The sequence below is a fragment of the Mus caroli genome, chromosome 3 (assembly GCF_900094665.2).
Source record: "Mus caroli chromosome 3, CAROLI_EIJ_v1.1, whole genome shotgun sequence".
NCBI lineage: Eukaryota > Metazoa > Chordata > Mammalia > Rodentia > Muridae > Mus > Mus caroli.
Genome location: NC_034572.1, coordinates 5,308,109 through 5,372,658, shown reverse-complemented (window position 1 = coordinate 5,372,658; position 64,550 = coordinate 5,308,109). Strand labels below are relative to the sequence as shown.

General features: G+C 42.3%; 1 protein-coding gene across 1 annotated transcript; it reads right to left on the bottom strand.

Annotated features, from left to right (window-relative positions):
* Positions 1–15,065: 15,065 nt before the first annotated feature.
* Zbtb10 (zinc finger and BTB domain containing 10) lies at positions 15,066–52,171 on the bottom strand. The gene is made up of 6 exons (XM_021159033.2): positions 50,626–52,171; positions 36,690–37,575; positions 23,420–23,518; positions 20,275–20,451; positions 19,946–20,118; positions 15,066–19,677 (listed from the first exon to the last, which is right to left on the bottom strand). Exons 1-6 carry the CDS (start codon positions 51,574–51,576, stop codon positions 19,378–19,380), a joined length of 2,586 nt encoding a protein of 861 aa, XP_021014692.1. The 5' UTR covers positions 51,577–52,171; the 3' UTR covers positions 15,066–19,377.
* Between the last annotated feature and the right edge of the window lie 12,379 nt (positions 52,172–64,550).

Genomic DNA, 64,550 nt, shown 5'->3' with positions numbered 1-64,550 from the left:
TTCAAGACAGGGTTTCTCTGTGTAGCCCTGGCTGTCCTGGAACTCACTCTGTAGACCAGGCTGGCCTCGAACTCAGAAATCCGCCTGCCTCTGCCTGTCCAGTGCTGGGATTAAAGGCATGGGCCACCACGCCCGGCTACTATGAAGTTTTAACAGCGAACATACAGCTGTAAAGAAACAGGGCTCATTTGGAGAGTGCACACACTATAATCTCAGTCACGTGAACAGATAACCAACTTAGTGGGTCTTCTGAGACTGAAAGCTCAGCCTGTGGGCCATCCATTATTGGGTCATGGCATACAGAAAAGCTATGCAACAGGCCGTTTCTGTAGTACATCTTATCTCTCGTGGCGTGTTCATCGTCTGTAGGATTTGCTCGTTGTTTGGATAGTGATTTGCGATTAATGTCCTGCAGTGTGATCTCACTTCCCTGTCCAAGGCTTCTCTTCAGTTATAAATGGGAAACAGCTTCCTAGATAAATGAATTGTTGGAAATCAGAATCCAAGTTGAACATGATCAATTCAGATGTGAAGATTAGTAATGGAAAAGAGGAAGTCAGGACAAACTTGTCATCTAACTTCTTGTACGCTCATGAAGGCAGAAACATCGAGCCTGGACCCTCTAACCTAGCTTGCCCTCCTATAAACTGCCGAAACATCCCACAAACGGCTTTCAGGGTCACCTAAGGGGAAATACTGAAAAGAAAATGGATGGCTATTCCCAACCATTTTGGATTGGAGACTACACTTTCTGTGAGACATCAGGAATGTAAATCATAAAGAAAACAAAATGACTTGATTATGTAAAAATATCTGTACCTCAAGAGGCCGCAAAACAACACTAAATGGTTTGTGTATGTTTTATACCACAGGGAACGGAACCTTATCACCTGGAGGCTTCTTCACTATAATTGGTTGGCTCAGCTTTAGTCATCCTGAGCCTTCGTCTGGTTTGGGATGGGGGTCTAAAGACAACCTTGAAGGAGTTTGCTCTGAGTACCAGAAATTGCTTCCTTCAGAAGGGAGTCCTCAGGGAGTGCCCGCCCGGGAGGACTTCAGCCTCCCCCCCTCCCCCAGCCCCCGCCACACTTAGTGTGGCTTTTATCAGTTTGTAAGATGGGAATATTCTGACCATGCAGCATTTTTTTTTCCAGATGGCTATTTATTTCTCTGTAACAGGGACGCAATCTGCTACCTAGGCAGGCCTTGAACGCTCAGTCCCGCTGAGGCTCGGATGACATTTTGTGTCACCAAACCCACCCCACCACCCATCCCCATACCCCCCAAGCCTTTTTTCTTCTTCTTTTCCTTTTTTGTGGTTTCTTTTAAAGTTGTTTGTTTGTTTGTTTTTGAGACAGGGTTTCTCTGTGTAGGCCTGGCTGTCCTGGAACTAGCTCTGTAGACCAGGCTGGTCTTGAACTCACAGAATCCGCCTGTCTGCCTCCAGAGTGCTGGGTGGTGTGGGTCAGTCAGGGCTGCCCAGCTCAAGTTAAGTTGCTGTGGCCTGTAATCATCTGGCCCCATCATTTTTGCACACATGCCTACTTCCCTTCGCTCTAACACACCCATCTGTCACCACGGAGGTTGGCTGGTTCCCTTCTTTTCTAAGACAGTCAGTCTCCAATTCTGCTTTCCTGCCCTTTGTGCCTTGTTACCCAGCTTTAATGGTGGTGTTTCAATTGCAGTTCCAAAGGTGGCAAGTTCACTGTTCATCCATCTAGATTATGATACTTGCCACACAGTTATAAATTTGTTTCAGAAGGATAGTTTTGTTTCTATGATGTATCTTTTCACACTCTATGGTATACTTTTTGTTTTTAAAAGAATCAGGACTTTTTGTGTAAGTGTGCCAGTACATTTAACCCCAGCACTAGGGGGGCTGAGCAGGTGGGTCCTCTGTGAGCTTGAGGGTAGCCTAGTCTATAGAGTTAGTTCCACAACAACTAGGGCTAACCAATGAGAACTTGTCTCAAATCAATACCACTAGCAGAGCATTGAATATTTAGGCTTAAAAGATTCAAGGAACAGTGACTTAGCAATATCAAGAGTAAAGCCAAGTCTAGCGGTCCAGACCCATCTATATTCCTGATTCAGGAAGACCCAAGTTGTAGAAGACAGAGTTTAAAGCCAGGTAATTTAGCAAGACAAAACAAACAGCTGGGTGCAGCTCAGTGAGAGAGCATTTGCCTCGCATTCAGAGGCCATGGGGCCAATCCCCACCCAGTCCCTCGGCCAAGAAAATAAATAAAGACAGGGGCACTGGTGCACGTCCTTTCTTTCTTTCTTTCTTTCTTTCTTTCTTTCTTTCTTTCTTTCTTTCTTTCTTTCTTTCTTTCTTTCTCTCTCTCTCTCTCTCTTTCTTTCTTTCTCTCTCTCTCTTTCTCTCTTTCTTTCTTTTTAAAAAAAGAGGTTTATTTTATGTGCATAAGTGTTTTGTATACATACACACACAGAGAGGGGGAGAGAGAGAGAGAGAGAGAGAGAGAGAATCATAGAGATATATCTATATATGCATCTATTGATCCCAGGCCCTCTGTAAGATCACGTGCTCCTAAGCACTAAGTCACTCTCCAGTGCCAGAGCCTGCTTTAATCTGAGGATCTGAGAGGCTGAGAAAAGCCTGGTAAGGTAGATATCGAGTAAGTCTGAGGCAGGCTTGGTAACGTAGTGAGTACTAGGCTAACTGGACCTTCATAATAAGACCTCGTCTCAAAAGAAAAAAAAATGAAGTAAAAGTTTAGGATTATGTTTATAATTAATCATAATTAAATAATTATGTTTCTTAATTAAAATTAACTCATTTTAAATTATTTTAATATTTTAATTATTATAATTAAAAAAGCAGATGTGATCATGTTTTCTCACCAACCCTTAACTGCTCCTCATCGGCACTTACTGTAAGCCTGGCCTCATCTTTCCTGTGTGTGTTACACTCATGGAAGTCTCTCCATTGGCCTTTTTAGCTTGACTTGGTGTGGGCTTCTAGCCCCTATGAAAACTCTGTGTAATTGAAAGAAGGCATCTGGTTGTCTTCCACAGTGAGCCAAGAGCAAGACAGCCCTGTTTTCTCTTCGTTCCAGGTGCTTAGCTTACCAGCAGGCACTGAACTTCCCATGCACTGCTCAGCGGGTGGTGATTCTCTGAGCTGTCTTGAAGCACAGCACAGCTTGGAGCGTTGTCCCGGGGTGGCTGCGTCCACCACTATGACTTTTCCACTAGCACTGCCAGCCATTTCTAATTTGCAAAAAAAGTGGACTGAGACCGCATCAGAAATAGCTTCTAGGAAGAAGCTGTTTTGTTTGTTTCTTTGGTTGGTTGGTTTTTCGAGACAGGGTTTCTCTGTGTAGCCCTGGCTGTCCTGGAACTCACTCTGTAGACCAGGCTGGGCTCGAACTCAGAAATCCGCCTGCCTCTGCCTCCCAAGTGCTGGGATTAAAGGCTAGGAAGAAGCTTTGTATTCACATAGAGAGCATTTTAAGACACATTCTAACATTTTTATGAACAAGGATTTAAAGGGTTCCATGGCAAGGCTCACATGAGGTACTATGGTTAAGGAAACCGAAACTTGAAGGCCAGTTTTCAACAATGACAACATTGGCATGAATCTGTACTGTATTTAAAATGGTAAATTACTTGCTAGCACTCCATATATATTAGACTGGAGATATTGGGTAGAACTGACAGGCAATTTCACAGCAAGTTCCTAAATACGGCCTTAGGCCTCTCTGAGTCTCTGGGGCAGTGACTGCCATGAGTCATGTAGTCTTGCACCTAACAGGAAAACCTTTAATTGGACCCAGCTTTCCCTGAAAGACAGGCACAGCCCAGGAACTGCTGGCAAAGAGCAGCTGGAAACCAGCTGGGGGTTGGGTGTGTTCCTTTCCGAAAAACTCGGGCATTTACCCCACCCCACAGCTCTGCCATTCCTGAACACAGAATCCTGGTACTGGAAATTATGAAGGCCAGTCCAATTGAAGTCTGGATGATGGAACCTGGCTGGCTTATGGAAACAGAAGTTCTCTGCCATTTCCTGCCCAGCCCTCACACCACAAAAAGTGAATTATTAGGTCTCGGCATATATATTACATATTATGTATATTACATATCAGCTGATATATTACATATCAGTATACATATATGCCCCCATACACACACACACACACACACACACACACACACACACACATATATATATATATGAATATATATGCCTTTATTACACCAGAAACAAAGCTTGCAAAACAGCTATTCTCTGAATACAGTAAGGTATTTTCAGCAGCCAGCATAAAAATGTATATGTTACAAGTATAGAGATATAAAAATAAAACTCTTGGATTTAAGGGTTGTCAGAATGATGATACAGTTAGGGAGTTTTATTCTATGCACAACAAATAACATGTAGGAAAAACTACATGTAAGATTCAGGTGTGGGGTTGGTGACTTTCTATCATCAACACTAATGTTTGGAATAGGTGATACTTCCTAACGAGATGAACAGGACCACAGGCGTGTTACCTTGGAGTCTGAGATACACAGACTTCATCTTCAGGCCAATACCAGCAGAATGCGCATGCGCTGCACAGCACCCTGTTCCAGTCCTTATGTTGTGTCGTGCTGTGCTATTTCTGTTTATTAGCCTGGCCTGCCTCAGGTGAGGGGTGCACCTGATGTTGATTGACACAGACTCAAATCCTAAACTTGTGCAAGTTATTGAATTGATTTTAAGTCTAAATTTGGTGATCATTTGTAAAACGGGAATAGAAGAAATACTTCTTTTTTTTTTTTTTCCAAGACTGGGTTTCTCTGTGTAGCCCTGGCTGTCCTGGAACTCACTCTGTAGACCAGGCTGGCCTTGAACTCAGAAATCCGCCTGCCTCTGCCTCCCGAGTGCTGGGATTAAAGGCATGTGCCACCACTGAGTCTTTTAAGAATTAAAGTTCATCCAGGTGGAGGTGGTGCACACCTTTAATTCCAGCACTGGGGAGGTAGAGGCGGGGGATTTCTGAGTTCCAGGACAGCCAGGGCTACACAGAGAAACTGTCTTGAAAAACTAAACAAAATAAACATCTCAAAAATATGGAAAATAGAAGCTGGAACATGACCACAAGGCCACTGTAATATTACTCCTGCTAATATTACATACCAGTGCTCTTAAATTAGTGACTGGTCTTTAGAACTACGGAGCTTAGCATGGCCTTGACTCACAGCAACCTTCCAGACAGGATTACACGTCACCATACTGAGCTCACGAAAGAAAGAAAGAAAGAAAGAAAGAAAGAAAGAAAGAAAGAAAGAAAGAAAGAAAGAAAGAAAGGAAGGAAGGAAGGAAGGAAGGAAGGAAGGAAGGAAGGAAGAGGGAGAGAAAAAAGACAGAAAAGGAAAAGAAAAAAGAAAAGGAAAGGAAAAGAGGAAGCACCAATGTCAGGCGCAAGGAGATGAAAGCAAGGCGGTGGTAACTGAGGCTTGGCGGGGGCCCAGGCCCCACCTGCTTGGCTCCAGCCCCACAGCCAGCAACGCCACAGGCATCTTCAAAGAAGCACTTGGACTCCAGAGCAGCTTGAAAATCCCAGTGGAAGGCTTTTTAGAGTAGAAACAACGCTCTTCCTTTTACATTTGTTTGCCAGTTTTGCTTAAATGAGAAGGTCAGGGTCAGGGCAAGCCAGCCAAGGCTAAGGCTGAGAAAATGTGCCACAAAGAGGTTGTTCCTGGAAGATCAGGCAAACACTAGAATAAAATGTAAACACCGAGGTAACTTTGAACCAGTTAAGTTTGAATTAAAGGTCACTTTAGGTTCACTTGAGAATCTAGGAGATCCTTAGCTATGCCTTTATATCCAAGTCAGGCTAGATGTACTAAAAAAGGGGAGTGAGGGTGGGATGCAGAGGCAGGTGAGTCTCTGAGGATTCCAGGCCAGCCTGGTTTACAAAGTGGATATAAACCAGGGCTACACAGAGAGACCCTGTCTCTCTCACATAATCAATAAACAAACAAATAACACTAATGACCAGTTCTAAGAGATTGCTAGATAAGTAGGAGTCTAGAGGGAGAACAGACCATGTTTGGACTATATGCTGTGATTGAATACAAAGAGGGAAGAGATGATGAAACAATGTATAAACTTTAAAACTTCAGGTGTGGTGGCACAGGCCTGTAGTTCCCGGGGCTTACAGGTGGTAAACAGGGCTGCAGAGATCAAGGTCGTCTTCAGCAAGTCTGAGGCCTATCTGAGATATATAAGATGCTGTCTTAAAAACAAAAACATGACCAAAGAAAACACTCCCTCCCAAAACTAAGACCCCCGGAGCACCAGGGTGGCCATCTCTTGTTGGAAATGCCTGATCTAGAGAGACAAGAGGCCACAGCTCCAGGCCAGCCATGGTTAGGAATGAGGTCCCGCTCAAACAAAAGTCACGTTATAAATACCTTATGTAGATTACTTACAAAATTTATTTGTATAGACACTGTAAAAGACAATGTACATACATATAAATTTAGATCAATATTTACTGATGGAAAATAAAATGTTTCTATTAGGGCTAAAGAAATACAATTGTCAGCAACAGTATTCTCATAATCCTGACAATGAAAGAAAACATTCTTCAATTAGCCACCAAATAGACCTGCTCAGCACAAGTAAAGCCGGCTCCTATCTAACTGTGGCTTATTTAGAAACCTCCCAGATAACATTTACAAGTCAGAAACTCTGTGCTCCAATCTTCTTTTCAGGGTTTCCAGTGAGGAGAGACAGCCAGGAAACGATGACTTTCTTAGAAATCTTTGGGTAGCCTTCATCCCTGAATTACAAAGGCCTTAAACATATGCTACATATTAATCCCTGGGAGAAATGCCTTAAAATTACTAATGATAAGCCTCAGTAGGTTAGTTTTTAGTTTCAATTGCTTTAGTTTTTTCTTTAATATAAAGTTAAGCTTTGCTCCTTGTGCTTGTGGTTAAAAAATAAACCTGGTGATCTTGTTCGGGTCTAAAATGCCAATGCCAGAGCTATAGAAGGCTCAGCAGGGAAGAGCATGAGCAGCCGAGAGACAGCTTGCTGCTCTTCTAAAGGACTTAGATTTGGTTGTCAGCACCCACATGGCAGCTCACAACTAGTTGTAACTCCTGTTCCAGGGCATCTGACCCCCTCTGCTGGTCTCTGTGAGCACTGAAGGATACATACAGTCAGACATACATATTATAAGCAAACCCCCATAAAATAAAAATAAAATCTCAAAAGAGGTTTTTGAATGCTAGATACTGACACCATGATGTCCCTTAATTAATCATCTCCCAAAAGGAATTTTGCCAATAAAGACAGTAAGATATATATAGGGAGGCAGAGGCAGACAGATCTCTGAGTTCAAGGCCAGCCTAGTCAGAAGAGCCAGGACTAAAGAGAAAGCCTGTCTCAAAAAAAAAAAACCAATACCAAACCTAACTCTCCCTCCCACCCCAATAATAATAAAGATGAATCAGGCGTTGGAAGTGTAGCTCAGACCCAAAGTATCCAGTGTAAGTAAGGCTCTACGTTTGATTCTCAGCATGGAGAGAGCCATGGGCTCTCATGAATGATTTCAGAAAACAGGGTGACAAACAGGGTGACCCAAGAAAGTTCCCCAACCAAAGCCTTTTATCAATGTATGCAATTCCAACATGAAGCATGAAATGCAGGATCCAGCTCATCTCAAAGCCCTGAGAAAGGAAAATGCCCCGTGACTGCTTGACCACACACTGTAACCCAGCTTGGTGACATCAGAGTCACTGCATGTCTCATTCACCTTGCCCTCCCGTGGGGCCCTCTTCTGCAAGTGCCTGGATCTTCCCCTCAAGAGTTGGTTGGACAGTGAGATGCCTCAGCAGGAGAAGCGCCCGCTCCACACGCCTGTCAACCTGAGCTTTGGTCCCCGAAACACACATGAAGGTGGACGGAGAGAGCTGACCTCCACACATACACCTGGCCCGTGCAAATGCAACCACGCCTAGTAGTGAATGAGTAAAATCTCAGGGAGGGACGGCTACAAGGCTAACAGAAGTCCAGTGGCCATTATTAATAGTGAATAGCAGTAGTCGTGGTAGGTAAAGAAATCGGGGCATCGAGAACTCTCCTTGCCTGCATAAGGCTCTGTGTTTGATCCCCAGCACCCCCCCCACACACACACACAAAATCAGGACAGCAACTGGGTACTGTGACCCAACCCTGTTAATCACATACTCATGAGATTAAGACAAGACTTCTGTGAGTATGAGTACATCCTGAGCTAGTACTCAGTTCTAGAGTACTAGTTCCAGCTAGTACTCAGTCCTAGTTTAAATAGGATTTCTTAAAAGGCAGGATATTACTAAATGGTTATATATATTACTACATCATATACTTGGAACATCAAACCTGAATTTCTTCAAGTTACTTTCAGTATATACGCAGGGAGCAGACTTTTTCAGTGGTAAGTCAGCTTTATGCATATTTATTTATTTTCTGCTTGCCTACATTATTTGTGCTCATTTCCACCAGTAGCCATTTGGAGGTGTACAGTCATGATACTAATACAAAACTCTGATGTGTGCCTGGCATGCTGAGGCGTAGGCTGAATGCATCTCACAGCCATAAAAGAAAGCAAACAAAAGCAGCCATATTCTGAAGAAATGGCGGCTTACACAGAACTTGAAACAGGGAGTGGCAGGGCCAGGAGAAAACCACACAGGACCTTCAACTCCACTGCTGTCTCAGAGAGGGAGAGGCTGGAGTCCAACCCTGCTCCTGTCAGAGCCACTGCAAATGGCGTGGTGGCCTCAGCGCTCTGGCACACGGCCCCGCAGCTGCTTTGCATTGCCCTGGACTCTTTCCTAGTCTTGGATTCTTCAACAAGAGAAAGATGAAGTCTGTGGTAGTCTCTTTCAAATGGTGTGCAATAAACCTTGGGAAGTACATTTGAGGAAACTATTGCCATGGGGTCTATCTATCTATCTATCTATCCATTGATCTATCTATCTATCTATCTACCTACCTATCTAACCATCCATCCATCCATCCATTCATCCATCCATTCATCCATCGATCTATCTATCTATCTAGGTTCTTCCCATGTAGCCCAAGGCTGGCCTCAGACTTAAGGTTCTCTTGCCTCAGGATTCCTGAATGCTGGGGTTTCAGATATGTGCCACCAAGCTCAACTTGACTCATATATTTGAAGGTTGAAATTCAGAAATATGCTATTGAGCAATAAATGTCAGAACTGGCTATAAAAACAGGCCTGCTGCCATTCTCCCACCAGACAGCTTAAAAAAAAAAAAGTATAAAATTAACAGTTCTTCAGCAACAGCAAGTTCAAGGCAAACCTTAGCTCTGTGAGACCTCAAAAAGCAAAACAAGGCTGGGGACATGCCAACTGGATGAATTCTTGCTGTGCAAACAAAAGGTCCTATGTTTGAAACCCCAACACCCACATAAAAGGTCAGGCATGAATCTTTGTATTTGTAATCCCAGCAGCGCTGGGTGTGGGGACATCATTGCTGCCTGGCAGCCTTGGTCTAGATTTGGGGAGAGACCTGTCTCAAGAGAATAGGGTGGAAAGTGACAGAGTAGGACACTGATGCAACAGGTGTTTACAGGCATTCTGTCATGCATATGTGTGCATCTTGCAAGTCTCATGCGTGCACACGCACACACACACATGCATATACTGTATAAAAAGAACAAAAGAAGCCCAGGAAGAAACAGCTTGAGACTCAGGCATGGTGGCCTTCACACCAGTACTTGGAAGGCAGAGGCAGGCAGATCTCTGAGTTTGAGGTCAGCTTGGTCTACATAGTGAGTTCAGGACAGTCAGGAATAGCAACATAGGACAACCTGTCTCAAAAAGGAAAACAACAACAACAAAAAACAAAAACAAACAAAAAAATAGAAAGAAAAGGGAAAAAGAATGAAAGAAAAAGGCTTGAGACTTTGAGATTTGGTTTCATAAGAATTTAATAAGAAAAATAAAAGTATTTCTCATTTCCTTTAGATACGGATCTGAAATGCAATTAAAGAAGAAAGCCTCTCATCTTCTGCAATATATCTTCTGGAAGGAATTTAGTAATTAAATATGTATTAAAATATGCTGCATTAAACCAAATTATGAAATTCTTAAAGCACATATACATTGATTCCACGTTGCAAGTTTAACATAAGGTTAAGATGGCTTCTCCAAGCGCCAACCAAGTACAGCCAAGTCACACGCTGCTTTGCAGAGCTCTCTCTAGTTGCTCTGTCCCCTCTCGTTTGCAATAGTCTTTCACATTAACTGTTCAATTCTTAGGCTCAAAGTGAAGCCTAAATCTTTCCAAGAACAGGCAACATGGGGTTCTCACACAGAAAGAGGACTCTTTCCTAGGTACGATGAACTGCTAAGGCACTAAGCATGCTTCAGATCCATTATACCTCCCTCCCGATTCCACCACTGAACACGTGAGAGCGCATCCCTTCCAATAGCGACTTCTGGAGATGGGAGGAAGGGTTACTGAGTGGGAGTTCCAAGAAAGTAGATTTCTACTTCACTTAGTTCAAGGAAGAATTACTGAAGGTTTCAACTAAAATAACATGGTGTGGGGCACTCATGAAACGTTCTTCCCATTGTAGTTGCGAGAGACACACACGTGCTGATTCAGCTGGGCACAGGGTGGCTTCCACCTTGCTACACAGCCCTCCTGCCTCCAGTTCAATGCTGGGATTACAGCTGTGCACAATTGTGCTTGGGTTTACCTGGCGTAGGAAATCAAACCCAGGGCTCTGCATGTGCTAGGCCAACATTCCAGCAACTGAGCCACATTCCCCAGCCCAAAGTAGTTCATCTTTCTAAGTGGCCTTGCCGTGTAACTATCAGTTCACTGTAATGGAGTCAAACAAAGCTCAAGATCTTTGAGAATGTCCAGTAGCAACTAAGGAGGGAGTTACCATTACCTAAGTAGGGAGTGTGCCAGGGGATCCTGTGTGCACCAAATGCCATTTAGATGTGGTGCCATCTAAATACTCAGGAGCTCTGACGACAGGTCAGGGAGAAGTCAAAGATTAACCACTGTGGTCACTATAACTGAAAGGAATACTACAGGAAAGACTGCTAGGGATCGCCATCTTTTGTTCCACTTTGTATTGGGTCTATGTAGCCCAGGCTGGCTTCAAATTCCTCACACGAGGTCCTTCTGCCTCAGCCTTGGAAAGAGCTGGGATTACAGGTATGCACCATTTGAACCAAGCTGGGCGGCCAATTCTATGGGGTCAAATAAAGGAGTGTCAATGGATGCAGCCACTAGTAATGCTCAATAATGGTGACTGGGTGGACTTAGCAATTAGCTTCTAGAAGCTTTTTCAATTTCATTTACTAATTTCATTTACCTGCTGACACCAGCATTGAAGCTGTGATGCGCTGAGCAGGATGTGACCCCATAGCAACCTCAGTCATTATCCAGTGACTATGTCCCTAGCAGTATTCTGCCCCGCCTTTTCTGATTATAGACACTCCTGCTAGAAGTCTCATTAGATGGAAGAGCACCAGGACTTTTCTGTTTTTAATGTACTTTAAGTGTTTTGCTTGCATGTATGGGACAGGAGTTACAGTTGTGAACTGCCCCGTGGGTGCTGGGGATTGAACCAGGCTCCTATGCAGGAACAGCCAGGGCTAAGCCATCTCCGTAGCCCCAGCAACAGAACTTTAGATCCTTTAGAACCAAACTCATGGACATTTAGGGGTTGAACCCAGGGCCTGCACACGCTAGGCAAGTAATCCTTACTGAGCTACATCCATATCCCCTAAAGTCCATGGAGTAAAAGACTACAACCTGAAAAGAAACCAGAGTGTAGCTCTTAAGTTTAATCTTAATATGAAGAGAAATGTGTTAGTGTTTTCCAAACAAGGTCTTGTATAACCCAGGCTGGTCCTGAACTCATTACACAGTCAATCACTAGAACTCCTGATCATTCTGCCTCTACCCACTTGTGCTGGTTTGTTAGCATGCACCATCACAGTTTTAAAGTGTATTTTAAATGGAAAATATGTAGTAAGATCTTCAGTCTTAAAAAATTAGCATGTATTTATTGACACCTCCACAGAATGAGAGTCCTTGTGTGGTCTTATGTCTGATAACAGATTTCTGATTCAATTTGATAGTACTCGGTGTTAGGAATTCATTCATTCAGCAACTCTACCCAGAGTTTTCAGGTTACAAACTTTAGAAGTAATGACATCAAATAGATATTAATGTATGGACGTGAGCCAGCAGTACAGCACTCAATCACAGCTGGGCCTACAGGGGAAAAGGCAGTTGGTAGAGTGTTTGCAAGTCCAGAGCCCTTGCATGGAGGGTGTGAAGACAGATTTCTGGAGCTTTTGCTGGCCAACAGAGTAACCACATTTAGTAAGAGACCATGTCCCAAAAAGGAAAGGTCAAGTGGAGGGAGGTACTTCCAGGTTCCACATTCCCCCCACCCCACCCCAATTGAGCTTCTAGACAGGTGCATAGGTTCACATTTGTAATTCGAGCATTCAGGAGCTGAGCCAGGATTGTATTCAGTTCTGAGAGTCTCAACTACATAGGGAGTTCCAGGCCAGCCTATACCAAGATTCTGTGCTTTAGGACCCTGTCCTAAAGAGCTACTGGACAGACTGATGACAAAGCCAACTGTATTATGAAGGTCCCTGGTTTTAATCAGCAAGTAAAAGTCTGAACTGGATGGATTTGTGATTTCCCTCTTGGGAACCAGGGAAACACATTGGACAGCAGGGCAGGGAACCATTGGCCGCCAATTAAGGTCTCCCTACTTAATACTGTGATAGAAAGGGTCCTATGCTGGTTAGTTGATGGTGCTAGCCTTTCCTACTGTACACCTCCAGCCCTAGAAAGGAAAGACGTCATCAGGGTTATGAGGAGATGGCATTTCTCAATATCCAAATGTGGCCCACTTATTGTTTAAGGCTGGGCTAGCTGCAGGTGCAGCTAAGGACCCTGTCTCAAAACAATGGTGGGAGTTGACCCAGTGAATAAAGTTTTTTTTTTAACCCCCCCCAGAACCTACATAAAAGCAGAAAGAAATGACCCTACTAAGTTAGTCTGTCATGGGCTAACTTTTATATGGACCATGGCATCCAAGCCTGCACACACAATTTTAAAAACACGGGGACAACCCGACAGCCTATACCTTTTGTCATATGACAAAATCCAATATGCCTCTTAACAAGTACAAAATGTGCCAACTAAAATGCCTGGTCCAATGGTTTTGTAGCAAATGGTTAATCCTTTGAAGCATTCTAAACGTTGAAGATAGTGTAAATATAAATCTCAAATGCTGTTTGCTGCACATTGTTTGGTCATTTCATCTTGAAATATGGCCTGTCAGCCATGTTCTATACTTGATAGAAAAGGGAGCCCCTAAGGCTCAAGTGATCACTGTTATTTCACAGCAGGCAACACTTCCAAATGGAACAAGTTGGAGGCATTACTGAAGGAGTCCTGGGCCCTGGAACTGTCCATGATATCATTGCAATGAACTCTCTGGTTCTGTTTGACTCAGTTTTCCACTTGTCTTGAAACTTGTAACTGCTGTGATGTGTACCAAGAAATCAGTCTTCTGTCCCTAAGACCTGAAAATTCGTACCTTTTCTTATTGTCAAATTTTAAGACTGAACCGTATTTTGAAGACACTGAACTATGACCCTGTGGAAAGAAAGATGGAGGGCACAGTAAGGAAGAACTTGCTGTTAGGCGTGTCTCTACCTCGTGTACTAGGGTCAGAGGCAGGCTCCTCGTAGCCAGCTTGGGGCCACCTTGTTTGTTTTAGATTTCTTCCAGTTCATTTTAATTCTTTTGTTTTTTTTTTCTTTGTTTGAGACACGTGCCCTCTGTAGTTCTGGCTGCCCTAGAAGCTAGTATTTAGACCAGGCGAGCCTCAACTTTACAGAAGTCTTGTGGTTTCTGCCTCTAAGGAGGCTGGGAATAAAGTGAGCCACCATGCCACGCTTAGTTCTAAAACCACTTTGTGATAAATCCAATATTTTTTATTTTTTGCCAGCTCCCACTATGACAGTGATTTGTAGAGAAAAGCTTACATAGCATTTTACTTAAGGCTAAACTTGACTTCTAAATTGCTGTAATCAGCATTGAAACAAGTCTTAAGCTACCTGCACACACATAGTACACAGTTTATCAATCTTACTTCCTGTACTGAGCAAGGAGATAAAGTTGGCAACTATCATGGTTCTAACTCTCTAGAAGTATAAGACTCACTGTGAAACAAACCTATTTGGCTAATACTGCTTTAGCCAGGGTGGCTGTCAATCTTTTTCACATCTAGAGCCCTCAGTGGTGGAACTGCTCTGCCCCCTATCTCATCTTTGAAAACTTCAAAACTGCTTTTTAATCTTAAGTGTTCCTAATCATTCCCTCTTTAAACCACACCGAACACATCTTAATTCCATACCCAACATATGCACCATGCCACCTTCCTTTGCCCATCACCAACCTCTGTTTTATTAGTAACTCAAAAAGCTGGTCGCAGTAGAGGACATTAGTAGTCCTGGAGTTCAGAGGCTGGGACACATGACCTTGAGTTTGAGGTTAGCCTGTGTACACAGCAAGTGAGGTCTACCCAGCAAAGAGATAAGTAGGCAACTCTCTCTAAGTAAATTTTCTCAGGCTTGAAATGTGTTTACAAGTTGTTTTGTCTAATAAACAGTATACATGAGGTAGTGCTTCACCTTTCAGTCTCAGTCCCAGTTCCAAGAGAGATGATTAGAAGTGACCAGAGGGTACTTCCCAGTGTTTCTTAAATCCTGTAAAAATTCTAAAAGTATAATGAATACAAGCCACTGCCATCTATTAGTGAAAGAATTCTTGCAAAGAGGTAGCTTTATTTCTTACTTCCATACCAAGAAACCATTAGCAACCCTCCTCAGACTCTGTAATCCAAACTGCAAGTACAAAGGCATCTATCTCGGTGTCTAATCTTATAACGGTGTTTCCCTCACCCAGTGAGTCTAAACTAGCACCCCTGCAAATAAATCACAATTAAGGATCAATAAAATTCACAAAGCCAGAAGCAGTTTAGTGCTCACAAGTTTATATTTTATGTTTGATAAAGATTCTTGTGTATTTTCTAAATACACAGACAAACAGGTTTTGGAAGTTTACATACATGTCTCAGGACATTTAAATATTAGGTAGGTAAATTACATTTAAAAAAGAAAATTGGTCTTTGTAAAAGCTCTTGCCAGAGAGCTTTTACAAACAGCAGGCAGAAGAGTTGTTGACAGTGTTTAGGATGCTGTTTCTCCCATATCAGAGTGGCCTCAATCATCCTTCCTTAAACCCCGAATTCTGTTCTCAATAGCTAGAGTATTCCAAACTTACTGCCCAGTGCCCTAAAATTCAGGGCAAGAACACATCTTTCAAAGTGTGCTTATCCCTAACGTGTTTTAAACTACCTAGTTCAACTTCACTTGAAAACTGGGATACAGCAGATAGGGAAGAAACAAAATAAATAATCCTACTTTAAATCCTAAACTAAGAAAACACCTGTTAGTTCTAACTGTGTAGATTAGGTACCATAGTTAAGCTTAAGGATCTGGGTGTGAACGGCACACAAGCTGGGGCTTCTATCTAGTTCTTCATATTGTAAAACCATCCTTTTAAAATTAAGTGAAACTCTCCCAGCCACTTACAGAGGATGGCAGTGAGGTGTGCTTGAGTCAAAAGTGACAAAAGCGACTTCCAAAGAGAACAGGACTCCTAACAGACTATCTCACAGGGAGGAAGTCAGGGCTTCAGAACCAGACCTGACTAATGCCCTGCTCTACAAAGCTGCGGTCATTTAGGCAAATGTCTGAATTTCTCTGAGCCTTTCCTTATTTGTAAAATAGAATAGCACCTACCTTATAGGTTAGATAAAATAAGGCAGACAACACAAAAGTGTGGGCATACCAGAAAGTGAGTCCTAAACCAAAGAACTTCATCTCTTACCCCATGTTTCCTAGAGCTTCCTTCCTGTCAGGCCTCCCACACCGACTCCTCATCCTCCGGCCCTTTGCATGCCCGGGCCCTCACTTCCCTGATTTATCCCTTCCTACCAGCTTTTACTTCTTCTCTTAGTTCACATTTCTTTTTAAACAACTAATATGCACTGTGTACTTACTGTGCTTGAGTTTTTCTGCAATGAATTAACTCACTCTTTATTAGGATGGCTCTACTTAAGCCAAATAGTATTTGCCCCCAAACTCAGCTATTTGTTATTGTCCAGTTTCCTCTTCCAGCACTACACACACACACACACACACACACACACATACACACACACACACACACACACATACACACACAAAGCTCTTGTAGGGTGCTAAAATTTAGCAACTTGTCTAGTAAAAAAATTGAGTCAAGAACTTTGACAAATGAGAGACCATATGGAAGAAACTGTCTGGGAGAATAACACATGATCTGAATCTATGACATAGTATTACCACTGTGGAATATGAAAGTGTATGTTCTTCCCCTTCATTAAAATTAAAAACTCTAAAAATATTTTATTTAAAATATAAATTACATGAAAAACTTCACCAAATGTACAACATAACTCTGCCAGACTTTCAGACAAAATTCTGAGTATTCAATCCATTACCTTTCTGAGACCAATCAAAACTTCTTAGAGATTTAGCAACTTCCTGAAGTTGTACTGTCAGAAAAGGAATATACTTAAAAAAATAGGAGTGTCCAGTAGTATACCTTAGTACTAAAACTACTTTTAAAAAAAGGTCTAGAGAAAAGTCAGCCCTCAAGACCATGAAACAAAATAACTTAGGCAGTCAGTCAGCAAGTAGAAACATCTGTCAATTCTGTTTCTGGTAAAGTGTTTCCTTCAAAGAAACTTTAATATAGGCTGAGGCAAATATATATTCAAGAGTATAAACATTTTTCCTTTGGATTACCTAAAAACAAACTTTTTAAAGTATATTTCAGATGACTAAAAATATAGCCAAATCTGTCACGACACGACATAAAAGGCAACAGACAATTATAGACTATTTTAAATTAACAGCAATAAGTCGTCTCCATCCAACCTGTTTCCAACTAAAACCAAACAAAAGCACAACAATCCCGTAGTGTACCAAATGTCTATTTCAATTTACTGTGTGCAATCTAACAAAAATTTGGTCATAATTTACCAGATATACATAAATGATTTAAGTAATAAAGGAAATTCTGTTTCAAGATAAGGTCATATCTCGAGTAAAATAAAGTACATTAAGAATGTAAAGCCACGTCCAGTTTCTATGCAATAAGTGAACTACTGTCTAATAAAGCAGATTTAGGTGATCTTTTTTTAAATATATATATTTGCTCTTTAATATATATTTATATATAGACAGATCTACCAATTGTAAACTATGGTTTATTTTAAAGGAAGGGGATAGGTGGGATGGAAGAAATCTTTATGCTATACTTACATATTCACAAAGCACAACATTTTACGTTTAAAATACTTTTTCATCATAATATCTCTGCCCAACTTAAGTCTACTTTGGACTTTTCTAGAATTACACTTCACTCATTTGTTTCAAACACAGAGAATAAGGTGTTCTCTTCATTTCAAACAAAACTCAGAAGAAACTCTTTTCTGCCATCCCCACGGGATGCAGAGACCGCCATACAGGTCAGAGGGCAATAGGTGGGTCTCACCATGTATGTAACATGACTACTTCATCTCTGATGTATCCATGCAGGAAGTCACTGTCCAATATCAAACCATTATTCTACTGAAATCAGAGGCAATGATGAAGTTTGTCTCTTTCAAAAAGAAAATCAACTTTTCAACTTTGAACAGATGGAGCACCAAAAAGATTGTATCTGTCAAAGCAGCTCTGTGGTTTCTCCACACAACTGTCATAATTTAGCTACTTGATATAAAATAGGAAAATATACTCAATTTGTATTTAAAAGAAAGTTGAAAATATGGTGTCTCTGTTTTTTATATATATGCTCTGCTCCTGACACATGTCACGTTAGCCTGTCACAAGCTGCTGAGCGTGCTGCTGTCACCTGGCTACATAAACTAAGTCTCAACTGTGTGAAGAACTCTGACTCCTGAGGAATTTAGATAATGCAACAATAAAGGCTCAACATTTTACTTGTAGTATTTTTGTAGATTGCTGAATCATGGAGATTATAAAGATTTCATCAAGGTGTGGTGACTTAAGGAATGGAAAAATATATTATCAGCTATAATTTAAAAACACTCAACATCCCGGTAAGTATGAAACAAAAGAGAATGCACATTTTGTGTTCATTTTAATGATAAAAAAGGGCACAGGAGAAAAAAACCTGATATTTCACTTATATTGCATAACAAGCTAACCAAACTGGACATGGGGGATGAATTATAAAACAAATCATTTTATGTATCTTCCTAGGACTATTCTTCAATTAGACTTCTGTATTTCAAATAAGGCTGAGGTATAGTACACTAAGAGGCAAACAAGAATAGTGCCAAAGTAACAGATCCCCAAAACCAGACCCCATGTCAGAACACATCATAGAGCAACCATTTATCAGATCAGAGCAGCAGGAGAAAGTTACTTCTAAGTCATAATCAGTTTAGTGGTATTTGTCAGCTTCACCATGGTAACTTTGTAACATCATTCTTCATCTGTGAAGTAGTAAAATTCATGTCAAAAAAGGGAGGGAGGGCGGGGAGCCAGTTAGTTCATTCCAATAAATTACCTCTCCAGTTCTTATAAGCATGCCTATCAGCACAAAATTAAGAAATAATATCTAAGACTAGAAGAGACTTGGTTTAAGTTATGAAGCAAATAAAATGAAAAAAAAAAATACAAGAAAATAGAACCAATGGGGTTGAAAAAGCCCCTCACTGAAAATCTGTATTAAAAAAAATAAAATTAATAAAATAAAAATAGAAACAGAACTCTACTAGTACAAACTAGCCTGAGTGGTTTGATTGGCAGAGCAATTGGGTCACTGTCATTGTACTTCCATAAATGGATTTCCGCATTCATGTTAAATGGCACATGAATGTAAGCAAGCTCTGTAAGGGACAAGGACTATATTTTCATACAACCCAAATAGTTAACTGTATATCCTATAAATAAAAAATAGTTTACTTTGACAACTAACTGAAATATGTGAGGACTCCATGTATCCAACCACATGGTTGTTTGCTGTATAGTCCTGTGCAAATATAAAAAAATTCTTTTTTGCTATAAGGCTTTAACCCTACAGTTTTTCACAGCAACAAAACTACCATCCAGCATGTACCATATTTTGCAAGCCTTCAAGTTCAACAATCTGAATTGTCGATTCATAGTATGTCCAATGCAGCATTCTTGAGGAATATAGTGGGTCAGCTAATCATCCAGAGACATAAACGCCTCCTGACTCATCCCATCGAGGTGCATCGTTCTCATCTTGTCCGTCTTCAGGCAGCTCTTCATCGGGCTCCCCGCCTTCGTTTTCCTCGTACTCTTCATCCCGAGGGAACTCTGGATCTTGTCCCTGATTTACAACTTCTTGTCCTCCTGGCTGTGACTTATCTACACAGTCCATGCATACTCCATAGCGTCGAGAACCATGTTTTATTCCAACACTGGCTGCTAACATGAAGATCTTCTTACACACCATGCATTTGTATTTTTTATCCTTTTTATGCACCTAATTGAAAGAGGAAAAACTTAATATAACAATAGTACAGATAAAGAAAACATTTGAGCCATTCAAATTAAGCCATACAATTAGTAATGAAAGGACAGTTACTATTTCTAAATGAAGTACAATATCACCTCAAAAATAATTGTTTAAAGCAGCTTAGCATACTTCCTTAAATTTGCCAAGTATATGCCACGCACCTCCATGATCAGCAGACATATCCCTGGCATAAAACCACACACCTCCTTGATCAGCAGCGTTTCAAGGCACTTACCAGGGAATGTCTTTTTACATGTTCTCTTCTAGTAAACATCTTTCCACAAATTTCACACTTAAATGATCTTACTCCAGAATGAATGAGCAAGTGCCGTTTTAGTGTTCGCCTGTATTTGGCTACATAGCTACAATGAGGGCATTTCAACTTGTTCATGATTAGAGATGAGTCACCTTAAAGGGAAAAATGTACTGGTTAGTATATTATTAAAGAGAAAGCACCTATCAATACTATATTTAACCATATAGAAATAACAATTAAACACAGTTCAGAAGCACTTAATCATGGAATTTTAGAATTTTGTAGTTGTTTAGTTGACTAATACTTGCCATTTTCCCACGTTTCTTGTGTGGGCCAAGATTCTGGCAATAATCCATACTTGAAATCATTTGAAGCACCCGGTAGCAATCCGAATTTGAAGTCATTTGAAGTACTTGGTAGCAACCCATACTTGAAATCACTTGAAGTGCCAGGCATCAAACCATACTTGAAATCATGTGATGCTCCTAGTACAATTGAAAAGTGATTTTGAAGTAATGGTTGGGAAAAACTCTTAATTAGAGCCAGAGAAAATAAAATACAATTATAAGAACAATGATAAGCTATCTTTTAACATAAACTAAATCAAGCTGCATGTGCTGGCTCACACTTGGATACTAGCACTTGGAAGATTGAATTTAGAGTCAGCTATGTGCCACAAGGAAGCCCAATCTCAAAACTATCCAACTCCTTCCCCTTCTGTCTTCCCTCCAAAACCTGAACAAAAACACGAGGTCCTGGATTCAATTCCCATACTCTAAGGATATAAACACCTGAACCTCCAAAAGTCTGAGCTTAATGAAAAAAAAAAAAAAAGCCACAGAAAACAGCAACAAAGGCCTAGTCTACAGTAACAAAAACCAGAACACAGTCAGGAATTACCTCTTTCTTAATTTAATCCTATTTAAAATTTATATATAATTTATTGGGTCAAAGATTTTTCCTGTATAAGGATATATAGATATATACACAGACACATCTGTAGATATATACATTTATCTTTACTTTTTGCCACTTGATCCAATCAACCATCAATTCTAGTGTGTGGCTTCTTTTTTAGTGGCTGCCAAATTATTTCCCAGTTTGCACTCAGCCACAGCAATTTCATTTTTTTCCAATTTGAGACATGGCCTTATGCAGTCCAGGCTGGCCTTGAACTTGCTATGGTAGCAGAGAATGACCTTTAACTTGGGAACCCCTGCCTCACCACCAACCTGTACCTCCCAGTTTTGGGATTCTTTTTTTTAAAACAACAAAACCCCAAAACTGGGAGGCTGAGACAAAGCCCGACTAGGAAGAGTAAGACCCTGTTTCAAAAAACGGGTACAAACCAAAACCAGGCTAATACAAAGCCTGACAGGCTGCAAGGAACAGGGTTACCCATCTAACGCACAGTGAGCCTGCACTTTCTATAGCCAAACCAAGACAACCTGATGAAAGCCTGCTCTCCAACTGCCCCTTTGGGCTGCTCCTTTCCAACAATAAGAACCTCTGCTTAGTTTTTCCATGGTAGTATGCTCCCATTGCATGGTAGTATGCTCCCATTGCAAGGCACTTTTAACTCTGACACGCCTGCAACATTCCTTTCCAATATAGGCATGCACAAAACTTATTCATACGCAAGTAGGATATCTCTAATCCTAAAATTCTGGAATCCCGAAAGCTCACAAATCTAGAATTTTGTTTTTTTAAAGAATATTATGTTGCTGCTCAAAAACTTCTGATTTTGGAGCATTTTAACTTTTTAGATGAGAGATGACAACCTTTAGTTGCTGCTTCTTGTTTCTATCAGTAGAGACTGCAAACTCTGAGAGACTCCATCCTTTATAACACCTCTAGTTGCTAGTACTTCTGACAAGGGGTGCTATCTGTAGTAAAAGTTTCTTCCCATAAACTCCTGGATTTCATAAATACAAAATTTTCTCACTTGCTAGAAATATTGTCCTAGAATAATTTAAGATTTTCTTTGATAAAAGAACATAGAAGAAAGTTAAAAAAGGATCTTTGGGAGTTGGGTGGTGGTGCGTACCTTTAATCCTACCACTCTAGAGGCAGAGGCAGGCTGATTTCTGAGTTCGAGGCCAGCCTGGTCTACAGAGTGGGTTCCAGGACAGCCAAGACTACAGAGAAACCCTGTCTCAAAAAATCCAAGAAAAAGAAAAATCCAGAATAACCAGGGCTACACAGAAAAACCCTGTCTCAAAACAAACAAATCTGACATTTTTTTTCTTTAAAAAGCACATTACCACTATTGAAATTGGAATAAATAGTTTTGGTTTGTTGTTGTTTAATTCAAGAAAGCCTTTTGGGGCTATAATCCTAAGTATATTGTTGTTAGTGTGAACATTTCCAAATGTGTGGGGTGGGGTTAGGGTGGGGCTGGGACAGGGACAGCAGCCTCAGTTTCAACTTTCCCACCTCTTACCTGAGTTGGGGCTTTATGATTCATATTCCTTAAGTAATTAAGTAAAGTAACGCATTTGTTGCTAACAGGACATCAGACAACAGGTCATTGTGCTTCTAATGTCCAAAACACACATGACTTTTACTTATTTGTTGAATAAATTTAAGAAATACCTGATATTTTTTATTTGTTCAAAATACTTCAAAAACTGACCTCAGAAACCATATTAAATCTGTTAATACACTCAAATGGTACTTGCTATACACACACACACAGAGGATATATTTAGAACTAATAAACTGACAATGCAAGAATTAGATATAAAAAATACTTCAAGTTCCATGCTTTTCTTCATACACCATTAATATGCAAGCAGCCAGTGGGATGGCTCAATGTAAAACTACTTGCAGCTAAGCCTGATCATCAGACTAGGGTCGCTGGTACCCACAGGGTAGAGAAGGCCAATTCCCACATGTATTCTCACTCAGTGCCAGAACATGTATGGACAAATAAATAGTATTTCTTTTTAAAACTGTTTTGAACAGGTACAGATCTCTCCCTTCTTGGTGAGGCAAGCATGTACACACACAACGTAGCAATAAAAACCTTTACCAAGATTTACTTTTTATGGGATTACAAAACAGATTTCTGTCCAATTCTATTAATCTATTTTATTTACAATAATAGTTATGTAATTTTTGCCTTTATACTCAATGTTTCCCAAAGTAAAACTGCTTTAAATATCACTGTTTAGAATTTATCAACATTTTTCTTATTTATTTTTATGAGTTTTTAAATTTTATTTTTATGATTGTGCATGTGCGCATGTATGTGAGGCCATGTGTCAGACACCACCCCCAAAACAAAACCAAACATTTGCCAAGTTCCTAAAGTCTTCACAACCGTAGCTAACTTGAAACTGGTCTCCAATGGGAAGCATTTACACCCAACTAGACAAGTAGGCTCACTAGCACTCCACAGTCTTCAGAACCTCTCAGATACATTCTTGCCAAAAATCTTACTGTACCTACCAGCATCTCCAGCATCTTGACCACTGCAGGCTTCAGCCAATAAATTTGTGTTCATGGTCCTATCACCATCAGGCCCTGAGAGTAGTGCACCATCCAAATCTGAAAATGACACACAATGAGTTCATTTACAAACTGCACCAGAGCCAGCCACCCAAGAACAGTCCTCTCTTCCTAGTTCTAAGAAGCCTTTCAACACCACACACAGAGCATGTAAACTCCAGGTGAAGCCACCATAAAATATTTTACTCGTCTTTGCTTGTCTCGGTGTCCGATAACTATGTAATACTGTATGCACCCCACATATGTAAGTGTATGAGCTTGCAGAGTCCAGTCTGTCCTTCCAGTGTGGGTTCCAGGACTTGGAACGCCAGGCCTTGGGAGCAGACCCTTTTTACAAGTCATCTCACTAGCCATGGTATTTCTGACTTGGTAATAGTTGTGAAAACTGTGCTATAATGTGAAAAAATACCTTTAATTAAACGCTTTTATTTGCAATGTTGTGTGTGATGCTGTGAACCAAATCCAGAGCTCTGAACTAAACAGCCTAGGTAAGGAAGCAGGCTGTAACCACCCTTAGCTATGTGACGGACAAAAATACCTAAAACAGTGAAGATTTACTTGTTTTGTGTATCACTGTCTTGCCAGAATGCATGTACGTGCCATGTGGATGGCTGTGAGTCACTGTGTGTGTGCTAGGAATCAAACCTGGGTCCTCTGAGGAGGAGCCACCTTTTTAGCACAATTTGAATTTTTAACCCATGATGAAAACAGCTTTCAACCATAAAAACATGTCCATAAAAATGTTAGCAATGGTCTGTGAAGAACCTAGGTGTCTCGGGTACTAGCCCTAGTTTTGTTAACTGGCATGACCACACGCCTTGTTAGCTCGTGTATACTCAGCATATATAGGAAGCTGATATAGGAATTTTAGTTGAATAACAAAATGTTATAATCATGTGCTGACTGATGATCAACTGTTAATGCGTGTGATATGAACGACAAGTTCTAAAAAAGCAGATTGGAGTTGTTCTAAGTTCAAAAATAGATCTGGTTAAAATTCCAGGTGGAGAGTTAACAAGAACAGTTATTGTTGTTGGCTAAGAGTTGATTTGATTTACTGGACAGACCTAGAGAGGCAGTATTTCTATTAAAGCCATGACGATGAGGTGTGCTTTTCACTGTTATCAATAATTTGCTGTAAATCCTTTCCATTCTAACTTCATTCACTCCTCTTGTGCCAATGAGCTCTTACCTCCTTGCTTGCCAAATATAGTCTGCAGTTTAAGAATAAAGATCTTTCTGAAGCACAAATCTTAAAATAAAAGATCTTAAGATTCAATGGTTTATTATAGCTTTTAGTATGATTTAATAAGCTTTTTAGTTTAGCCTGACCTTACTACTCAGGTTCCTGCTTCTAATACTAGATGATGCCTATGGCTGGCGCCAAATCCCTCCTCCACTCATCGGAGTTAAGTATCTGAAAACACTTTAAAATCCCTCCCTTGTCAACTATCTCCTTGCCTCAAGACATCTTTGGCACGCTCATCCTTGAGTGCTCTGGACCCCCTAAGTAAATACAACAAGTTTCTGTAAAGAGGTAGACATTTAACTGGAAAGGTATTTACAGAATGTAACTAAAGTGCTCTGGATTCACTCATACAGTGGAGTGTGATATGGCACATGCTGGTGTACAGTCATAAAGCCCCAGTCGCTCAAATACTGAGGAACGAGTAGGATCACGCGACTGTGAACCGGTTATATAAAACAGCGGTTGAGGGGGTTATGCTAAAAATTCTATACTTTGTTTTTTAAAAGGATATAAGTAGTTTAGATAAGAAACAGCTCTTCTATTTGAATTCTAAAAATCTACTTCATGCTGTCATTGAATGAAAATAGAAGGACTCTTAGAGGAGATGCAGAGACCAATTACAAAGCAATCCTAAGCCCCAGGCTGTGCATTTGCTGCCCAGTGCCTGCCTGCCCGCCCTTTGCAGGGGTTTCGGTGCAGAAGAGAAGAGAGGAAAGGGTGGGTGGAAGGCAGCTCTTAGTACCCAAAGCTGAGGGCTGGTAGGTACAGTAGTGTAGCAAGCACAAGGATTGCTGGGAGAGTTAGTATTGTGGAAAGATTAGCTAGGTCATCTTCCGATGGCAGCAGAGCAAACGGTGGGAGAGAGGGTACAGAGTGACATTTACTCTAGAGCACTGAGTCTAACACACCTAAGAAGTATAGTGTTTAGATGGTTAAAAGGGCAGCTTGCTTTTCCTCTAAAAGGTCATTCTGCTCTTCATCCATGTACGGGGTTTTAAAGACCATATACCAGCACTAATAGGGACCTTTGTCAAAAGGGTTAGCCGGGTGGCAGTACCCAACCTGTATTGTAATAAGTCAACTAAGCCAACTAAATAATTCTAACTAAACGTTGAAAACTGATTTTCTGTGGGAACTTTCTTTTTTGTAAAAATGCTCAAATTAAATAAATGCCACCTAATGTGAATAATTTTATTATTCCACTTGTTTCCAAAAACAGAAATTTAATAAATAAGACTATAGATCTGGGGAAGGAGAGATAGCTCAGCGGTTAAGAGCACAGACTGCTCTTCCAGAGGTCCTGAGTTCAATTCCCAGCAACCACATGGTGGCTTACAACCATCTGTAATGGGATCTGATGCCCTCTTCTGGTGTGTCTGAAGACAGCAATCGTGTACTCATATACATAAAATAAATAAATCTTAGGCCAGGCATGGTGGTGCACGCCTGTAATCCCAGCACTTGGGAGGCAGAGGCAGGTGGATTTCTGAGTTCGAGGCCAGTCTGGTCTACAAAGTGAGTTTCAGGACAGCCAGGGCTACACAGAGAAACCCTGTCTCGAAAAATAAATAAATAAATAAATAAATAAATGAATAAATCTTAAAACAAAAAAAAAGGACTACAGATCTGGTGCTTGGGCTGATAACAAAAATGGCCTGAGTTATCAGATAATGATAAACAATGCCAGGGGGGAGCAAAGAATAACACCACTCAAAAAATGCCAAGTATATAAAAGGACCCTAGAATTATTTATCCCATTCACAAAGTATCTAGAATGCTCTTAGGATAATACTTGGAAGGTTAACAAGGCAAGTACAAAAAAGAATGGCTTGTTTTGGGAAGAATGGGGAAATGTTTTCAGAAATGTGACTATGATGGAAGAGAGAGATGTTACAGATCCTGACCGGCTCATGCGGAGTGTGTTGAAGGATGATTCTGTATGTTAGCACTGCTCAAGCACAGAAAGAAGGTCACTTGGGATTGCTAGCAAGGTTCAGTGACAGAGCCTGTATGTATCTCAAGGGAATAAGGTGGCAAATGGCAGAGCAGGATATACAATATCCTCCTCAGGCATCTCTCTCTCTTCCCCCTCTCCCCCCTCCCCCGCCCCTCAGACAGACAGACAGACACACCCCCCCACACACACCCCAGCAGAGATGTGAAGCCAGAGCTTAGGCGCATTATAGAATGTTAGTATCTGCTTTCTCAACAGATGCAACAGTGGGACATGAGATAACTAGCTAGAGCACCTCACTCTTCACAAACACTAGTATTAAACACTAGGTAGAATACTTTGACCTTTGCAACCCAATAGTAGCCCAGAACACACGGAGCTGCTGCAATAATTGCTAGGATTAAAAGCTCTACCACTATGCCCTGCTGGAAGTCATTATTCTTAAATGTTCAGACAACCTTTTATCATAATTCTCTCAAGATGGCTTGAAATACATGCTTGTTCTGTTCCTGAATTATTCTACTACAGTGATCTGCTACATGCATTCCTCAACCAGTGGGCTTTTTTGGTTCTTTGAGTGGTCACTTAACCAGGCTGGCCACATTCATGATCTATATGTATCAGCTAGTTCTTTAAATGAGGCACTTCCTATCTCCTACCCTAAAATATTATACATTTTATTTTGTGAGGTTGAGGATCAGTGGAAAACACCTGCCTACCATGCATGAGCCCCTGGATTCAATACCCATCATTGAAGAAAAATTAATGTCCAGGTGTAATCTTAATCCTACAGATCTAGGTAGGAAATTCCTCACCCAAAATCAGGTGTGTTTTCCTTCAAAATCAAAAGTAAAGCCAGGCGTGGTGGCGCACGCCTTTAATCCCAGCACTCCAGAGGCAGAGGCAGGCAGATTTCTGAGTTCGAGGCAAGCCTGGTCTACAGAGTGAGTTCCAGGACAGCCAGGGCTACACAGAGAAACCCTGTCTCGAGAAAAAAAACAAACAAAAAGAAACCAAAAAAAACAAACAAACTAAATAAAAAATATACTGTGCTACAGTTAAACTAAGGACTGACTCTTGAAGGAACCAAGTACTTCATTTGTTCTTCATTCAAAAACAATCTCAGGGCCAATTTTCAAGCTGTTGTTAATAGCTTTCACAAGTATGTGGCTTTATTTAGGAATTAGTCTTGTTAGGAGAGTAACAGTTACTCTTGGGCTGGAAAGCTAAGAACACTGGCTGCTCTACCTACAAAAAAGGACCTACATTTGACTCCCAGCATCCATGTGGTGGCTCAAAACTGTCTGAAACTCCAGTTCTAGGGGATCTGACATCCAAGCTTCTGTCTGTACCAGACAAGCAAGTTAGTTATACATAGATACACATACAGGCAAAACACCCATGTGCACTTAAAAACCATCAGAAATGCCCCTTTCTCTCCTTCCTGTGCCATCTCTACCAGGAGTCCTCTTGACTCCTTACTATGTTTTTGTTGTTGTTGTTGTTGTTGATAACCCTTCCTATTAAATGGCTCTTGACCTATGGCTGACTTTATTTACAATATTCAAGCAGAAAGCTCTTGGATGAAAAGTGTATGTATGCTAAGGCTGAGCCACACTACAACTAAAAACAGGTTTTTCCAGTACACAGCACAATCTCGAGGTTTTTCCACAGTGTGATCAAATATGCTGCAACACAGAGTAAGAATCAAGCTGAGGCCAACTAAGCTACATAAGTTGCTGTCTCCTTCACGGACCCCCAAAAGAGGTGAAGGGGTGTCCTGGGACAGGTTTCCCCCTAAGCCTGTGAGGACCCCAAATCTGCCTCTAAGGAGATGATTAATTCAACAAGTAACCTCCTTGTCCCCAAATGAGGCACGCTCCGCTGCCCCTGTCGAGAAACACTGCACAAGTTCATAATCCCAGCGCATCAGGAAACTCGGTGGGAAGATGATCAAGTCCAAGGTCACTCTGGGCATTTTAGTAAAACTGTCTTAAAAATATTTACACAGAACTGCAGTGTGAAACCATAACGGAAATAACTAAATGAAATACTATAACGTATAGTGTTTTAAGTTATAAAACACTATGGAACAAGGTACTACCATCAAATCAGGGTAATCCTGGTACCAAGGCAACAGCACAGAAAAGGGGGGCTAGGAATCATTCTAGAGCCTGTGTGTGACACTGCCTGGGGTGGAGTCCCCTGAATTTGCTTAGGGTCCTCTGTATTCGCTATTTCTAAGTACAGCGCAGGCTAGCCTGGCTTCTTCAGGATCCCAATACTCATGTGAATGACATGTGAATTGATGGCAGGAAAAAAACGAAAATAGCTGAAACTCATATAAAACTTGAGACAAATGATCTACACAAATTTCATTTTCATATAAACACAGCATTCATAAATTATCATAGCATATAAAAATGTCTGCAGATAGTTGCAGAACTAAAATCAGGCCCTCTTCTTCATGAACAGGCATAGGTATCTTTTTCTCTTTCCCATTCAGTAATTTCATTTACAACCCAAATGCAAATACTAGTTCCTGTAGCACCCTAGAAACTTGTTTTCCATCACTCAAACTCAAGTGACAGACTGCAACTGCCCTGTCTTGCTTATGCTAGACATCATAGTTTCTTTTCCTCACCATTCAAAGACATATTTATGCCAATAGTCCTAGTCAGTACACTCCGTAACTCAAATCTAATTAGAGATCAAATCTCTATTTGAAAAACTCTTTTTGCCAAGTCATAAAACAAAGATCACAACTTGGCCTCTGACATACAAAGATTATAGTCTAAGTCTGAGCATACCTCAGTTCTTTTAATGTGATTGTTTGTTATCTTGAGATTTACAATTTTTGTTTCTAGATTTCTTATGATGTGAAAAAGGGAAAATATCATTTGTCATATTATAACCTTTTTCAAAGAGTACAGCTTTAAGAATAAAATTTTTCAAACTACTGTGGCTAGAGAGTGATTAGCTCAGTTACCAATGCTGGGCTTTCTCTAAAGGCAGACCCCTGACACTTTCTGGCCAGCCAGCGAAGCATACTCAGCAAAGCAGGAACCAAGCAAGCAAGCAAGCCCCACCTTATTAAAAACAAAAAACAAAAAAGGCACATTGTCCACACACACCCACAGGTACTCTGGCTCAGTGGTTTAAGAGCGCCAGCTTATCTTCCAGGGCCTGGATCTAATCCCCAGCACCACCACGGCCTCCTCTTCTAGCTCCCACAGCACCAACCATGCACTTAGTGACCAGCCATACACGCAGGCAAAACATACAAACCAAAAATTTAAAGAGAGAGAAATTTAAAACAACCTGGCCAACTAACTATATTGCTGCCAGAAACCAAATATTCAGTAGTATATAAACTTGAGGGGTGGGGTGGTAGCTTAGTGAGAATGCAAAGGCCCCAGCCCAGTTCATGCCTAGCATTACCAAAATAGAACAGACTCCTTCTTCTCCAAACTTACAGAGGGCCACATTAACAGTGCTCAGACAACTTAAGGCCCTGAAGGACTGATCCACACAAGGCCTTTTCAGATCCGATACAAGCACCAGTACAGCCAGATAGAACAGAAAAGAAGGAACTAAAATGTGTGCATTTTGTTAAGAGCAATAAAATGTGAGCATGTGGCAAAGACCTATAGCTCAGGCTTGCACTTGGGAGGCAGAGGCAAGAACATTGGTTCAAAACCAGTTTCAACTGCTAAGATAATTCCCCAAAATAAAAATAAACAAAAAATTCTTAAGAGCAAAAGTCATGAAGGAAAAAAGAAAAAAAAAAAGGTGGCAAACAACTTAATTACTACCTCTTTTAAAAGTATTTTTAAAATGTATGTTCAGTAAGATTTCATGGCCCAATTTTTAAAGTAAGCTGTAAGCCATGCTTCTAATAAAAGTGATTTAAAAAAAAACAAAACAAAACTGGCTTACTTTTCACAGCATACTCTACAATAAAGATGCCTGAAAGATTTACCCAGGGCTACACAGAAAAACCCTGTCTCAAAAAACCAAAACCAAAAACAAAACCAAGATTTACCTAAATACCTGGAATTGAATCCAAGTCCCATAAATGGAGACTGCATATTAAGTCCAACACCCTACTGGGTTATAGTATAGCCAGTGTAAGCACGACATGCAGACCAGATGTGTAAACCAGCACTTGGGAAACTGCAGCAAGGGGCTAAGCTGAGGCACATAGCCAGACTCTGCAGAAATATTTCTCCATGACAAAATACAAATATTCAGATTCAAGAAAAAACGGAAAATACACAAAATAAACTTTTTATTCTCAAAATTAATTTTCTTTAAAAGTTTGGGTTTTTAGAGATTTTTATGATTTCCTGTTAGATTGTTAGAGGTACACTGGGGATTCTCAAGTAACAAAGCTACACCTAAAACTCACACCTCAACCAAAGTAAACTCCATGGTTTTAGACTCTACTTTTAACAAACTTATAATAACAAGGTCAAAATAGTGAGAGATCTCAAAAATGTCTAATAGTCATAAAATATTATTTTAATGGCAAGTGAGCTATATCTCAGTGGGTATGCACTGACCTGAGTTCAGTCCCTGTGAGCTACATGGCAAGGGGAGAACTAATTCTCTGCAAGTCGCAAAGCACAAATACACACACACACACCACACACACACACATATATAAATAAATGTGTCAATTTCTTAATAAATAATAATGAGCAACTATCACCATAAATATAGGAGAACAGAAATGCTGGTTAGCATAGAACTTTAAAAATAAAAGTTCTATAGCTAGAATTACTAGTTATTTCAGATCTATGCTTTATTAGGATTCCCATGCAGTTTGAGCCCCGGTTCCTCAAAATTGCTTTCTAAAAACCAGCTTATATGCAGTTTCCCTGGGAGGCAAATACACCAATTACAAGGGTGAGGCCAGGGCCAGTGAGATGTGAGTCTGTAAAGTCCCTCACTGCCACACTTACTGTCCTGAGTTGGACCCCAGGAGCCATCAAGTACAAGGTGAGAACCAGCTCCTACAAACTGTCCCGAGTTCCAAATGTACACTGCACTAACTCTGCAAATGTGCACATTGAAAACAACCAAAGTGTAATAATCAAAAGAAACAAGTTGTGGCAGCACCCTATAAGTTACCAAAATGTTTCAGAAGCTGAGGCAAGAGCATCACAAGTTCAAATTTTTCCTAAGCTATACACAAAATTTATTGAAAGGTAGGACATATTGTACTAACCTGTGTCAGAATTTTTTAAAATAAATAAAAATTAAGGATTAAGTGCATACCTCACTAACAAGGCCCTGCATTTAAACCAACATTGAAAGCCCTAGTAACTAAACTTCAAATCTCAGATTTCATTTCATATAGTTACAATTCAATTTTCTAATATCCTAACATCATTTTTCCCTTTATTTGATTAATGAGTTTTCAGTTTTTAAATCTATCAACCTGGTATCAAAGGACAAACATGCTACCCCTCCCCGGTTCCCTCCATGTCTCCCTGTGTATACATCTATCACATGGATAGAATCAAGCCTAGCAGTAAGTCCAACAAGATATGATCGCTTAAGATCCAAAATGTGCCATCTCAATAAAACCTCCAGAGAATGTTAGAAGGTGCAGTCCCAGTTTCAACATAACAGGACAAAAGGATGCATTTTTAGAGCTGTAGTTATAAACTATAGAAGTCACACTTCCTTTTAAGGGCTCACAAATCTAAATATGCCAAGCACTGAATTTAGATATCAAAATATCCACTAGTACTTTTCAGATGTTTATAAGAGAGCTTTAAAATCATGCAAAAGCATGTCTTACTAATTTTTTACTTTTAAGTGAAAAATTAAACACAATGATGATATAGATGTTAACATATTTTCAAGTTCAGAACTACATTTTTTTTAAGGTTTTAACAGCAGACATGATTTTGAAGACTCCTACTTTTACCAGGAGACTAATCTTGGGAAAGGCAACCATACCTTAACTAAACACCACATTTGTTCTATTGGTCAAACTTCCCTGCAAAGTGAAACGTCAGTTTTCTATATTCAATAATAGATGAAATGGCACTTAAGTTAGAAAAACATGGGTTCAGAGGCATTACTTACATTTCTAATCCAGATAGAGGGATTAAAACTATGTCCAAATTCTACTATAAATGGCAGAACAGGGGCATTATAGAAGTTAATTTTGACTCAAACTGAAGGTAACTTCGAATAACTGTCATTATACACACAGGCTGCTTAAGGTCATCTTTGTCAACAAGCCAAGACCATCTATCTAGCATTTGGCAGAAAGTACATAGCACTGGAAAACTGTTATAAATAACTTCAATAGTCTTTTCTAACTTTAAGGACACAGACATAACTTGTCATTTAATTTTCATATAACCCTGTAAACAGTACCCACACCCATCAGAGTCTATACAGAGAGGAGCAGTTCTCAAGAGCTAACTGAACCTGGGCTCTTATTCCCCCAGTTGATTCAACCGTTTGTACACTCACCGTATGTAGAACTTCTTCAACTGGAATCCCTAAGCTAAAAGTTATCCTGACTGACCTGTACTGCTCAAGGTTTCCAATCTATGGCTAAGATTAAGAGACAGTTTTTTGACAAGGACTAAACAAAGCTTTGCAAGAAGGTTCCTTCTGTTTATATACAACCTACAGTCCTTTCAATCACACCAAACATAAAGTATAGCTTTCGGGTCAGGGCTGCTTCGTATTTATAGTTTAGCTTTTACATTAAAAGCCCAGCTGGGCATGGTAATATACATCTTTAATCACACCACTGGGAAGGCAAAGCAGCTTTGTGAGTTTGAGGCCAACCTGGGCTACATGGGGAGCTGGTCCAGATCAGCCAAAGCTACACAGCGAGACTCCCAAGAAAAATGGCTCACACTATTTTCTGACGATAAAGTTCTTAATAAGGTCTATTTTCTTTCCTGTTAAAAAACCGTGTGTTCCTTTCACCTGCATGTATGTGCGCTACTTTTCACATTTGTGCCTGTGCCCTCAGAGGGTGTTAAGTCCCAGGAAATGGACTTACAGCTGGTGGTGAGTCACTGTGTGGGTGCTGAGAGTTTAACTCAGGTTTTCTAGAAGACACCCCTTTTGGAGAGTTTATTTGGATTTTTATTATATAAACAAAGGCATAGAAACTAACCAAAGATTAGTGTCATTATATTTTAAAGTTACAAGAAAGGCACATACATGCCTTTGAACCCAGCACTTGTAAGGAAGGTCTCTGAGTTCGAGGCCAGCCTGGTCTACAGAGCAAGTTCCAGGTCAGCCAGGGCTACATAGAGAAACTGACTTGAAAAAAAGTCACAAGAAATAGATTTCTACCTCTCTTTAAAACTATGTTGGAAGTGAAAGTCTGTATTACTCTAGGGCAAAGCAGGGGCAAGTGCGTTGGAAGGTGTTCTGTGAGTAGTCATGGGGGCTTCTGAGAAGCTAGTGCCACCTGTTTACTAACAAAACCAGGTGCTCAGTGCTGCTCCATGTTTTATGGGAATTCTTAAAAAGGAGTCCGCTTCATCTTTTTGTACTAGATGAACATACAGAACAAAGGAGTGGTCCTACAACTGTCCATTCTTATTCTCCTCTATAGGCCGAGCTTTGATAGGAGCACTTTGGCTCTGGAACAGCCTTGTGAGCAATCACAAGATGCAGACTTGCTCACAGGGCTGCCCACCGGCAAGGCCAGACTATGAGTTATATGTGAATTCCACAAACACTGGCTTGACCTCTTATTTTCCTGTATCTTGCATACTGTTTAGGTGAGAGAAAACCCACTTTTCTGCCACTGAATGATGCTGTAACTCTTCTTTAGAGACATTATCAAATTATAAAAGTGTCACCAGTTGAAATGCAGCTTGTCATGATGAAACCAAATTTATGAGTTCAGGTACCAAAGTGCAACCAATGATTTAAAAGCATCAAATTATCTTTTTTTAGGATAAGATAAACTGACTCATTAAACTATCCACAATTTTTGATAGACCTGGTGCATTGATATGGATGGTAAGAAAATGCTTGCTAAAATAATTGCTAAATAAATGCTAAAGACTTCTGAAAGTAACCAATCTGGGTCAATATTATTGTTTTAAGTCACTCCAATATTATGTGTAGTTGTTAAGAACAGTGTTAGCTCTGATTGGTTCTGCCACCACTCAAAATACCTGCTTAATTTTCCAAAGGATTTTTATTGTATGCATATTTCCAAGTGCTCAAAATTTGTATGTGTGTGGGCACGCATATACACACACGCGTTTAAACGCTCACAGAGTTAACTGCCACAGTGGACTACTAAATGCAGCAGAAAGTCCTGATAGTTACCAGTTTTGAACTGTTAAGACTTCTATATTAGTAAGCCAAACACAAAGTGCCAGCTAAGGGGTCTATTGTTAGTGTTGACACAGCCCTCTAATCTCTGTACTTGGAAGGTAAGAGTCTAAGGATGGATAGAAAGGTGATCCTCAGCCACATAGTGAATTAGAGGCCAGCCTGTCCTAGAGCCTGTCTCTAACACAAGTCTCAGTAGGGACTTGCCGATAAGAACTGACATAAAATACAAGGAAAAAGAACAGCAGTGGGGAAAGAAAGGTGCTTTGCAACCTAAGTTTTATTCCTGGAACCTTCATAACATGAGAATTCCACAAAGCAGTCCTTTGAATTTTGCATGTGTGTACTATGGTTCACTTACACACACACACACACACACACACACACAGAGAAAGAGAGAAAAACAGCAGATAAATGGATAAATAAAAGAATATTTAACATAAAATACTCCATCATTATCATAGACACTGAACAGGCATGGTTTTGTTTGCTTCTGGGACAGCCCTGGCTGTAATGGAACATGCTATGTAGACCAGGCTGGCCATTAAGTTGCGGAGATCTACCTGCCTCTGTCATGAAAATGCTGAAGTGTAAGTGTACCCAACTCAAGCCCCTTGAGATAAACAGGCATTCAATCACTAAAGTAATGGTGCACAAACCTAAAATATGGATAGGAAATGTCAAATCCCTGAGATGTTTCAAAGTTAGGAACAACCAGTTTAAAATAAGGTAAATGTCTACATTTTCCATTTTCTAACAGTCCTTCACTCGGTTCATTAAAAAAAAAAAAAACAGATAGATAAAAAGGTCTTTACCACCAATATGACATACTACGGATTCTTGCACAGTAGATACACTGTCTAGGAATATACTGAAATAAGAGCTCCATGGCCTGGAAGGAAAAACTGCAATTCCACAGAAACAGCCCCAGCCCCAGCCCCAGAAAACAGGCTAATAGCCCCCCCCCCCCAGCTGTTCAAATGACAATGACAGTCAGGTGTCAATAAGAAAAGCATTCCTGCTTCTGGAGACCTGAAATAGGCAGAGTCACGCTAAACAGAGTCATCTTGGAATCAGCAAACTTCTGTAACAATAACTGTTTAAATAGAAATGTTAACTAGATCCTGCAACTGAATCTCAAGAGACAAAGTGATTAATTACACATTACAACTAAACAGTCATAAAAGAGTGCAGAGGCTGCCAATAGGAGAATACGGATACTGTCCTTGATAATACTGAAGGGATTTCAGAGTACAATTTAAAATTTTTCCAAATTATGAAAAGGCAAACCCTAAAATCACTTTTAGTTTTGGTTAGCATCTAATAAATTTACATAACACAGTTATCACTTGTTATAAGAAAGCTCTTCAAACTGTGATGTACAATGGGCTAAGGATATTAACAATTCTGACTTAAAGATTAAAGACAGCGTGAGTGATCTTATGGTGTTTATGGAGATATAACCTTATCCCAAGTCAGAAAGAGTCAGTTACATAGTTATTAATAAGGCTTTTGGCAGGTGGTACTTCAGTTACCACCCACTCTAAAACTTAAACTCACATAGGCACACAAAAGACCCAAAACTAAGCACTAAGTATCCTTAGTTCTATTGCTTTAATAATTAAAAGTAAACTTCAGCAGGTGCAAACACTGACTGACAACCTTACCTGGCTCTTCCTTGATGAGTAAGGCCTTGCTTTCTTCTGGGTAGGCAGCAGGGGGCTGCATCACTGAGCAGTCTTCTCCCTTTGTCTCACTGTTAGGTGGTATGTTATAAACAAATCTCTTTGTGGTTTGGTTTTTCCTCCTTGCTTTGCCAGTCTCTTGAGAAGTCATATTATTCCAAATAAACACTTTTGTTTTACCTTGAGAGTCATTTTCAGCCAATTCAGGAGAGCCATCCCGGATCCAGTTACTGTCATGCATCTGGTAGTTTTCTACTTGGCCCTCGTCGACATCACAGCCTTCATTTTCAGTTTTTATATTACTTGCCAAGTTGGTCAGGTTCCGCGTTGCCCAGAAGCTGGCGATCTTTTGCTCCCGTGAGGATGAAGGCAGGCCGTCCCTGCTAACTGGCTTCCTATTGTTATAGTCCACAACCACAGACTCCGGAGCTTCTGATTTAATGCTGATATTTAAGGCATCTTTAATGAAATTCCTGCAAGTTTGAACGACTTCACTCATTTGAAGGTAGCTAGCCACTGTCATCACTTCAATGGCGTTTTGGCTTGTGAGCACCAGGTTCCCAGAATACAGGAAGTCCAAGATGACTGAAAAACCTTGAACTGCAGCAATATCTAAGTGGGTAGTATTGTTTTGGTTAGGGCTTTCTTTGTTTGAAACACAATATAAAGTCTTAAAGAAACGGCTGCCTGCAACCAGGATGTTCTTATGAGCTTTAAAGATTTTCCCGCTCACCACAATGCTGACATCACAAAGAATATCTTTCTTTCTCTGTTCATCTAGTTGTCGAAGAAGCTGATAGCAATAAGAGTTCTCATTTGGCCTACTATTAAAGTCACAGTACCCCTCCTCCGATGGTATTTCTGACTCCTGTAATTGGAGAAAAATATTAACATTAATTAAATCTTATAATATAAATTTTATAATAAATTGTTATAAGTCCAAGGGAAACAAATGTAACTGTTAAATCATTATTCAAGCATGTCAATTCATGAATAGTTAGTTATACACTTTGAGATAGAAATATCCACCATATTAAACTCCAAAAGAAGTGTACCAAGGCTGGTGCAACTCGCTATTACAGAAAGAAAGAAAGAAAGAAAGAAAGAAAGAAAGAAAGAAAGAAAGAAAGAAAGAAAGAAAGAAAGAAAGAAAGAAAGAGGAGGGGAGGGGAGGGGGGAGGGAAGAAAGAGAAAGACATCCAAGGATCAGCATGATTTCATTGGCTTCTTTTCACATAAGCTAAGAATATGAATTTTAAAACTTAAAATAAAAGTAACAATTATTTTCTTAAGAAATTATCGCCGGGCGTGGTGGCGCACGCCTTTAATCCCAGCACCCGGGAGGCAGAGGCAGGCGGATTTCGAGGCCAGCCTGGTCTACAGAGTGAGTTCCAGGACAGCCAGGGCTACACAGAGAAACCCTGTCTGGAAACCACCACCACCACCACCACCACCCCAAAAAAGAAATTATCATTTACTTGAGATCAAATCAGTCTGCTTTATCAGCCAGGAAAGCAGATGCCTTAAATACCAAAGTAAGTAGGCCTATCACCTTATCTAACACTATTAGAAAGGTGAATTTTAAGTTCAGGCAAACACTATAATAGAATGGTTCGGATAAGTGATGTTAATTAAATCTAAACTAGTGGAAACTTCTTTCCACTATGAGCGTATCCAGTTATTTTTCTAGTCAACTTTCAAAATGCCTTCTCTTTATGATCACAAATACTATCTCATCTATAAGGTGATTAAAAATTCCTGAATTCAAGAGGCTTTAATGTATATAAATTTTGCTTTTCATTGGGTTTGCAAGTATCCATTCTAATTCTATTTAGCATCCCTTTAAATAAGGTTCCTATATACCAATTAAGCTACCATGTAGTTCAAAGTTGTAATCATACTACTGGTGAAGCTGAGAGGGAGAGTCCAAAGCCATCCTCAACTACACAGTGTGTTTGAGACCAGCCTAAAGGTGGCGTGGGGGGGGGGGAGGGTATGCCCTCTGGGTTCAATCCCCAGCACTGCAAGAAAAAACATATAACACTAAGACATGGCTGGAGAAATGACTTAATGGTTAAGATCATTAGCTGCCCTTACAGAGGAGTGGGTTCAGTTCAATTCCCAGCAGAACATGTTTGGCTCACAACCATCTGTTAACTCCATTTCCAGAGAATCTAGCACCATCTTTTGGTTGCAAAGCAACTACACCCCCACCCCAAATAATAAAATTAATCTTCAAGATTTACATGCTATAAAAACTAGAGTATGATGTAATTTCAGAACGTGTCCTTTGGCAACTCACTCTTCCCTGAAGCTTTGAGTGGTAGTAATATTATTAAAATTCGTTCTAATTACTAACTTGTCTTCATTAGTAACTAGACAGGCAAATCCTGCAGAGTTTTTTTATATCCCCACCATCTTCATACTGCTTTCCCAGTATTTCTGCACTCTTTCCCATTGTTAACAGTCAAGTAAGAAAACCAGCAGCAGCACAAACTGTTGGTATTCTAGTACTCACTGGTGCTTCAGCACTATGGAGCAGGATGGAGCACCTGCGAACCTGTAGTAGAAGGAACTGCTCCAGACTGAAGAATGGGAAATACAGTACAAATCTAGTTGCACTATGCCTTTGGCAGTCTCATCTCCCACTAATCTTAGTGGAGATTAAGTCTCATGAAGCCATTCTGCTGTAGCAAACATCCCAAGCCCATCCTATTATACAGAATGCTCCATGCTCTACAGTAGCCATTTTCCTCTACTAAAATGGCTCAATGATCTTCAAATACTCTAGAAGAATAAAGTAGGTGAAACAAACCTATTCATTAGTGCCTTAACTTTTTGCTTTGAAAAAAGTGAGGCTTCAAAAATGAGGGGATAGCTGGAGCATGCATGGTAGACTAAAGCCTTTAATCCCAGCACTGAGGCAGAGCAGAGGCAGTGTCAATTCTGGGAGGGGATGCTTTTGCTTCACTAAGCCTCTCCCCTTCCCTTCTCTCTCCTCTCCCTGGCAAAGAATATGCATGAGACCTACCCCAGTTCTAAGAGGCTATTTTTTAAAACATAAATCTGATATATAAGCCATGTTACAAAATTTCAAACTACTTAGCAAAAGACTTACATAAAAATGACAATTCTAAAAGTGTCCATAATAAAGTTCTATCTTTCTATGAAGAGAGCCAATCACACTGAGCTGATGAAACAGGGTTTCTCTGTGTAGCCCTGGCTGTCCTGGAACTCACTTTGTAGACCAAGCTGGCCTTGAACTCAGAAATCCGCCTGCCTCTGTCTCCAGGGTGCTGGGCTGAAACCTGGGTCCTTTTAAAACCATCTGAATACGGTACCTTGCTCTTCACAGACAGTTGGAAGCATGAAAGACAACTTTTCTTGTGGTGCAGACCTAGCTTTAAACATTGCTATGCATGCTGCTGTATACCTGCTAACAAGCAGGTTCATTTGTTTGGTTCTCAGTTCTACCTAGTAGATATTGCAGAAAAAAAAGGGAAGATCCCTTGGAAGAAGGAATCTGATAAAATATGGCAGCACTTCTATGAAGTCTGTGGGGGGTAGTGAATTAGCATTTCAAAATAAACAACTACCTAAAGTTTAAATAACAAGCAGTATGATCAGGAGCCCTATGATCAGACTTTGGAAAGCCAAGGCAGGAAGTTCATTTTGTAGGCCAGGCTGGAATATACAATTGAGCCAATCTGTAAGTGTGGGGAAGGTGAACCTGGGTCCCCCTCCTCCTCTAATAGCAGCAAATGTCCCCAAGCATCCTGAGCTCTGCCAGCTTGGTAAAGGGCTTTCTTAGTAGCTGTTGTACACAGCTTATCCTTCAGTGAGTTGTGAGAAAGGAGTCACTCTGTGAAAGCAAGCGGTGGGTGGTGGTCTACAGTGGTAATAAAACAATGGTGGTTACGTAGTATTTCATTTGTATAATATGGGTGTGTTGTGGCTAGGCTTCTGTAATTTCTAAAGCGATTTCAAGTAATTTTTTAAAATAAGGACATTTTATGTGACAAATGCAACATAATTACATAATTTGGTGGGACCACTTCAGAAAATGTAGGATCTAATGATGTAGCTTTAAGATGGTTGCAATAATTAGATAATCAGCTCCTAATGTGGGTTTTACCTTCCCTTTTTGGATGGGAAGTCTCACCATGAATTCCTATAGTTCTAGTCCCAGGGTATTCAACACCCTCTCTTTCTGGCCTCCTTGGGTACCAGGTATACATGTTGTTCATATACTACATGCAGGCAAAACATGTATACACATAAGATAAATATTTTTTAAAGAAAAAAATCTTCAAAATAATGTCAATAAGTACTAGAGAGCTGGCTCAGAAGTTAAGAGCACTGACTGCTCTTCCAGAGGTCCTTAAGTTCAAATCCCAGCAACAACATGGTGACTCACAACAATCTGTAATGGGATTTAATGTCCTTTTCTGGTGTGTTTGAAAACACCTATAGTGTACCCAGATACATAAAATGAAATAAATCTTAAAAAAAAAAAGTCATGAATATATCTTCTCTCCCAAAAGATTTTTTTTTTTGCAAAACAACTAAGTAGACACAGCAAATAAAAAGACATTATTTGCTGAATCCAGTAAATTAAGAAATTCCTTTAATCAAATCTTTGTATTGGAGTAAAAAATGTTAAATGATTCAGGTCTATGCTATCTAATAGCTGGTGCCCATTCCAATTTCCCTGTGGGGACAGAGATGCTTTGAAGATAAGAAATTAATATGGCAGGAGGCTGCACATTTTAAACAAATGAGATACCATTTTAAAAAGCTAACCAGGATGCTCTGTAGCATTCTTAAAAGTCTAGATTCATAAGAGAACTGCAAGGTGTAACCCAGTGTTCATAAAGCACAAATAAACAAAACATTTCCCACACGTAACCCCCCCCCCCCGTGTCCTTCAGATTTCTAAACCAGCAGCACTTCCATTCCTAGTGACACATGTCTGTAATCCCAGCACCTAGGATATGAACAGGAGAATAACAAGGTCCAGGCCATTCTGAGCTATAGACAGAAGGACCACAATAAATTAAATGAATAGAGCTGAGCTGAAGACAAAGGCTTTAATGGTGGCAGTGACTGGAGGATCTCAAGTTCAAGCCTTGTTGGTTTTGGTTTTTCTGTGCAGCTCTGGCTGTCCTGGAACTCACAAAAATAAGCCTGCCTCTGCCTAAGTGCTGGGACTAAAGGCATATGCCACTATGCCTGACTTTAAATGAAAAGGTAATGAGCTGGGATGTTTACCTATGATAACCCTAGGCTCAAATCCTAGTGCCACACAAGTAAATAAAAGCTTATCTTTCAAAAAGGGCAAGAACTGCTGTTATGTATGCCTTATGGAACTTTTAATTATAAGTGTGAGAGAAAGAGACAACTAGAGAGAGAGACAGTGTGTGTGTGTGTGTGTGTGTGTAGGTCCAGGCCTAACAAAAGATACATTGGATTGGTTGACAGACTGAAGAAAGAACTATGGCAGCAATGTGAAGAGGAATCAATACCAGAGAATGGAGACAAATGCTGTGACCAGCTGGGAACTACTGTTAATAGTTCTAGCATAGTAGCTTAGTTGGTAGAGTGCTTGTCTGGCATGCACAAAGTCCTGTGTCCTGTGCTTCATCCACAGCACTGCATGAAACCAGGTATATGCACCTGCAGCCCAATCACTGGGGTTATGGAGACACAAAGACCATTAGTTTAAAATCATTCAGTGAAGAGTGATTGGAGTTCAGGGGCTGGAGAGCGTTCAGAGGTGAAGAGCGTTTGCTGCTCTTGCAGAGAATAGGTTGAGCTCCTGGTATCCATGTCATGTCTCACAGGAGACTCTCTTGTGGACTCAGCTAATATGAGATCTGCACGTGGTATATATACAGAGCGACTTTCAGGCCAGCCAGGCTTTACTGTTCCATGGTGGCTTATTTACAGAGAGGGAGAGTGTGATGTAATGTATTAGAGGAAGCAAAGGCCTCGAGACTAGGGAGGCGATGAAGGAGCCATGAGACCTGGGAGAGATGTCAGGTTACTATCTTTCACCTTTCTACCTTGGAGAGCTTCACTCCAACCTGTAAACCACTAGGCAAGTCCCACTTGAGTGAAGGAGTAAAGCTAACCTTAGTTGGAAGTGATACAAACTTGACCATAGCTTATCAACCCATTAACAATAGAAAAATACTTAGTGTAAAAGATTGTTTTCCTTTCTTGCTCAGAATTTTGTCTATGATAATCAGCAGAAAAGACATTTTCACAAATATCAGTATATGAACCTAAAGCACATAAAAATTATTGCTTTGTTTCAATAACTCACTAGGAACAGTATATTGAGAGAAAATAATTTCCGCTTCCAAATTTAAAAATAAAATTCGATTTCTAGAATGTGAAGACAAACAAGGTCATAGCAAATATAATCACAATCTTCTACTGGTGCTAACACATTTAACTGTCCATTAAAAAAAGATTCAGTTCTCCTCTGCAGTCTATCATCTCTATTATAGTGCCTTGTGTGCTGATGCTATTCTCTTTTGTGGCTCAAACACCATCCCCAGAAATTCTACTTCCTTTAAGGCAGGGTCTGACTACATAGCCCTAGCTGGCCTGGAATCCACTATGTAGACCAACATGAAGATGGGCCTACTTCTGTCTGCCTATGTGGTAGAGGATTCAAGTATTACAATACCACAGCCACCATAAATTCTAATTCTTTTTGGGAATGAGGAGCTGAGTTCCAAGTGATTCTAATCCTTGGTTTTGCATACATGAGAGAAACAGACAGACAGACAGACAGAGACAGAGAGTGTGTGTGTATGTGTGTGAGTGTGTGTATGTAAAACCCTAGCTGTTCTGGAACTTACTCTGTAGGCCACGCTGGCCTCAAACTCAAGAGATTCCCCTGCCTCTGCCTCTTAAGTGCAGGAATTAAAGGCCTGTCCTGCCATCACCACCTGGCCTCTAGTATAGATATTTTTTTTTTAAGTTCATAAATATTTTATTTTATTTTTAGAATTAATTTTTAATTAGGTATTTTCCTCATTTACATTTCCAATGCTATCCCAAAAGTCCCCCCTACCTACCCACCCCCACTCCCCTACCCACCCACTCCCACTTTTTGGCCCTGGCGTTCCCCTGTACTGGGGCATATAAAGTTTGCAAGTCCAATGGGCCTCTCTTTCCAGTGATGGCCGACTAGGCCATCTTTCGATACATATGCAGCTAGTCAAGAGCTCTGGGGTACTGGTTAGTTCATAATGTTCCACCTATAGGGTTGCAGATCCCTTTAGCTCCTTGGGTACTTTCTCTAGCTCCTCCATTGGGGGCCCTATAGATCTTTTTTGTTGTTGTTGTTTTTCGAGACAGGGTTTCTCTGTATAGCCCTGGCTGTCCTGGAACTCAGAAATCTGCCTGCCTCTGTCTCCCAAGTGCTGGGATTAAAGGCCTGCACCACCACTGCCCGGCTAGTATAGATCTTTATTACAAGCTTTCTCCTCAAATTATAAACCCACATATGCAGTATGCTGGTACTTCTAAATAGGAACACATAGACATTTGATTCTCTTACTTAAAATCATGTTGTTAGCCATTTGTGTCCATACACACACATGCTGTAAGGCACACATGCTCCTGCACTCATACATACCAAGTATGTATACATAGATCACAACAAAAAAAGACTTTCTTTCTAAGTTGTTAAAAACTAGCCAAAAAAGCAAGAGTATACCAGCTAACCTTTGGGACTTCCTGTTTCCAAAGCAAGGGCTGGTGGCAGACCTGCCTCACCTTTCTCTTCTCCACCTGACATCAACGTATTCCAACTAGTAATTTCAATCACATCACTGGGTTGAATTCATGTTTAATTTCTGGAAAGGTTAACTAAGCTTACAATAATAATAATTTGGGTGTACGTTGTAGGCTTAGCAGACTGCACAGAGTTGACAGAATGAGTGATTTGGGCTCTGAGAATTTCACAATTGGGTAGAAAGTGGTCTGAACCAAGCTACAGTGGTAATCACTATAATTAAAGCAATTTTAAAATCTTTCTGGGCCAAATGGCCAAATTCTGAATGAGATAATTCTTGAAATTGACTCTGAGGATACTTTAAAAAACTACAGAGATCTCCAGCACCAAACAAGTGTCTTACTTTCCAATGGAGGGTCCTCTCTTATAAGAATCTTAGATTCCTCCCAGGGAGGATGTAGGTCAGTGGCACTTGACTAGCTAGCATGCACAGAACCCTAGGATCAAAATGCCTCCCGCAAACAACACAGTTCTTCCCCAAGCCTACAGATACATATCTGTAGACCCAGCAATAGAGGCATAATTTGAAGTAAAAGTCCCAGAGATCCCCAAGCTGGTTAAGAGTGCTTATCACACAAATCTGACAGCTGGGCTAGTGAGATGGCTCAGCGGTTAAGAGTGCCTAAGGTCCTGAGTTCAAGTCCCAGAAACCACATGGTGGCTCACAACTATCTGTAATGAGATCTGACTCCCTCTTCTGGAGTGTCTGAAGACAGCTACAGTGTACTTATATATAATAAATAAACAAATATTTAATAAATAAATAAATCTGACAGCTAATGGTGCCTTGGCAGCCCACAACTTACAGAGTAACATCCACCAAGCTGCCCTCCAGCCTATACACACACGCATCTTAAAATAATCATAAGAGTTTGAGGTCATGAGAAACCATGCTTCAAAAACAATAAAACCCCAAGCCCCACCACCAAAGCCAAAGCCCCATTTCTCCTTGGGGGCGGTCCCTAACAACTAAGGCCTAACTAAAAAGACAGGCTCTGAATCCAAGTGCACAGACAGACTTGGACTTCCAATTACCAGGGAGCAGAGAGGCAGGACATGACCAGAGGTTTAGGCTCCAAGAAGGCTGCGAAACCTTGCAAAAACCTAGCTCCCAAAAAGAAAAATGTTAAGAAAGTACTCAAGTTTTGTTGTTTGATTTTGGTCACCACCAAAACAAAGTAAGAGGAGGAGGAGGAGGAGAGGGAGGAAGAAGAGAAGGGAAAAAAAGGACTTATATAAAGAATAAGAAACAAGTCCTGGGCAAAGAACATGTCTGTAGTTCCAGCAACTCAGGAGACTGAACCAGGACACTCACAAGTGTCAAGGCCTACCAGGGCTTGCAGGCTAAGAGTTCCAGACCAGACTAGGCAATGCCTGATAAGATCCTGTCTTAATTGGGGGCAAGGGAGGCTGGGTGGTGGAGGCGGCACACAACCTTTAATTCCAGCACCATGAAGCAGAGGAGGACCAGTCAGGGCTACACAAAGAAGCCATGCCTCTGTGTAAAAAGGGGGGTGTGGGGCACTAAAGACACAGTTCAACAGTAAAGCTTGCACCAGCGGGCAAGAGGCCTTAGCTTTTCAATTCCCTTACCTGACCTCCCAAGAAAATGAGAAATAAAAGTAAACTTTAATAATATACTAATAACAACATATTAACTCAAAAAACCAACACATGCTTTTAGCCCCAGGAACTCCTAAGGCAGAGATAGAGGTCAGTAGATCTCTGGAGTTCAAGGCCAGGCTCATCTACAAAGTGAGTTTCAGACTAGCCAGGGCTATATGAAGAGATCCTGTCTCAAAACACTAATGAGCAAGAACGCCCAGCATTGCACAAGCTTGAAGTCCCATCCATCACTTACAAGACCAGGGTACTGGGTCTTCTGTTGGATACTGAGCCAGGCTATGAAGCAAAGTAAAATACTGTCTTTAAAAGCAGCACAACAGCTGGGCATGGTGGCACCTGGGAGGCAGAGGCAGGTGGATTTCTGAGTTCCAGGCCAGCCAGGGCTACACAAAGAAACCCTGTCTCGAAAAACCAATAACAAAATAATAATAATAATAATAATAATAATAATAATAATAGCAGCAGCACAGCAGAGACTGAAGCGATGACCATGCAGCGCTTGCTGCTCTCAGTCTGAGCACCCACATCAGGTGACTGATTCACAAGCCCAGGAACTAAGTTCCCCAGCAGATCCCATGCCTCTGACTTCCTCAGGCACCTGCAACCCAAGTGTACAGACCCACTATACACAACACACACATAATAAAAAGGGAAATTAAACATTTATGACATCACAAAAGGTCTTTTAATTAAAAAAAGGAGGCTTTCAGGAGCAGATCAGCGGCAGAGTGATTGCCTAGCATAAATGAGACCTTAAATGTGATCCTTACCTCTAGAAAAACTGAAATGAGAGCTGGATGTGTTAACACACACCTTTAATCCCAGCATGCAGGGAGGTCAGGCTGGTATACACAATTCCAGGACAGCCAGGGCTACATAGAGAAATCCTAGGGGCTAGGGGGAAGGAAGGAAGGAAGGAAGGAAGGAAGGAAGGAAGGAAGGAAGGAAGGAAAAAAATTAAGAAAGCACACTGGTGTGCAGTCGTTATTCCTATGGATAGTCTTAGAACTATCCATATGAACTGGAGGTAGAGGCAAGGTGATCATGAATTCAAACTCAGTCTGCCCCAAAGTGAGGCCCTGTCTCAAAGGAAAGAGAAAAGTGTGAGGAAAGGAGAGAGTAAATCCCTTCCAGCCTACAGAGTCTCATTACATAGCCCTATTGGCTGCTCTATATCTGAGCTCCTGATGCCTTTAGTTCTAGACAGCACTGGGATTAAGAGAATGTTGACACCATGCCCAGGTCAAACCCAACCCTTCCTGAGTTTCAGAACTCACATACACTATTTTATTTGTACACTGTCTCTCAGGTAAATACCTCAAGATGACCTTCATATTTTCACTTCCCAGCACTGGGGCTACAGGCATGAGCTTTATATGTATGAACACACACACACACACACACACACACACGCATCACATTTGTGCCTGCTGGATGCCCTGGCAACTGGAATAATGGATGGCTATGAGCTACCATGTGATGACAACCAGGCCTCACCTTGTGACGAGCACGCACAAGCACTCGTAACCACCGAGCCCTCTCTTCAGCAGCTTCCACCTCATTTTTCAAATGAGGAAGCTAACAATGCAGGGCACTATGAAACTGAATTACATTGATAGTGAGAAAAACTCAAAATGCCCAGGCTTATGGGCCTCAGTCTTGGAAAGTGTGAATGGGGACATAATCTGCTCTCCATTCAAGAGTAATACCATTACAAAGTGGCTTCAAAATGGATGACGCAAAGACAGTCTGAGGTCAGACCATGCTACCCAAGATCCTGTTGTACTAAGATAAAACTGTAAACGCTGACACTTATGAAGGAGGGACCAGGAAATAAATGTTGGGCGTGGAGTGCTGCTCAGCAGTGAGCTTGGGCCTATCCAGGGTAAGGTACCAGATCAGCTACCCAACACTAGTTAGACCCTCAGTGGGGCGGGGCGTGGTGGGCATGCCTGGAGTCCAAACACTGACAAGTAGGTAAGAGGGTCACAGCAGGCATGAGGTCAACCAGGGCTATGAGACACTGTCTTAACGCTTGTCTAAGAGTAAGCTATAATAAAATAAGCATGATACAAACTAATGGTTAGAGGACCAGGACCCAAGAATGTTCTTACAGAATGTTACACTGCCTCCTAAAGGTAACCAAAGGCTACAGGGCAACAACAACCACACAACCCCCAACCCCCACCCCATCAAATCCTGCTAGGAACCTGTCACGGTTAACAAGGGAAAGAGACTTTCCAGGTGTTTCTTGGAAGAATAAGCTAGTCGCCAAACAAAGGTTAGTCACAAATGAAGATAAATGGTAAAGTGGTGACACCTAAAATCAATCAAGGAAACCAATACATAAGTTTAAGGAGTTAACACAAGTCTTAAAAAGTGGGATGGCTCTTCCTTCACACCATGTCATCAGGGAATGGAAAGGGTAGTTCAGAGTCAAGTTGAGAAAAGGTTTTCCCCTAGAATTGAACTCTGGAGACCTAGGTACATGCCTGCAGGATATACCCATTTACTAGGGTGGACCATAACATTATCCACCTAATCCCCTAGGTACATGCCTGCAGGATATACCCATTTACTAGGGTGGACCATAACATTATCCACCTAATCCCCTCTCTGAGTTATGGATCACTGAGCAGCTAATTTTTAGTCCCACTCATGTTTGCCTACAGAACAGAATATCCTAAATACTAGATTAAAAAACCCATTCCAATTAAAAGAAAATCTAAAATACTTACATACCAATACTTGGAAAATTCAGCCTTCCATTTTCACAAGCCACAGCTTCTATCATCTTACTAAATACTTCCAGGTATTTATTACTTAACTCTTAAAGACTGAAATGCCTAACCCTTTAATGACTGAAATGCTTCTTCTATAAAAGGCAAACAAATGTACTTTCCTGGATAATGTAAATGAGTCTGATACACCTAACCAAGTGTCAGGTTTATCAAATCTCCAGGACAAACTGCAAAGGTAGTGATGCAGGAAACTGAGATCAGAACCTGCATTTGCTCAAAACTCACTCCTTTTCAAACCCCATCACAGAAGTCTTTATAGGCACTGGCCTCAGGCTGTCACAGGGTTTAAGGCAAGTTACTAAATGGGCTGGGCTTTACATCTTAAAAGTAAGTGACCTTCAGAAGGTGTGGTAGCACACCTTTAATCCCAGCACTCCAGAGGCAGGCAGATCTGTGAGTTTGAAACCAGCCTGGTCTATATACTTAAGAGTTCCAAGGGGGCCAGAGACCCTGGAGAGGAGAGAAAGAAGGGGGGGGGGGATGGGGACGGATAGGGGAGAGACCTAAGATTTAGGAAAATTTGTGCAAGTAAGAAACTCAACCCAAACAAGCTCCATTTCCCTGCCTTCTGGGGGAAAAAAGAAAACCAAACAAACAAAATAACCCCATGCTTTTAAAACTAAAGCCTCTCTAAGCTGGGTTACTTGTGTGACTAATAAACTATAGTGTAAGTGTGCTGAGCAGCAGGATGGCTCCCATAAACACCATGGTGAGGTACTAATACCTGAGTGTCGGTCAGCAACACAAAAGAATCAATTCCACCCACCACCACAGGTTGTCTGAGTCATAAAAAGGAAGACTGACCAACAGCTATTTGACTTGAAAAGGGCTATCAAAATGGTCAGGCTCCTGTAAAAAAAAAGGGGGGGGGAATTAAAGCTTATAGGTAGGCTTGTTCTGTAACTAGGTTTTCCAGGGAGCAAATTAAGCCCAAATCACTTCACATTAAACATTGCCAGAGCTAAGATTAACACCCTTCATATAAGCTATTCACGACCATGTTTTTGAAAAGGATAATACACTCAGAAGAGACATATCAGTAAGTAATTAGCTAAAGTGTACAATGATTATACCAAACAAGTTTAACAGTGACGGACATCGTAAAATTATTTACGCTACTGAACTAACTTCCTGTACATTTGCATACGCCTCTCATATTTCACATTATCTCGACCTGACACGAGTGAGTTTCAGAGTGGACAGCCAGTAGCCCCGAAGCTTAAGGAAACTGTTTAATCCATTCTTCAGGCTATTTCTAGTACTTTAGTGTCCACGAACACAAGAAAGGACAGTTCTAAAATCTCCGCTGACTTAAAAAAAAATTCTTTTTGACCCAAAGTCAATCAAAGGTTAAAATCTCCAACCTCTCCCAGCCTCTCTCTCGGATTCAATCTCACAGGCAAACCCTAAGTCGAGAAAGATAAACCCAGCGATATCATTAGAAAACTGTCCTTCTACCCCTCCTCCCCCAATAAATCCACAACTTTGGAAAACTTTGTTTCCAGGCTTTCTAACCCCCTACGCAAAAGCTCTCGCGAACCTCTCTCGATCGGGACGAAGTGAGTCTTCCCCCGGAGGATCTTAATTTTCCCCCTTCTTTGCTTTAGTTTTAGTCTTCCCCACTGATAAACCTTTCCCAAAAGATGTGGTCGAAAAGCAAGGGCAGGATCTACGGTACCTGGGCGTTGGCTTCGTGGAGTTTGTGTTCGGTGGAGACGTGGTGCCTCAGGAGCAGGGTTTTCTTGTAGTTGCGGGTCCCTCGCGAAAGCTCATCATGCCCCACCTGGGGAAGGTCCACGCCGCCTCCATCCTCGGGGGTCTTTTGGCACCATCCGCAAAACATAAGGCCGGTATCCTTGGAGTACCGCAGCCAAGGGAAGTCCTTGAGCCAAGAGGTCTGGAAGGAGCACTGGAGCTTCTGCAAGAGGGACTTGGGCCTCGCGAGCGGGAAGTGCTGGACAGTCTCTCCTTCGCCAGCTCCCACACCGCTGCCCTCCGCTTCGTCCCCACCATCGCCGCCCGACCGCCTGCTGCTGCTGCAGCTGCCGCCTTCCGCCCCACTGCCATCGCCCGGGCTCGCCCCCTCCTCCTCGGTGCTGTAGCTCAGGGACGCCCCGTCCTGCATCCACTCCTTCCCCTCCAGCGCGTCCAGCTCCGGATCCACGGCCGCCGGCCCTCGCCCATTGAAATGCCTGAGGGGCCACGCCGAGGTCTCCGGGCGGCCGCGGCTGCTGCCATTGTTGCCGAGACCCCCGCCGCCTCCCCCGCGGAAGGCCAGAGTCCGACGGTTCCTTTCCGCTAGCAGGGGGCCCCCCGCGCCGCCGCCCAGCAAGGAGGGGCCGCCCGTGTCCTGAGGGAGCAGCAGCAACTCCTTGACGTCCTCGGCGGCGGCCGCGCCGGCGGCGGCCTCCGAGTCCTGGGGCTCCAGGCCCTCCAATTCCATTTCCTCGTCGGCCCCGCGCCCATTCGGCTGCTGCGGCGCGGGCGGCGCGGGCAGTCGCGGCTGCGGCTGCGGAGGCCAAGAAGAGGCCTCCCCGCCAGCGTTATTGTTCGTGGGGCCGCCGCCGCCGGTGACCAACCCGCCTCCTCGGAACGCCAGCGTCCTGCGGTTCATCTCACTGAACGACATGGCGCGCGCCGCGGTCACCGCCGCCGCCGCCGCCGCCGCCCGGTGCCTCGGCTCGCGCCCGGGCTCCGGCCGCGTCCCGCGCGCTCGCCGCGGCTCCCCCAACGCTTCGCCCCCGCCCCCGCCCCCGCCCCCGGCGCTGCGCTGCGCCGCTCTGCGCTGCGCTCCCGCCGGCCCGGCCTCACCCTCCCGCCGGCTCGCGCTCGCTCCCGGGCCGCCGCACGCGTCTACTGCCGCCGCCGTCCCAGCCGCGTCCTCTCCACCCGCGCCCCGCCGCGCTCCGGGCAGCGTCCCGCGCGGAGCGGTGGGCGGGCAGCGGAGCGGCGAGCCGGGCGCGTGCGGCCTTCGAAGTTGAGGAGGAGTGCGGGCGCCCCTCCGCTGCCCCGCTTCAGCGCTGCGCGCACACACCGGCCCGCCAACAGATCTCCGTCCTCGGGGAGAGTCGTGCCGCCGCCGCCGGCTGCCGAGGCGCGGACGCGAGAGGCGCGCTAAGCCGCCAGGCTCCGCCACATAGCGAGCCGACAATAAAGCCGGCGGAGCGTTTCCGTCCGACCAGGCCCTGGCGGAGGTCGAATGGCAAATGAACAACGGACCGTGCGCCCACAATGCACCGGGGTAGCAGTAACCGCTGGAGGGGGAGAGGGTGGGGGCCGGCCGGGGGAGGGGGCGGGCTGGGCCGGGCTGGGCTGGGCCGGGGGCGCCCGGGGACCGGGAAAGGGGCCGGCCGCTCGGGCCCGCGGGCGGGGGTGCGGCCACGGGAAGGAAGCGGGCGGGGCACGGGCTGGGGTCTCGGGGCGGGGCCGGCTCGGCCAGGACAAACAGCTGGCGGGTGTCAGGGGCCGGCTCGCCGCGGCGCGCCCGTGCGCACGGTCCCCGGCTCTCGCCACGACTTCACCTGGGACTCCAGGAGTAAGTGCGGTGGGAGCGCGCCCGGCCCTGTCATCTGCCGGGGGGCGGGGGGCCGTGCCCGAGGAAGTGAACTTATTTTGTTCCTGCACAAAAGACTGGACCAGGCGGTGCCTCCCTCGCGAGGACACCTCCTTGGGCTCCTTGTGTACGCCGGGCAGCACCTCTGGCCCCGGGCGACGATCGTTTCGCAGAAAATGCACCGCCCCGAGTGTCTTATTGCTGTGATGAAATGGAAATTTAAATAAAAGGTCGAACACGTGCGTTCAGTGGGAAGTATTGACATGGGTGTTACATCACCAGCAGCCAATCAGATATCTCCAGTCGTGTTTATACTTCTACAACCACCTTGTGAGTATTACAGTATGTCATAGCGTTATAAATATTAGGCAGGGTTTTCCCCATGAACGGGGAGGAGTCTGCTGCTGCGGGCGCCGCGTGCGGCCGCGAAGGGAGTGCAGCTCCGAAGACAGGGTGTGCAGATGAGAATTAATTTTTAGGATTTTGAGAAAAGCTCTTGGCATCGCGTATGGAATTTAGAGTGATTACATCGGTCTAAGCTGGAAATGAACCTCCCTAAGTTATATTAGCTTAGTTTTTTGTTTTTGTTTTTCAGAAAGAGGCCTTGCCAATTAAGGACCCTTAAACTCACCCTCCCCATTAACTATGCTCTATTTGGAAAACATTAGCACGTTTACACTCATTAATTCACAAAGTGAGGTCGATTTATCTGTTATTTATTGGGAGCGATTTTTGAAACAGGGTCAAGGCCAGCCTAGTCTACATTTTAGGTCAGCCAGGGATACACACAAAGATCCTGCCTCAGTATCTCAGGTTCTGGAATTACAGGTGTGAACCACCGTGTTGCACAAGCTTAATTTAAAAATTCGTATGTTTGAGCCTATGTCAGGCTTTTCTTTCCTGTTTCCCCCCCCCCCCCCCGCCTTTCTTAATTTTCTCTTTTTAAAGACTATGTAGCCCTAGCTGTCCTGGAACTCACTAGGCAAGAGTGGCTTTGAACCCACAGACATCCACCCACCTGAAGCTTCCCTTTTGGGGTGGGAGTAGAGTGGAGAGAGCAGTTGATAAATGGTGGTCTCTCATCTTTCAAGTTTTAAAATTTGGATTGATGGCTGTTGTTTCTGAGGACTCAGAGTTGAGTTCCCAGAGCCTGTGTATGGCGGCTGCCTGTGTAAGTGTAAGGAGGTTCAGAGCCTTTAATAGCAGCAACAGGGGATTTGCTCAGGTACCAGGCACACATGGTGCACAGACAGACATACGTACAGGAACAACACCCATACACACAAGTTTTTAAAGCACATTTTCTCAGTGTTATAATTTAATATTTGCTAACACTTTTTTTTTTTTGAGACAGCATTATTATGTAGCCTACTGGCCTTGAACTCGTTCTTCTCCAGCCTGGTTCTGTCACCATGCCTGGCTTACCTCAATGGAACTTTTGATTTGTTTATACAGGTCTCACTCTATACCCCTGGTTGTCCTAGAAAGCACTGTATAGATGAGGCTACCTGTAATTCACAGCAATCCTGCCTTAGTCCAGGACTAGGATTAAAGGTGAGAGCCCCCATGCCCAGTTTCCTTAACACTTCTGATTGATCTAAGCACAAGATGAATGTTGAGCTGTGTTGATTTAGATTTTTCAAAGCCACTTTGACTTAATTCGCCTGTATATGAAATAAAATTGATGAATTCTAAAGTGAGTTTGAGTTTACTTGTGTAAACTTGTCACCTATGACAACATAATTTCCGTGAGCTGACTGAAGGGACTGCCATGCCACCAAAGGCTTTGACTTGGGGTGTCTTCCTATCATCTACCCTTACTGCCACCTGCCATCAGGTGCCATAGGCCTTGTACTTGGATAAAGGCCCTCAGACTGACTCTGTTGGTGAATTCTGGTTGGTGATTTTTCAGACAGTTCTGTGCTGTACACCTTGGAGGAAGAAGGAAAACCTGCCTGCTGTGGCTGCTGTAGTATGGAAAAGTGTGACAATGACATGCTTGGTTTTCAATGTTTTTTTTTTAAGACTCTAAGCATTTTGCAAATAAATACATTATATTTTAACCACCCCAGCCTCTTTTCCTTAAAAAAAAAAAGTGGTTACTGACATCAATCAATCATAAGATTAAGATTGAGAAATGTCATTGTTATTTATTCATATCATCTGCTTTATTAAAAAACTAATAAACTTGCCTTGTATCCCTAATTAATGTAGAATAGGAACTATATTAAGTTAGGCTAGAATCTGCTTTCTATGTATTTTTATAGCAATAGAGTCAATCAAAACAGTTCAAGTCCTACTTGGCTTTCACAATGAGTAAATGCCTTTCCTCACACGCACATCCTTCCTTATGTTTTATAAGTCTACACTGTTGTTAGGTATGGTGGCACATTACTGTAATCCCTGAACTGAGGAAGCTGAGGCAGGAGGATCATTTCAAACTAGCCTCTGCTATAGACTTTAGACCAGCCTAAGCTACACAAGATCTTGTCTCACAAAATTAACGGACAAATATTTAAATAATTTCCACATGTCTTCTTTCTGAAATTATCTTTAAACATGAGCTAATTAAGAATGAGTGACACTCAGGGTGGGGAGCCACCGTGTGGCTCAGGACTCCCAGGAAGCCCATCTCCAGGGGATCCAATTACCTCTTCTGTTCTCCACAGACAACCCGCCCCCAACACACACATAAAAGTAATTTTTAAAGAATGAATGATGGATCCATGTGGTGGCACACATCTTTAATCCCAGCACTTGGGAGGCAGAGGCAGAGGCAGGCAGATTTCTGAGTTTGAGGTCAACCTGGTCTACAGAGTGAGTTTCAGGACAGCCAGGGCTACAGAGAAACCCTGTCTCAAAGAGTGAATGATACATTAACATGGACCCTGAGATCTCTCAAATGCTGGACCACCAACCTGGTAGCATACACCAGCTGATATGAGGCCCCAACACATACATAGCAGAAGACTGCCGGTCTGGGTTCAGTCAAAGAAGATGCACTTAACCCTCAAGAGACTAGAGGCTCCAGGGAGTTTAGAGATCTGGTTAGGTGGGAGGTGGGGACATCCTCGTGGAGACAGGGGTGGAGAGGAGGTGTGGGATGTGAAACAGTCAGAGGGTGGATGCAGGGTGGGCTTAGAGGGGAGGACGAGTAAAATCTGGAGTATAAAAAAAAATAAAAACGTGAATGATACTAGGGTCTGAATATGTAGGCATGTCCGGTGTCTTGCTTTAAAGCACGGATGCCTTGGTTAGATCCCCAGGACTGTAAAAACCAAGCGTACTAGCATGGACCTGTGACTCCATCACTTGGAAGGAGAGGAAGAGAATCAGACTTCATCCTTAGCTATATTAAGTGTGAGGCCAGCCTGGCATTCAGGAGCTCCAGCCTCAAAAGAAAAAAATAAATAGCAATACTAGACTTATGTAAATTAAATTCTATGACCATTGAACTAATTAATAGCCAAGTAGTATTGGTGAGAGGAGTAGGTGTGTGTGTGTGTGTGTGTGTGTGAGAGAGAGAGAGAGAGAGAGAGAGAATGTGTGTCTGTGTGTGTGTCTGTGTGTGTGTCTGTGTGTGTGTGTGTGTGTATTTCAGTTGTCTGTATCTAAACCTACAAGAAATCAGAAACCTTGAAGGAATCAGAAACATATATCTACCACCAAATGCCCTGTACTAAGGGAACTGGGACTAACAAGGGGCTCTCCTTCGCTGTAAATGGAGTGTTTAGGAATTCCCCCACCCCTTCCAGTCTCCAACTAACAAGCAGGGGCCTGTTCTCCCCTGTAGCCCCCATACTTAGTGTTAGGGTTCTGCCATATTTAAGGGAATCCCCCCCAATGCTTACCAGGGGAACCCCTGAAGAATGGGGCAATCCCAAGCAGTCTGTCCCCTAATTTCACTTAAATTTTGTAAAACTTCTAGAGGTGATGGTTCATGCTATCTCTGGGGGACTGATAGGAACTGACAGCTAGACCTGGCTCAGCTGAGCCCTGGTCAGACTACACTGTCCTTTAGTGTCTTGGAAGGCCTTTGCTGTTCAGCCCTTCACCTGATATGCTTCAGAAACAGTGGCCCATGCTGCTTCTGAGAAATGGCACAGGTCATCTCCCAGAAAGATGGGGCTCATTTTACTCTTGCAAAATAAAGCAAAGAATAAGACTTTCAGAAAGAGTTTATGATGTCTTTCCTCACAATCTTCTTTGATAAACTTTTCTGTTGATTCTTTTATCTTTTTTATCTAAAGAGAAGTTATTCTTTCAAAAAAATTGAATTAGAGTCAAATAAGGTGGCTCATTTGTATAACCCTATCCCTTAGGAGGCAGAGGCAGGAGGGTCAAACATTCAAGGTGTGCCTGACTCTAGAGGATATTTTCAGCTAGGGTAATTCTTTTCTGTCAAAGCTAAACTTTATACACAATGTTATATCTCTAAAATTATAAGGTACATTGTTTTTAATTGCTACATTAAAATTAAACTTTATTGTTCAAATATAGTTGTAGGAAAAAAGAAAAGTCTTACCCACTATTTCCAGTACCCGGAATTAATCAATATCATGAAAATAGTGTATCTGTGCTTAGCACTCTAGTTTTGATATTTGTGAGTCGGGGCCTATCTCATTTTTAGCAATTCATGCATTTTTTAATATCACTAGCTATCCTGTGGCATTTGAGTCACTTACCATATGTGGATATGCATGGTTGACATAACCAGGGCATTGTTTTATTGTTTACTTTTGCCAATTTTCCCACTATAAACAACTTTTTATTTTTATTATTATTTTTTTTTTTATTTTTGAGTAGGGCCTCGAGTAGCCCAGGTTAGCCCTGGAAGACCTTGAAGTTCTGATCCTCCAGCCTATACCTTCCAAGTGCTAGCCCAAGACTTGTTCCACCAGGCCCAGTCAGCATTTAAACACCTTTTTAATGGACACCCTTGAAAGAACAATACTGTGTAATGTTTTATTTACGTATTTATTTTTGTGGTGCTGGGAATAGCACCCATTCTACCAACCAAATGAGCTGCATCCCCAAGCTCCTGTTCTGTTTCCTTAAGATAAATGCTAAAAATAAACATATATTCACACACACACATATATATTGATATTACCCTTTTATCTAAATAAGTCACTCTTTCAAGAATATACATTAGCCGGGCGTGGTGGCGCACGCCTTTAGTCCCAGCACTCGGGAGGCAGAGGCAGGCGGATTTCTGAGTTCGAGGCCAGCCTGGTCTACAAAGTGAGTGCCAGGACAGCCAGGGCTACACAGAGAAACCCTGTCTCGAAAAACCAAAAAAAAAAAAAAAAAAAAANATACATTATATATACATATATCGAATATACATGTATACATATTAGATACTATATTATTTTTGACACACATATGCATGCACAAACATGTTCCCTCTCTACCTCTACCCTCACAGTGTGTGTGTGTGTGTGTGTTCATATGCACATCATATTTTTTATTTAATATGTGTGTATGTGTGCCACAGCGAGTGTGTGGAGGTCGGGCCTGTTGAGAGTGGGTTCTTTTCATCAAATGATTGAGCTTGGGCTTGGTGGCCATGGTTTTGTTTTGAGGTGTCTGTTTGTTTGTTTGTTTTTGTTTTTCGAGACAGGGTTTCTCTGTGTAGCCCTGGCAGTCCTGGAAATCACTCTGTAGACCAGGCTGGCCTTGAACTCAGAAATCCACCTGCCTCTGCCTCCAGAGTGCTGGGATTAAAGGCGTGCGCCACCACACCCTGCTGCTTTTGTTTGTTTTACTGGCCAGGAATTCACAAAGAAGGGTAAACTAGCTGAGCAGGAAGCCCCAGGGGTTTGCCTGCCTCAGCTCAGCAATTGCAAGCACACCCTAACATACCCTAACACACCCTAACCCCCACATTTGGCTTTTTCCAAGTGAGCTCTAGTGATCCACCTCACCTGGGAGGCTGAGACAGGAGACTTGCTGAAAGCTCTCAAGGCCAGTAGAGGTTACCAAGGCTGTTTCCAAACAAGAGGAAAACACTCTGCCCCATAAAAACCAACAAGCTATCTGCACAGCCCCCTAAATGCATGAACAGCATGTGAGTATATACATGACAAAAGCCGGTTCACTGATTTACAAAGAAGCATTGTAAGTCAGTTTTAAAAACACAAATATTAGCCAGGCAGTGGTGGCGCACACCTTTAATCCCAGCACTCGGGAGGCAGAGGCAGGCGGATTTCTGAGTTTGAGGCCAGCCTGGTCTACAGAGTGAGTTCCAGGACAGCCTGGGATACACAGAGAAACCCTGTCTCAAAAAACCAAAAATAAATAAATAAACCACAACTATTAAGCCAGGAGTGGTGGCACAGGCCTGGAAACCTAGCAGTTGGAAACTGGAGGTAGGAAGAAGTTCAAAGCCAAGTAAGTTCAAAGTCAGCCTAGACCATGAGACCCTGTCTCAGGCTAAAGACACAAAATTCATCAGTAAATAACCACAAACAGAAGAGAATAAAAACATGCAGAGGATTGTATTGGAAAGTTACAAAAAAAAAAAAAATGAGTACCATGGTCTGGATGGACATTTGTGTCAAAACTAGTATATCACATTCCAAGGTCAGGAGATGAAGAAGTCTTCGTGAGGCAGGAGTGGTGGCTCTGTATTGCTGCACTTCCAGAAAACAAGACTTCAATCCCCAGTGCCCTCACGGGTGCCTCACAGCTGCCTGCAATTCCAGCTCCAGGAGAGCCGATGGGCCACCTGTACTCAGGTGAGACACATTAATACATAAACAAAATTAAAATAAATCTTAACAAGAGATCTTTAAAAAAAGTAGTGGTGTCTTTTTGATGAGATTAAATCTCAAGAAACCTCAAAGAAGAGACCAGAGTTGGGCAGTGGTATCCCACACCTTTAATCCTCACATCTCTGTAAATTCATGGCCATCTCATAAAAATAACATAGAGCCGGTGTGGTCAGTGCACATCTTTAATCGGGGAACCCTAGAAGCAGGGGCATTAGAATCTCTGTGAATCCAAGCCAGATCTACCTAGAGAATGCCAGGAAGCCGGGGCCACCTGATGACATGCTGCATTAGAAGAAAATAAGTTAGGCCAGGTGTGGTGATTCGGGTCTTCAGTCCCTGCACCTGGGAGCCACAGACAGCTGATTCTTTCAGTTCTAGGACAGCTTGGTCTCCTAGAGAGTCCCAGTAGAGTGAGGCCCTGTCTCAAAAAAACAAAAACAACAAAACAAAGTTAGGAGCCTCTGCCTCTTGAGCAATATGAAGTGACCAAACTGCCTTGGTAGGAAGACCGTGTACACAGATGCACTTATGAAGCCAAGCATGAAGGGAGTTAGAGTCAGGATCTTACTGTATATCTCAGACAGGCCTCAAGATATTTCTCCTCAGCTGGGTGTGGTGGCACACGCCTTTAACCCCAGCATTTAGGAGGCAGAGGCAGGTGAATTTCTGAGTTCGAGGCCAGCCTGGTTTACAGAGTGAGTTCTAGGGCGGCCAAGGCTACACAGAGAAACCCTGTCTGGAAAAACCAAAACACAAACAAACAAAGATATTTATCCTCCTGCCTTAGGTCTCCATGTGCCAGGACGATGACACTAACATCAGATTTGGTTTTGTCTTTCATATTTGGTTTTTTAATTCATGCGGCATTTTGTTTATAGTCTTAATCTATAACCTTGATTGACTTTTGAACTCTCAGCAGTCCACCTGCCTCAGCTTCCCAAGTGGTGGTGTGATTCCAGGCACAAGCCAATTTAGAAGTTGAGTTTTCAAAGAAATGTGTTTTCTGTATCTAGTGTATGGAAGGATGGACAGACAGAGAGAGATACTTTGGGCTGGGCCAGGTTGAACAGAGCGCCTCTAACACCAGACAAATGCTCTGCCGTGGGGCTATGTTCGAGCCGAAAGCGTTCACTTTGGAAGAGGAGTTTAACAGTTACCCCAGTGATCAATCATTTTCCCAAGGACTTTTTAGGGGAAAGGTATTGTTTCTTCCCTTTCTCCACTAGTTAGGAACCAGCTCTACCCTGTCCCCCTTTACAAGGACACATAAAAAGGCAAAACTACAAAGCAATAGTGTCTCTCTTCTGCGAGACCTCTTTCTTCCCTGAAAGCATTACTTATCTTGCAAATGCTTGTGTTGACTTGCACACTTTCAAGGAAACATCACAATGTTCAGGCCTTCTAACCCGCTCTCTGCAGAAGCTAGTAATCTCTTCAGAATGCACACGTGATCCTGCCTCCCACCCGAACACAACCCTCACTCCCCTCATGCAGTAAACCTCACAAGATTTTCACTACTTTCCGTGGCTGACATATCAAAATGTTTTTTAAAAGAGCCAGACATGGTAGCACATATTAGTAATACCAGCCTTTGGGAAGTGAGGCAGAAAGATGGCCAACTGGGGATGACCCTGCTTCAAGACAACAGAAGAGCCCTGTGCATCTATACACACAGTCAGTACCTTATCTGTGAATTCATGTTTTCAGTTTAAATTGTTAGGAGTAAAAGGGTCAAAGAGATGGCTGAGGAAATAAAAGCCTCTTATTGCAAATGTGATGGCCCAAGAACTGAGTTCAATTCCCAGGGCCCACGTGAAGGGGATGGAGAGAGCCAGCTCCCCAGTGCTCTCTCCTCAGGTCTCATACATGGACTAGGGTCAAGTAGGCCTCTGGACACACACTTCTGTTTTTTTTTTTTGTTTTGTTTTGTTTTGTTTTGTTTTTGAGACAGTTTCTCTGTGTAGCCCTGGCTGTCCTAGAACACACCTGTAGACCAGGCTGATCTCAAACCCATAGAGCTGCCTGTCTCTGCCTCCCGAATGCTGGGATTAAAGACGTGCACCACCACCGCCTGGCCACACAATAATTTTTAATTAAAAAATTAAAAGTAACTTAATGTTGGCACTGGAGAGATGGCTCCGTGGTTCTAAGCACTGACTGCTTCTCCAGAGGACCTGGGATCAATTCTCAGCACCCACATGGTGGCTCACAGCCATGCATACCTGCAGTGTCATGAGATCTGACACACCCTCTGGCCTGCACAGGCAACAGACATGCACACGGTATACATACATACATCCAGACAAAAAGATACAAATAAATCCTTTTAAAAAATTAATGCTGAGCTAAACACATGATTTCAGTTTCTTTGTATTTAACCACAGGGCTCCCTGTAGTCTCAGAGGGGTGAAGGAAGGGTAAACTGCTTTACTCTACATGAATTATATAAAAGTAGATTACAATGTGGATTTTTATATAAGTCAGATGAAGTGAGAACAGTGAATAAGCATGGCCCCCTAGGCTCATATATTTGAATGTTTAGCCGTCAGAGAGTGGCACTATGGAGAAGGCTTAGGAGCACGGCCTTGTTGGAAGAAGTTGTCACTGGGGGTGGACTTTGAGGTTTCAAAAGTCCAAGCCAAGCCTGGTGTCAGTCTCCCTGCTGCCTGTGGATCCAGATGTCGAACTCTCAACCACTTGTGCAGCATTGTGTCTGCCTGTAAGCCACTGTGTTTATACTATGAGGATAGTGGACTGAATCTCTGAACCTGTTTGATGCGTGTGCCTCTGGTGAACACACTGATCCTCACTGCAGCTTTTTATATACTCATCCTGGATCTTAAGCTGCCTCAAACTCATGTTCCTCCTCTTGCGGCAACCTGCCCAGCGCTGCGATCACAGGAACAAACCACCATGTTTGGTTTCTATTCACTGAGTGGCCAAACCCATCAGTTGCCTGGGTAGTTAACTTGCTTCTCTTCAGTAACTCTGAATGTATGTCAGACCAATTGCTCATAAATTCTTAAGTGTGAAGCACTTGCCTTCATAATGCTCAGGTGAGAACACTTGGAAGAAGGGAAGATGATTCAGGCTGAAGTGAACCACAAGATACCTTGGGCCCAGGCTTCCTACCCAAGTTAATTCGGCAACTTGATAGGGGTCTTTCATATTAAATAGGGTAGCTCCTATCTCCCCAAATTTGGAGATAATGTTAAGATAAAAAAAATACTACACACATACACACACATAAAAAGGAAATTCTACACTTCAGAAGCATACTGATCAAGGTTTGACGGCACATAGCTCCAATCCCATTTCTCCAGAGGCTCAGGCAAAAGGCTAGCTCAAGTTTTGTAGTAAGCTCCTGCCTTCCCAGCTCCTAAGCAGAAAGAGCTTTCCAGTGCCTGTTCTCCAGTCATCGCACAGATCCATAATGAAACAAACAAACAAATAAACAAATAAAAAAATCCCAGTATGGCTGCCATGCAAAACAGACACAAAGACAAATAGGATTGAATAGAAGGCCCCCAAAACCAAACACAGCTATAATAACCACATGATTTTATTTATTAGTTTATTATTTTAGACAAAGTCTCATATATCCTAGGCTGGTGTTGAACTATGTAGCCAAGGGAGACTTTCAATTCCTAATTTTCCTGTCTCTATCTCTCTAGTGTCAGCATCAGACGAGGGCATACCCCTGTCCTTTGCTTAATTTTTTTGTTTACTTATAAGCTCACAAACTCCAAACCCCAACAGAACACTGGCCTCAGAACAAGGTCTGTTGTTGTGTTTAGTTGCTTGGTTGCTTGGTTGGTTTTTCTTGCTCTGTAGACAAGCTGGTTTCAAACTCACCAAGATCCACCTGCCTGTGCCACCTAAGTACTGGGATTAAAGACGTGTGCCACTGTGTTCAGCTAAGGAAAATGGTTTATACAACAAAATGTTCTGGACTGAATGAGAAGTAGAACCAGCCTGCTCAGCAGAGTGCAGTGTGCTCAGTCATCACTTTAAGGCATCTTCTGAGCTCTGTCAACTGTGCATCCAAAGTTAGGATTTACGGCTGGTGACCTGAACTCCATCCCCGGACCCACCAGCTCCTACTAGCCGTCTTCTCTGCATGTGTGTGCTCCCTTCCACAATAAACAAAGGGATGCTAGTGTTGTCCTTAAGGATTTAATAAATAAGACTGCGCCAGCTCTCTAGAAACTGAGCTTTACTGAGGGAGGACATCCAAATTAGTAATGACAGAGCTAGCTCAGTGATAAGAGCACTTACCTATCCTTGAGATTCTGGGTTCCATCTCCAGCAACAAAAATAATTATGAAGGTTAAATGTTAATAGACTTAGGTACATGTTGCTATGGAAACATGGGTTGCTGCTCGTGGCTTGAAAAACAAAATACTCTTTTTTTTTTCCTCCATTAATTTGTTTATTCACTTTATAGCCTGATGGCAGTGTCTCTCCCTCCTCTCGTCCCTTACACTCCTCTCCAATTCTGCCCCCCACTTCCTCAGGGCAGGTACCAACCCACCCTGGTATAGTAGGACTAAGCACATCCTCTCCCACTAAGGCGCAAACAAGGCAGCCCAACTATAGGAAAGGGATGCAAAGGCTCTCCACAGAGTCAGATACAGCCCCTGCTCCAATTGTTAGGGGAGCCACATGAAGACCAAGGAGCACATCTGCTGCGTATGTATAGGGGCATACTCTGGTTAGTGGTTCAGTCTCTGTGAGCCTCCCCTCCACGCCTTTTTTTCTTCTCTTTGGAGACAGGTTCCCCTCTGTAACTCAGACCAACCTGAACTTTACTATGTCGCATGCTTGAATTCAGAGCAATCCTCCTGCTAAATGCTGGGATTACAGGCATGAGTTACTGCACCCAGATCAGAAAGAAAGCCTTGAAGCTGAGCTTTTAGATTCAAGAGGAATGCATCAAGATGCAGTCTTATTTTGAACATGAGCAAATGTTTCAGAGGTCAGTGTACTTGGAGTGTTGGAGAAAAACTTGAGGTGAGGCAGGGTGGGCAGTACGGAGAGACAGTGAGCAGTATGGAGAGACAGAGTGAGCAGTATGGAGAGACAGAGTGAGCAGGACGGAGAGACAGAGTGAGCAGTATGGAGAGACAGAGTGAGCGGTATGGAGAGACAGAGTGAGCGGTATGGAGAGACAGAGTGAGCAGTATGGAGAGACAGAGTGAGCAGGACGGAGAGACAGAGTGAGCAGTATGGAGAGACAGAGTGAGCGGTACGGAGAGACAGAGTGAGCAG

Excerpts from the sequence above, each read along its gene's own strand:
- Zbtb10 (XM_021159033.2), bottom strand. The coding sequence starts at position 51,576 with ATGTCGTTCAGTGAGATGAACCGCAGGACGCTGGCGTTCCGAGGAGGC. Across the intron at positions 23,519-36,689 it reads ACTCATCAAGGAAGAGCCAG|ATTTGGATGGTGCACTACTC; the intron begins GTAAGGTTGTCA and ends TGTCATTTTCAG. Across the intron at positions 19,678-19,945 it reads ATGTAAAAAGACATTCCCTG|GTGCATAAAAAGGATAAAAA; the intron begins GTAAGTGCCTTG and ends TCTTTCAATTAG.